The sequence below is a fragment of the Beta vulgaris genome, chromosome 6, assembly GCF_026745355.1.
Source record: "Beta vulgaris subsp. vulgaris cultivar EL10 chromosome 6, EL10.2, whole genome shotgun sequence".
Taxonomy (NCBI): domain Eukaryota; kingdom Viridiplantae; phylum Streptophyta; class Magnoliopsida; order Caryophyllales; family Amaranthaceae; genus Beta; species Beta vulgaris.
The window spans coordinates 46,487,858-46,559,946 of NC_079207.1; the positions used below are offsets into that span (position 1 = coordinate 46,487,858).

Genomic DNA, 72,089 nt, shown 5'->3' on the forward strand with positions numbered 1-72,089 from the left:
CAAGTGCTCATCATGCTCTACTTCATTCCTCGAATATATCAGTATATCATCAATGAAAACCACCACAAACTTATCTAAAAACTCATGGAATATCCTATTTATTAAGTCCATAAATATGGCAAGAGCTTAACCAAATGGCATTATAGTGAACTCATAGTGACCACAAAGCGTCAAAAATGCAATCTTAGGCACATCCTTATTAGCTACCCTCAACTTGTGGTATCCCGAATGCAAGTCAATCTTCGAGAACACACTCGCCCTATTTAAGTAATCGAATAGGTCATCTATCCTATGAGAAAGCATACTTGTTCTTGATGGTTACATTATTCAGTTCCCTATAGCCAATACACAACATCATACTCCCATCCTTTTTCTTCATAAACAATACAGGAGCTCCCCAAGGTGATGCACTAGGCCTAATATATCCCTTATCTAGCAACTCCTGCAATTGCATCTTCAATTCACTCATCTCAGGTTGTGCCATTCAAGCCCATTTAAACTCCTTTTTCAAATCCAAATAGTACTTCAAATATTTTTCAATGCATGCCTTAACAAAATATTTTAACTTCCTTAAATCCTAAAAATACTTCCTTTGACTTTCAATATAGTCAACCTTTTATATAAGTAAATTATTTTAAACTAAATTTATATATATATATATACTAAAATATTTATAAAATCAATAAATTTAGGGGGGTTACAGTCGGCATAACTCTTTTGCTTATCTTGAGCAGCTTGAATTCTAGCCTAAATCATCTTGACACTCTTAACAGTCTCCTCAACAAATTATGTTCCCAATACTGTATACTCACTAAAATCATTCTAGCAAATGGGACTTCTACACTTCCGTCCATACAGTGCCTCAAAAGGTGTCATCTTAATACTCGCATGGTAACTATTGTTTTATGAGAACTCGATCAAGTCTAATTGATCTCGCCAATTAACTACCTTGGAAATCAATAACATGCGCTGCAATATATTTTCCATAGTTTGGTTAGTCCTCTCAGTTTGACCATCAGTTGTAGGGTGAAAGGTTGTAATCATCTTTAATGTTGTCCCAAGATTCAATTGGACCTTTTCCAAAATTTCGAGAATTATCTTGAATCACGATCAGAGATAACATCTTTTGGAACCCCATGAAATCTCATTACATGCTTAATATATACGTCTTCGCAAGTCGGTCCACAGTAACCCAAATAGTATCATTGTCAATCCTCGTCTTAGGCAAAGCAGTCACAAAATCCATTGAAACGGAATCCCACTTCCATCCAAAAACCTCTAAGGATTGAACCTTCCTCATGGGTCTCTTATGATCTATCTTCACTTTCTGACATGTTAGGCACTTAGACACAAATTCGACTACCTCACGCTTCATGTTTAGCCGCCAATAGATCCCTTTAAGGTCTTTATACAACTTGTCACCCACAGGGTGTATAGAATACGGACTGTTATGCCCCTCATCTATAAGACGTCTCTTAAGATCATCACATTTTTGTGGTACACACCACCTTCCCTCAAACCTGAAACTTCCATCACTATGGATCTTAGAGTCGAATTCCTTACCTTGCTTCATCGATCTTCTCCTTAATCTTGTATAAGTGCTCATCTCCAACTTGACCCTCTTTGATCTCGTCGAAAACTGACAACCCCAATGATAAAGAGGTCAGTCTTGCCTCACTTTCCCCGTGCTTTAAATTTTCTAGGCTAAGCCTTGGCATATCTCGACACAACTCCTAAGTGACTACCAAGGCACTCATGCTATGGCTCGACTTCCTACTCAAGGCATCGGTAACTACATTGGCTTTCCCCTCATGATATTGGATGTCTAGGTCATAGTCCTTAATCAACTCCAACCACCTTCTTTGCCTCATACCGAGGTCTTTTTGGGTGAAAATGTACTTCAAACTCTTATGATAGGCAAATATCATACATGTTACCCCATAAAGGTAATGTCTCCATATTTTCAAGGCAAACACTATAGCAGCCAACTCTAGGTCGTGGGTAGGGTAATTAGCCTCATAAGGTCTCAATTAACGCGACACATACGCGATTACCTTCCCATTCTGATGTAACACACATCCCAAACAATTCTTTGAAGCATCACTATACACCTGAAACCCTTCATTTCCATCAAGCACGGTCAAAACAAGTGCAGAGGTTAAACGTTCCTTCGAAGTCTGAAAGGCTTCCTCACACTTCTCGCTACACTCAAACTTTGACTCTTTCTTCATCAAATTGGTCATTGGCCTCCCTATCTTCGAGAAATCTCTTATAAATTTCCTATAATAGCCAGCTAGACCTAGGAAACTTCTAATATCTGACATATTCTTTGGAGTTGGCCACTCACTCACAGCTTGAATCTTAGCAGGATCTACATAGACTCCTTACTTAGACACATAGTGACACAAAAATGCTACATTCTCCAAACGGAACTCAGACTTAGAGAACTTGACGTACAATTTATTCTTCCTAAGCGTCTCTAATATAATCCTCAAGTGGTCATCATGCTCTATGTCATTCCTCGAATATATCAGAATATCGTCACTGAATACCACCACGAACTTGTCTAAAAACTCATGAAAAATCCTATTCATCAAATTCATAAATATCGCAGCAGCATTAGTTAACCCAAACAACATTACAATGAACTCATGCATAATGGCCATAACGCGTCCTAAATGCAGTCTTAGGTGCATCCTTATCAGTAACCCTTAACTGGTGATACCCAGAACACAAATCAATCTTCGAGAACACACTCGCTCCATTTATCTGATCGAATAGGTCATCTATTCTAGGCAAAGGATACTTATTCTTGATGATTACATTGTTCAGTTCCCTAATCAATATATAACCTCATGCTACCATCCTTGTTCATCACAAACAATACATTAGCTCCATAAGGTGATGCACTAGGCCTAATATAACCCTTATCCAGTAACTCTTGCAGTTGCATCTTCAACTCACTCATCTCAGGTGGTGCCATTCTATAAGGTGCCTTAGATATAGGTGCAGTTCTAGGAACTAAGTTTATGGTTAACTCAACAACTCTAGCAAGCGGCATACCCGAAATCTCACTCAGAAATACATCCATAAACTCTTTCACAATTGGAACATCCTCAACCATCACCCCAACTTCTTTACTCACATCCTGCAAACTACAGAAAAATAGCTCACACCCCTTCTTCATCAATTTCCTCACTTGCATTGCAGAAATAACCCCAAAGTTCTTAGGCTTCGCAAAACGACTATATGAGGTCAACTTCCCAAAAGGGTTTCTCAAAACTACAATTTGCACTTCACAGTCTATCTTGGCCTTGTAGAAACCTAACCAGTTCATCCCAAAATAACATTGAGGTCTCCCAAATTGAACTCTATTAAATCAGAAGGAAATACACAGTCTCCTATCTTTAGAGGCAAATTTTTAAACAACTTGGTCACCTTATGATCTCTCGAGTAGGTATACTAATAGGCAAGTCTATTACTTCAAAATCTACTGACCCAAGACTCTTAAGGACAGACGACAACACGAAAGAATAAGTCGCCCCCGAATCAAACGATGTTTTAACAAGAAAAGAGTTAATAGAAAAAGTACTAGAAACTACGTCGGTAGATCTTTCAGCTTCGTTGCGACTCATCACGTGCAGTTTACCTGGAGAGTTTTTCTGGTTGTGGTTCTCACTATCAGGCTTATTGAAACTCCCTTGGTTGTTCTACGACCCTAAAGGATTAGAACCTTGGTTTCCCAAACTGGTTGAACCCCGATTTGACCTGGTCGCCACTCACATTGTCATTTTGTTCCTTCATCTAGTAGTAGTTACAGGTTAATAGGTCTCCCTTACAATCTCTACTAGGATGGTTATTACTGCACTTCTTACAGTGGTACACTCTCTCAGATTGACCTTTTAGTTGATGCCTTGATTGTTCCTCCCTTGGAAATTTCCATTCCCATTTTTGTTCCTCTTGAAGTTTCTTTGATTTCCCCTAGCATTGATCCTTCCTCTTCTCACCTACTACAGCATTCTTTTTGTCCCGCCTCGACTGAACTCCACAAATATGGGCAGCTCTTCCATACAAAATATCTACTGATGTAAAAATTTTCACCCCCTAACCCAGTTGTATCTCCTCAGTCAGACCTTGCTCAAACCTTTGAGCCTTTACTCCTCAGTAGCTACTACCTCAGGTGCATACCTCGACAATATTATGAACTTGCAATAGTACTCGGAGATGGTCATATTACCCATCCTAAGGTGATAAACTCTTGGGCCTTTTGTTTCGTCATAAATGCAAGGTAAAATTTTCCCCTTAAGGCAGTAACAAAAGAATCCCAAGTGAAACCTTCCACAGCACTCAGTCTAGCTCCATTTTCTCTCCACCACAAGTCAGCCTCATCCTTAAGTTACAACACAGCCTACCCTACTCTCATGCCCTCGAGACAGTTCACAACCCCAAAGATCTTCTCGAACTCTCTAATCCAGTTCTCTAAAAAGGTAGGGTCAGCTTACCCCTTATAGGATAGAGGCTTAACCTTAACTAATCTCTCAAATATGTCCTAGGAATCGGGACGCTCTGCTCTTTCCTGAGTAAGTTTTTCCGCCAAGAGGCGAATAGCAGCAGCTAAGTCGGTATTGCTGCTAACCATTCTACTACGCGACCTGAAATTAATGTAACTCTACTTTAAGTTTCAATATATAAGTTACATGCCATCTCTAAGAAGACAACATTTGATTTGATCACACAAGATCGCATCAACAAATAATTTCTCAGGCAATCACCAAATACACCACAAAATATTCCTAAGCAACCACATAATAATCCATGAGAAAATATTCACATCAAAAATACACATGGTGGAGAACAATCAAATAGGAATTCAATCACAACAATAAAAATAAAATTCTCAATCACGTGTCCAAAATAAATTCTTGCTCACTCAAATAAATAAATATTTAACTTTATTTCTCAAAAGGATGTTTATAACAATTGTCTTGACTATAATATTATAATTTTTCCTAAAACAAAACAGATGTACTATGAAATAAATTTAAACATTGTTGGCTAACTATCCAACATTATTCTTAAACGTAAATATATAAATAAGTGATCTAAGGTGAAACATTATCAGTCTTATTCTTAGGATCCTTGTACAGCTCTGGCGTAAAGATCTTATCTTCAAACTCATCTATGTCCACAGTGTTATAGTAGACATATCTTCTAAATCTCGTGGATCTTCGTTTAGGTTGAGGCTCATCATCCTCTTACTCCGAATCACTCTCGTGCCTGAAAACAGCATGGTAGATGTCACTTCTGGTCTGTCCTCTAGCACGGTCGAACTCATGAAGAACCTCATCATCGCTATCCATTCCTGCTCTTAACACATTACGCATAATGAACTCTAGGTAGGTGGAGCTATTATTATCAGACTCATAACCTCAATCGCTCTCATCATCACTCAGCACAATAAGGTTGTGATAACTTCCTATTCTAGTATTTTGTCAGTTAGACATGGCTAGGGATCTACAACAAATAAACATAATTCCATAAATATTTGGTACTCTCATTTAATATAATTCCCAAAAATAAACAATATGTAAGCACAACCAATATAAGCAGTTAGTAGAGAAGAAAAATATAATCATGCTGAACTAACTATTTAGTGCAGATATATAATATTTATATCCTATAATCCCTTCCTATATTACCCATCTCTCACAAAACAATAAAGTAAATAAAATAAACTAAAAGTATTAAAATAATGGATAATTAAATAATATTATATAATTTTCGAATAAATAAAAACAAGAGTTGAAAAAAATTCGGAAACAACTTTTCGAGGAAAAAAAATTCGGAACCAAATTTTCCAAATTTAAAAAAATTTTGAAATTTATATAATGTTCGGAAAAAATAAAAAAAATCGAATAATTATTTTTTTTGAATAAATAATGTGTTTCAAAAAAAACTAATTTAAATACAATGAATAAGTAGGAGCTCAATTATTCTAAGAAATTCATTTTAGATAACTAGCTAGTTAGGCATCCAAAATTTTGAAATAACCTAAAGCTCCCAGATACCACTTTGTAACACCCCGATAAGTCTCTCTTTTCCAAAATACCTTTTCAATATAAAACTTAGAGAATCATCAAAGCATTATCGCCCGTCTAATAACGTATCGGCTTATTCAAACTTTTGCAGCGGAAAACATAATAACTAACTTTACAATTGGAATTCAATTAATCACAAAGTCAACTTCAAAAGTCAACCAATAACGTCAAGGTTAACTGAAAACCAAACCAATGATAAAGTACATAACTAAAGTACGTTAAATAATTGATAAACTGCACAAGCTTTCTAATCCCGAACCCAATAATGCATCATCTTCAAACCTATAGATGACAATGCACTATTGATCTAGAAAGTTAAAGTGGATCATCACATAATCAATAAAGCATAGCCATGATCAACATATATACACAAACAAAAGCATGTAATCAGCAAAGATGAGTACTACATAATAAATAAATAAACAAAACCTAACACGATACTAACAAATAGTAAACACGGATAAATAATAACATAATGACTTCACTGAACTAAACTTTAATAACATTCTTATTACTTTAAATGGAACAGTCACTGGACCGAGTTGTCTAACTAAAACCAACCTTCCCTTTGGAAGACGAAATACGGGCGCAACTTCGTATTCCCATGAACCTACGATATCGATGAATCTTTTAAAATAAAATAGGAACGGTGATCAATCTGATCCCAGAAAAAGCCATGGCAAATTCACTCCATCAATACTATCCGTTTTAAAATTCCAGCAACATATAATCTATTAAAACTCCCTTTTAACATACTTAAACTTATAAGAATAATCAATTGCCTAGTTTATAACATACTACTATGGTTTTCCAATCTTTAACACCATAAAAATTCATGCTTTGATAATTAAAAATCCAATCTAAACATAATAAATTAAATCTAATTTTTTATTTCTCAATACATAAATTATATAATCTTAGATTCATAATCAAATCATCAAACTAAAAGCTTTTAAACATAATTAAACTAAAAACAAATCTTAAAAACAAAATCTTTTAATAAAACTCGAGGAGGAAGAAAGGTAATCAAACTAAAACAAAGGAAGGAAGAACAAAGCTGCCGGCGGTGGTGACGTGGCAGCAACTTGGTGCTGGCTCGGCAGTTTGAAGGTGGTTTGATAAGGAGGGGATGGGAGGTTACTTGGTGAAGAAGAAATCGTTTCTTGAAAGAGAAGAAAGAAAATCGTGAGAGAGAAAGCAAAGGAGAGGGGCGATGATTTTGTGTGGAGTGAGGAGAGAGAAAATTATGTGTGGGGAAAAATTATGGGTTTAATGAAATTTATATATGTGTTTCCTCGTGGGCTTAGGAAAAGGCAATTGGGCTTAAATAGAGTTCAATGTTGAGTAAAATTGATGTTTGGGTCTCCTAACACAAGTAGAAGTCTTTTTCCTAATCTAAATAGTTTTTGGGTTTCTTAAGACCATTTAGACTCATTTTTCAAATTCAAAAAGTAATTCAAATATTTTAAAAGTATGCCGAAACAAAATATTTTAACCTCTTTAAATCCTGAAAATAATTCCTTTGACTTTCAAATAGTCAACCTTTTAATGAAATACATTATTTTAATGCTAAATTATATTTAAATATATAAATACACATATACTAAAATATATTTATAAAATTCATAAATTTACGAGGGATTACAGTAATCCTCACATGTTCATGAGCTCAGAATCCCAAGTGATGTTAGATCGTTGGGATTGCTCATACAGCGAGACGCGACGCTCGCCGTTGGTTGTTCATTGTCTGAACCATGATCGTCAATCGTTTCTTCTACCACTTCCACTAGTCATCCGAGGTTTGCATACACCATCATCAGCACTGCCCAGCGACACGCTTTTTCTACTAGATTTTGTATCGTTTTTATTTCTTTCCGTATTAATTGGAATATACGAGCTCTTAAGGCTCGTTTAGGTTTATTTGTTTGTTTTAGTTTTGGTTGTATTATCATTAGGCTGTACTTCCTCTTTTAATTAATGTACGATTTCTCGATGTAAAAAAAAATCAAAAATAAGCATGTGGATCCACAATCAACAACGCAGTAAGTTATAATTTGAACTCAGCCTTTTCATTGTATGACAATCTAATTTATTCATCTAAGACCTGCTCTTCACTGATCATAATGCATGAGACAACATATGAGACCAAATTCTACAGAAATATAGTAGAAGATATAATTTAGTCACAAATACTAATAGGCAATTCACTAAACAATATTATAAAACAAAATCAATCAAAGTACTAATTAAGACTTATAGAAATTGTTCCCTGGATCCTCGAGAATTATACATTTATCACCTAAATTTTGTATAACGATATGTAGCAAGACGACCTTGAATCTAGAATATTGATTGAATGGAAATCAAACCTTTTTTGAACATGCTTGAAGCAATTGGAGTATTATATTGGAGTGATTTTGGTGATGTGAAAGCGTGCCAAAATCGAGTGAAAATGAGGCTATATATAAAAAAACTAAGATAAGGAAATCTCTTAAAGATAAAAAAAAAAAAATAGTGTACATTGCATGCACAACCGTTGCAGCCGAGCAAGGAGCCTGCGCTTCGCGCAAAAATACTTTCATTTCTCTATGTTGCTAACGGCCTCATGCACAAAACACATTAGGATGCGTGTCATGCATATACACATCTGACTGACTTTTGTTTATTATCCGAAAGTAAAATATTTTTTTGTCTATGATTACTTATTATAATTTGAATTCGGAAAGCTCTTGTCCAAAATATAAATTTGATTTTTCATAATATTTTAATTTAGAATTTTTATACTAAAACTACTATTAATTAATTAAAATTTTCAAAATTTGGCTTTAATAATAAAATAAATTATCATGAATAATTAAATGACCTCTTAATCATGGGCTTGGAATACATAAAAATACTTGTCTTTCTTAAAATAATTTTGGCCTTAGCTCTTATGCTTGCTTTTCATTTGGATTAGACCAATTAGGATGATGGTATGTTTCTTCATTGAGTATTAAATTGGAGAGACACAATATTTTTATGGAATATAAAACTGCATATCGAATAGTCTGACTCTGCTTCCAATATTGCTTGTATTATGTATATTTTTATATGATTGATTATTTTTATTGCTCTCATCACCCTTAATATATTTGTTAATCAAGGACCTAAATAATTGTTCTCATGCCTAATAGGCATTAATTTGGTTGTTTAATGAACTTATCACAAAAGTTAGTTCTTTACGTGTTAAATTAACCGACTAAGATTAAATTTAAAGGTGCACGGAATTATTTTTTGTTTGATTATTTTTTCGCATAAAATTAGACAATGAGGCGTATTTTTATTTATATTTTGGTAATATGAAGGGGACTCGCTTAAGGGGAGATATGGGGCAATTTCTCAAAGGAGTCACATGAGGTTTGATCCCTAGACCTAAGAGATAAGAGATGGGAAGCGATACCACTACTCCACCACCTCAACCTCATACAATGAGTCGTACTTACTAGAGGCCAATATGGGTGAATAAGATTCATGATCATATTCATACATTCATCCCCAAGCTCAATTTTGATTCGTTAACCAAATATGTAGTCATGATGGAGAAACTCACATTGGATAATGTCCCTTTTGATTGTCTCCTTTGATTTCCTAGTTATCCAATTAAATTTATAAATCTTACTTTAAAAGCTTCTTGGCGACTTCTTCTTCACTACATTTTCGAAATCAATAACCTTCAATGTAGCATTCAAGTTTGCGCTCATATCGCATAGGCCTATAAATCCACCTGCAATATCTGATACAGAAAAAATGCACAACAAATTTGGATATCGGATTTTTTAGAATTCGAATATCCGATCCAAAAACCCCCTTCATATCTTTTATTTTTATATTCTTTTTTCAATATGTAGCATATTTTTTAGGTGTGCTAATGCATAACATTTCGTCAATAAATTACTTAATTTCCTTAAAAGAATATTGATGAATGACTGGTGAGAAACATCCAGAAAAAGGAATCAAATTATTCATTTACTTTATTTCATGGGTGGAAAGAAATGTTTTATGGTTGTGTGGAGGATACACATATGTATACATTCCTTTATTTCTTAATATGCTTATATATATATTTATATTTGTTCCTTTGCATAATCAAACATAGACTTCGTAAATTTCATAAACTAAGAGTTGGTGCTAATTGCCAATTTCAAACTCGAAACCGCTAACATCCAAAGTCGTGAACGTAAGCCTCTTACATTTATTCTATTACTCAACTACTAGTTATTTATTTATTTATTTTTGCAAAGAAGGAAATAATAACATTTAAAATAATTTAACGAAAACGTTAACTTCCATCTACCTACTGCTCATTTTTCTGGTTTCCTGTATTTTACTCAACGACTTCTACTCTATTTAGTTTGTTGGTGTCTTTCAACTCTCTTTGTATGTCTTTCCTCTTTTATTTATATTTTTATTTTGGAAAAATCAGGTTTCACTTTTTCTCGAACTTTTTTTTTTATATTGATTGATTGATTGATATAAGAAATACCCATTAATTTCCTCTTGTTTTGGTCTTTCATGAATATTTGATGGGGTTTTGCAGCTGGAGTGGAGAAAAGGAAAATTATACCCATTTGTTGGGAATTTGAAAGGAAGATTAAGGTTAAAACAGATGCCAATCAATCTGATTGATGCTGATGGGTTGCCCAGAATTCTGTTGACTGAGCCCATGGGATCATCTGCTGAGGTTTGATCCATTTTTTGTTACTTCATAGGTTTTTTAATTTTTTATTTATTCATTTATTTTTGCTTTTTTGGGAAATGTTTTATAATTGGTTAGATTGGATGTACTACTCTTTGACATGCATATATCAAATTCCTATAAGTTATTTCCACTAAATAAAAAATTCCCATAAAGTATAAAAAAAGTTTTTTGAGTTCTGATTTTTGTGATTTGGAGAAATGGGTTGAAAAACTGCTTGATCATGGATGAACAAAGCGAATTGCGAGTTATATGAGTGATCAGAGAGCCAGTACATGGGACATTACTAATTTTAGCATAGTGACTTTTCTAATTTGGGTGAAGGATGTTTCCTAAAATTGGTGAAGAAGAAGGATTATAGGGTGGTTGTTTCTTAATATCTTGTGAAAGTTATCTATGTAATTTTCTGGTTTTGCTTTTAATATAGAAGGGGAAAATATTCTTTTTGAGGTGTAAATCATGCATAGTTATATATAAATGATTGTAAAAATGTGCACAGTTTAGTCAGTTCTAAATTTTGTTTCATTGAAATCTGATTTAATGCTCAGTCGTCGGTATATAGAAAGGAGGGTCCGAAATTCGCTTTGGATTTGTGATGGACTGCTTGGTAATCAAGCAATAGTTAAGTAGGAATTTAGGATTTTTATTCACAGCCAAGATTAAAACAGGGTATAGATGAATATGGGAAAAGCTTCTTTCCATGTTTAACAACAGTACCAAATTTTTTTGTGGTGATTGGCTCGGTCCTCGGATATAGAAGTAAGTGACTTTTTTTTTTAGGTGCTACTCTATGGGGGGCAAGTTGTTTCTTGGAAAAATGAACGAAGAGAAGAATTGCTTTTCATGAGCAGCAAGGTAATGGACTTTTTTTTTTTTTTTTTTTTGACAAATTCAATCCTTAATGTTTTCATTTAGATCTTGAAACATGGATATTATATTCCTTGAAACTGCAAATCATGTTCAGAAGGATACAATAATGATGGATTTGATGTTTATGTAGTTGTTACGTTGTTTTCTTTCAAAATTGTTAGTGTTAGGGTGACATGAGAGTTATTAGCCATGAACACTGATATAGAAAAAGTTACAGAATATATATTCTGTCCATATTTGAGAGAATAAAACTGAGTGGACAAATAACTGGATTGGAAGTATCCCCAGAAAAATATGCAAAGATGACCAAACATCTTTTTTCACTTTCGGTTCTCTTCAGATCAGTGAAATGAGGATGACCATAACTTTTATCTTTTTATCAAATGACCTATTTATTTACTTATTTATGCCGTGTTACTTGTTAACATTTGCTCTGCTACTGAATAATGGATACAGGATGTCATATCTCTGTCATCTTTTCCTTAAATGTGGCAAAAAACTCAAGGTCCCTGCGATAACCAAAATAGTTGTTTAATCAACTTGAAGTATGCTGATGCATTTGACATTGACTGATATGAAAAATACCTTACTGATGCTCTGTGTTAAGTTAGCTAAATGACATTCACATCGTCAGAAATATAACATAAATGACACATAAGTTGAAGAGATAATGCATGTAGCTCAAATCTAATTTGAAGAATTGGCAGGTGAGAAACTCTAGCATAAGTTCTTTAAAATCTCCGTCACCCTTTTTCTTAGAGCATCTTTAAAGTCCAAGCTTTTGGTATGTGGGATACGCTTATGCTTTTGTATTGGATTTTTGATAATTACTCATGTCCTTGTTTGGAATAGATGCCTATTACTTTCCCAAAGTTTGACTGCCCTATGGCATCGGCTCATAAGATTTTAAAGTGATGGATATCCAATTTTTTCCTGCAAGCCTGTCTAGAAATGGGCTAATATAACCAAAGCGAGCTGATAGTTATTTGTTTGAATCTTTTTTTGCTGACCACGCACAAGTAATGATGCTTGACAGGCCATATGGAAACCACCGAAAGCTGTCCGGGGAGGGATTCCTGTCTGCTTTCCTCAGGTTAGCCTATTGACAAGAAATCAAAATACAACTTTTATATTTTTGTAAATCCGCATTCTTATCCGCTATTTTCCTGTTGTAGTTTGGAAATTTTGGCTCACTTGAGAGACACGGATTGGCTAGGAACAGGATGTGGTCACTGGATGACTCTCCAGCACCTTTGTCTCCTGTAACTAATCAGTCGACTGTAGATCTGATATTGAAGTCCACAGAAGATGATCTAAAAACATGGTCACAGAGGTCTGCTTTTATCGTTGTCTTACAACTTCAAATATAAGGTAGCTTCGTCAGCCATGCGGATAATGTGTTCTAAAAATATATTGTATTCATGCAGCTTTGAGTTGAGGCTTCGAATTTCTCTCGGCCCCGGGAAGCTCACTTTGATTCCTCGTGTTAGAAATATCGATAACAAAAGCTTCTCTTTCATGTTTGCCCTACGGAATTACCTGTCCATATCAGATATCAGGTTTGGTACAGATATTTTTTTGTTGAAATCACGCTGTTTAGAATTGTAAACCCCATTTCTAGAACTTTTGCAATCCTGTGGTATATGAGAGAACTGATGCTTCTTGTTCACTTATGTCACCTTCAAAGCTGCATAAGTGGTCTTCTAGTATTACGAACAGAAATTTTGGAATTTTCTTTTCGAAGGGATGCATGATCCACTTTAATTTGCAGTGAAGTGCGCATTGAAGGTTTGGAGACACTAGATTACCTTGATAATCTGATGAACAGAGAGAGGTACACAGAGCAGGCAGATGCAATTACTTTCGATGGTGAGGTACTTTATTAAACTTTTATCTACCATTTTGACTGTGTTTGCACATTAGGCAAGTCAAAATATATTATTAAATAGCTAGTTTTCATTCCTTTCAATCCATAACGACTACTCTATTGTAGGTTGACCGTGTCTATCTGAGAACACCGTCGAAGATTGCTATTATAGATCATGAGAAGAAGCGCACTTTTGTGCTGCGTAAAGATGGCATGCCTGATGCAGGTATTTACATGTTTTATAATTCCATTTCTTTTGGACCTTCCTATATGTATCTTTAACTAGTTGGATTGCGACAAAAATAGATATCTGACCAGTTTATCATGGTAATTATTTTCATCAGAGATTATGCATTACCTGCTAACTGTTGGTTAACAAACCCCTACCTTAGGCTTGGCCAAGAAAATACTTGGTACTTCAACAAGACTAGAACTGAACATTAAAAGGTACTGGATGTGGTATTCTAGGATGACTACCAAATAAATTGCTCAACGCTTTAAAGGATTTGGGTTATCACTTATCATTTATCACATTAACATACTCCCTCCTTCCAGAGTTACTAGTCACTGATACAGTTCTAATACCTCTGTAACTTTTATGTTCTTGCCATTTGCTTTGGGGTGTTACCAATGAAGACAGTTAATGGTGGAAACATTAATATCATATAAGAAGTTTGTGTGGGGAAGAAGTTAATTTAGGAGAAATAAGAAATTAAATCCCAAAAACATTGGCAAGAAAAAAAAAACCAGAGTGCTATCTTTAGAATGAAGACACATTTCTTAAAAATGATAATGGTTTCTGATTATATTTATGCCCTCAAAATTCTTGTGAGGATAAATACTTGACATAAAACAACTTTTATAAAAGGATTTTGTGAGATCTTATAGTATCAATCATTAGGAAATTTAAGGACAATGTGGCAACTAACTATGAGCAGAGTACGTTAGAATTAGGTGAAAAAACAAAGAAATACATTGGGAATTCTATTGATTGTATGAATCTATCATGGTTATGCAAAAATGTCATATATATAGGGGTACAGCAAAATCGTCTTTTTCTTTTGCCTGACTTGCTTTAAGATGACAAAACGAAACCTATGATATCTGCATGCTATAAGCTTTAGGATGGTTTGTGTAATATCTTCATTGGACCTTTACAAAACTCCTTGATATGTGGTGAACAGCTGTTTGGAATCCTTGGGACAAGAAAGCCAAGGCTATTTCTGACTTAGGAGATGAGGACTACAAATCCATGCTCTGTGTGGATTCAACTGCGGTTGAATCACAGATCGTCTTGAAACCTTCAGAGGAATGGAAGGGCTATCAAGAACTTTCAACTGTATCTTCAAGTTATTGCAGTGGGCAGCTGGATCCTCGGAAAGTGCTTTATGGCTTTACCTGAGTGCATCCCAAAAAGTTAACTCTTGATAAGTTACAATTTCTGCTCCTTTTTTACATCCGCAGAGATTATTTTGTTATTATTCGTATTCTGGCAGCTCATACGGCGATCTTTTTCTGTGGACTATCTATTACAATGAAATCATAAAACGATAAACTATAAGCAGATTGATGCTGGTCTTGTAGGATCTATAATATATATGAGTGCTGGTCAGCAACCAGGAGTTCACGAAGAAAGAATTGAATCGTATGAAAGTGTATGCTTTAAAATTCAGGGGAGATTGATGACAGGAGGAAGCTATCTACAGATTTTTAGTATACATTGCATCATTTAAACTGTTACTTTGTATCTAAGATGTCATCAACATCAGCTCAAAGCTGGAAAGTTATCCGGCTGCTCCAAACTAGACAATTGTCTGTGCTATTTAACAATATTTTTCTTCTCACGAATCTGAAAAAGTATTGTTTGAGTAAAGTCCTGAGAATCAAGTTTTAGGCCGAATACATGGGGATCCCAAGAAGCTGAAACAATTTTACAAGAAGCCAAAATCTGTTTGGGTAAATGGGGGAGAAACACCACAAGCATTTGAAGACCAAATTTCGTCCCTTAAGCAACTGTCTTTTCATCTTTGGTCGATATGGTGTCGAGAGATTTATATCCTGAATAATTTTCCTTCAAAAACCTACTCCCTCCATTTTTTTCTTGTTACATTTTTTAAAGGAGAAATTCACAAAAATGGGCCTAATTATTACCCATTTTCTTTATAAATCCCAACTATAGATTATTTTCTACAGGTTTCAAGTTTACCACCTTGTGATTTTTATAAGTCCTGAATTACATATTAACGTTTTAAAAGGTAAGATTTTAAACGTTGGCCCATTTTATAGGTATTTGTCACTTGCTGAAAGTGTTCGAAGATGGTAAATATTTAAAAATCTTACATTCTAAACCGGTTGTAAGTAACTCAGAACCTATGAAAATCACAAGATAGTAAACTTGGGACCAGTAGAGAATAATTCATAGTTGGGACTTATCAAAGAAAATGGGTAATAGTTGGGCTCTCTTTTGTGAATTTTTCCTTTTTTAAATGGTTGTTTTTTTCATGGCCCACCAAAAATTACAATATTTCCCATCAATTTTTTTTTGACATCTTTCAACATGTAACTAGGAATCTCTAGAGAACCTCAACTTTTACATTAAACCCTTTCTATCGTAAGGTCTTGTTATTTGGACTGAATGGATGGAAATTCAGTTCAATTTAGCTAGTTTCCTCACCGTTTTTAGTACAATTTAGTTTATACAAATTAATTTCACTTTAGTTTCCAAAAAAATTCCGCTTCATGGCTCTAACAATAATAGTCCTCAGCAACACATACACACTTCCCTTCGTAAAAATAATTTCACATTCACTGACTCAACAACTAATACTCCATGTACGCTACATCAAGGAAGGAGGGGTTGAAGACTTCGTCAATCCAAAATGATTCTCTTGCTCATGCATTAAATTATGTTGTATCTCGAAACACAAATTAAATGAAACACATGAGTCTAAGTGTAGAAGACGAGGAAAGTTTGCGCATCCATCAGAGCAAACCATGCTTGGACAATATGTTGCTCATGTATTAGAATCTGAGAGGGTTAACAAGACCCTTATTCAACCCTAACTTATGGCTCTTTATTAATCATCTTAATTGCAACATGATGGTTTGTAGCTAAAACTCTTTTAGGTCGGTCCAACACCAAAAAAAACCTTATTTTAACCCTTTTTTTGAAACATGACATTTGTTGGATCCTATTGGCTTCATGAGCAACATTCATATGATGTTAATCATGAACGTCGACCATGTATACATAAATAAGATGTGGATCATGTATTGGAATGTGAGAGGGATAGAAGGACCTTCATGCAAACCTAACTTTTCACTCCTATTAACCATCACTATGTTGAAACCTAGTTTTAATGATGACAAAGGAACAAAGATGCAAACTAAGTACTGGACTAACAAGTTGTTTAAGTGAGTGAATTTCAAGGTATCATTGAAAGGAATAAAGAGAATACTAAATCGAGGAAGAAATCAAGGTTGGATTTTGAAGACTAAGTGAAGATGTTTCTCTATTTGGTACTGGAGCAGCATTGGAGCAAGAAGACTAAAGCGAGGCTTTTTAATTCTAGTTCCATTGTAAAGGAACGAGTAAAGATGGTAAGGAATATTGGCAGTTTTGTATGAGAATGATAGTTTGTTCCTTGGTAAGGAACAGACGAATTGGCACTAAACTTATAAGTTAAAGGAACTAGACTTAGGTTGAAGCATTACAACGGTACATTGATGGCAGTTGAGAAAATGATGCCTAGAATGTAGGTAATCATTTTATTTAAGGAAAAATCTGATTTTATCGAAAATCTTTTTAAGGAAAAGATTTTATTTTTTGAAAGATAATAAAAATACTTTTCGATTTTTACGGAAGTAATTTAAAGATAATATTTATATTAAAATGATTTAATTTCACATTTAATAATTAATTTGTTTTTAATTAAACCATATTTTCTAGTACTGCTTAAAGTGGTTGCTATAATTGAGGAGCAGTAACTAAAAACACTCCCACGTCTAAAAATGATCATAGGATTGTGGGATGTTTGAGGAACGCGTTCCTTGGGGTAGGGAACATCATTGGATAATGGTTTTTCACAAATACATGTTTTAATCCCACGTTCTAAATTACAAACACTATAAATATTAATGTCTGATTAAGGTCCAAAGTGTGTCTGACTAAGTGATTTAGTGAGTTTAACTAATTAAAGTGTCAGTACCTTCATTCTCTCATAATAGCCATTTGTTCTTGCTTTCTTACTCTAATTACACTAAGCTTATTATTCGTTCAATTGTATTTTGATTTTTGGGGGTAAGGGGACCTTGAGTGAAATTCTGTAAGAGAGAAGCTTTGAGTAAAGCAAGTGAGAGTGAGAAAATGTCGAGTGAAGTTCAGAGGAACTGCTGTTAAGGGAACAGTGGCTCAGGAACTTGAGTTTAGGAACTCAAGGTGTGGCTCGTGAGTAGAATTAGGTTGTAACAAAGTTGTTTGGCCTAATTAGTGAAAGAGTTGAGTTTAAAATCCCTAGTGGTCGAGGGCTTTTTTTCTTGTTGGGCCCAAGAAGTTTTTCCTCGTAAAAATCCCTTGTGTTCCTTTAGCTTGTTTATTTGTTTAAGTTTGAATTTCCGTAAAAAGTTACGTTTATTTCTACACATACAATTCACCCCCCCCCCTCTTCTAGTGTTCCTAGTGAAATAACAATTAGTATCAGAGCTAGAACTTACGAAAGATAGGAAACCCTATTGAGAAAAAGATCCAAGGAACAATGAATACCACCGAGAAACTTGAGGAAGGTTACTCCACGCAAAGGCCTCCCATGTTCAATGGGAAGTTCTACTCTACTGGAAGAACCGAATGGAGATATTCATCAAAGCTGAAAACTACCAGGTATGGAGAGTCATTGAAGTTGGTGATTTCGAGGTCACAACTACAAATGACAAAAATGAGGTAATTCTAAAACCCTTCTCGAATATGACAAAGCTGATTTTGAAAAAATGGAAGTAAATGCCATGGCTTTAAATGTTGCATTGTGGACTTGGACCCCATGAACATAATAGGATCATGGGATGCAAATCCGCAAAGCAAATATGGGATTTACTAGAAGTAACCACGAAGGAACTAATGAAGTCAAAAGATCTAAAATTGATTTACTATGAATCAATATGAACTGTTCTCCATGAAGACTAAGGAAAGCATTAAGAGATGTTTACTCGTTTTACTAACATTATTAATGAGTTAGCTTCTCTTGGAAAGTTTATTTCATCTAGAGGAACAGGTTCGAAAGGTTCTTAGGAGTCTTCCTAAGGACAGATGGATGGCTAAGGTCACTGCTTTACAAGAAACAAAAGACTTCACTAAGTTCAACTTAGAACAGCTGGCTGGGTCACTTATGACTCATAAGCTTCACCTTGACACTGAGTATGGTGAAAGCTCCAAATCAAAATCCATTGCTCTCAAAGCAGATGATGAAGATGACTCTGACTCAGAAGAAGAAGAAGAAGAAGAAGCAGCTCTCATGGTTCGAAAATTTCGAAAGATGTATAGGAACATGAAGAACGGGAACTTCAAAGGTAAAACTAAAAATTTTCTAACAAAGCTGCTTGTCGTAAATGTGGAGTACAGATCACTTCATCAAGGAATGTCCACTTTGGGAAAATGATAAAACCAAAGAAAGGAACGAGGAACGCTTTGCTGAAAGGAACAAAAATCCAAGGCACCCTTCTCTAAGGCAAACGTTCGCAAGGCAATGATAGCTGCTTGGGGAGATTCAGAGATGGGAGAGGAAGAAGAAACAACAAATCTTTGCCTCATTGCAAACATTGATGAAAAAGAAGATGAAGAAAATGTTGAGGTAAGCCAACATGGACTTGAGTCAGACTTAGATTGCAAAACTAGGCCTGAAATATATGATCTTCTTTATGATGCAATTCTTGAATGTAGAGATGAACGTGAAAAACGTGAACAAACTGAACAAGCTCTTAAAGTCTGCAAAGAACACATAGAATGGCTTAAGAAAATGAGAACAGATGTTGAAACTAGATTCTTTGATTTGTTTGACAAAAACTTAAAAATCAAAGAATATTATGAAAGTGTGAAAAATGAAAATTATCTAATAAATTTTGAAGGAACAGATCTCTAATCTTAAGAAGGAACCGGTTGTTGCAAGGAACAGAGGCAAAACGATGGTTGTTTCTAAGTGGATTGAGAGACCACAGACTAAAAGAAAAGAAGGTCTTTGTTTTGAAAACTACAAGAAAAGGAACAAGAACAAGAAATATGCTGACCTACCTAGTGATAAATTTTGTATGTACTGTGGAAAAGGTAGGTCACTACATTAATCAATGTCAACTAAAAACTGAAATGATTGGCAAAAATGTGAAGATAAGTAACAAGAAATGGTTTGTCAAATCAAGTCTTAGTCAAGAACAGGAACCCACGAAACAAGGGGTTCCTACAACTAACAATTTGTTGATTTTTGCAGGTTGGAGTGAGGGGGAACAACACATGGTATCTTGATTTTTTTTTTTGATCCATATGAGCCACGAAGGCGGTACAAAGAAAGGGGGGGGGATTCGAACCTGTGACCTATTGTTCACAGCACCTCAATCTTAACCACTAGGCCAAGACATCCTTGGTACGCATGGTATCTTGATAGTGGTTGTTCCAAGCATATGACAGGAGACAAAACTAAGTTTCTCTCACTCTCAACCTACAAAGGTGGAAGTGTGACATTTGGTGACAATAAGAAAGGTAACATAGTTGCCATGGGCAAGGTTGGTAATCACCATCACACTCCATTGAAAATGTATTTTTAGTTGAAGGTCTAAAACATAATCTATTGAGTATTTCCCAATTCTGTGATAAGGGAAATGTTGTCGAATTTAATAACGAAAAATGCTTGATCATTAAAATTAAAACTAAGAAAGTTATCTTGGAAGGAACAAGGAAAGGGAACACATATATTGTGGATCTTGATCTTGTTCCTAAACTCAATCTGACGTGTCTTAGTGTAATTGAAGATGATTCACTCCTTTGGCATAAGCGTCTAGGACATGCTAGCTTCTCATTACTTGACAACCTTAGATCAAAAGATCTCGTCTTGGGATTACCATCTATAAAATTTCATATTGATCAAGTTTGTGATGCATGTGCCCGAGGAAAGCATGTTAGATCCTCTTTCAAATCTAAAACTATAGTAAGCACCACTAAACCATTAGAATTAATTCATATGGACTTGTCTGTACCTATGAGAATTCAAAGTAGAAGTGGAAAGAGGTATGTATTAGTTATTGTGGATGATTACTCTAGGTATACATGGGTTATTTTCCTCTCTAGTAAAGATGAGACTTATGATGAGTTCCTTGTCTTTGCTAAAAGAGTTCAACATTTGAGTGGTCACAAAATAATGCATATTAGATCTGATCATGGTAAAGAATTCGAAAATTATAAATTTGATGACTTAAGCAGAGATCATGGCCTTGATCATAAATTTTCTGACCCTAGGACACCACAACAAAATGGGTTTGTGGAAAGGAAAAATAGAACTTTGGAGGAAATGTCTAGAACCATGCTAATTGCTAGTGAACTTCCAAGGAACTTTTGGGCTCAAGCTGTTAATACTGCTTGTCACATAATTAATCGTGCCATGATGAGACCTATCATTAACAAAACTCCTTATGAGCTTTACTTTGGAAAGAAACCCAATATCACTTATTTTAGAATATTTAGTTGCAAATGTTTTGTTCATAATAATGGGAAAGATAATCTTGGAAAATTTGATGCAAGGAGTGATGAAGCAATATTCTTAGGATACTCATCACATAGTAAAGCTTATAGAGTTTACAATAAAAGAACTATGTGTGTTGAAGAAAGTATTCACATAATCTTTGATGAATCTGACAAATACAATCCAAGCATATCAGGTCGATGACTATGAGATTGGGTTAGTACGACCAAATGAGAAGATTGCATATTCAAATGAAGAAGAAGAAATAAAAGAGGAAAGGAATGAAGAAAATGAAAACATTCATAACAATGATAATGTTCCTGTTCTTCAAGGTGAAGGAGCTGTTCCTATTCCTCAAGTTGAAGGAACTGAGTCTACCATTGCTAACAGAGGAACAACTAATCATAGCTCCTCATCTACTCAAGGAACTCACGAGGAATAACCTGTTCCTATCAGAAGTTTCAACCAAAACCTTGGAGACAACAAAAGTCACATCCAGTGGAATCTAATAAGTGACATATCCAAAGGTACGCAAACTAGATCTCAGTTAAGGAACTTTTGTGCATTTCATGCGTTCCTATCAATGATGGAACCAAGAAATCATGAAGAACGCTAACTGACTCTGATTGGATCACTGCATGCAAGCTGAATTAAATGAGTTCGAAAGAAACAAGGTATGGCATCTAGTTCCTTCTCTAAACAACAAAAAGTAATTGGCTTAAAATGGGTGTTTAGAAAAAAACTAGATGAATATGGAACCATTGTCAGGAACAAAGCTAGACTTGTAGTAAAAGGTTATAATCAACAAGAAGGAATAGATATGAAGAAACCTTTGCTCCTGTAGCTAGATTAGAAGCCATTAGAATTCTAATTGCATTTGCTGCTTATGGGATTTAAATTATATCAAATGGATGTTAAGTGTGCATTTCTAAATGGCTATCTAAATGAAGATGTATATGTTGAACAACCCCCTGGTTTGAAACATAATCTCCCAAACATGTCTACAAGCTTGAAAGCTCTTTAGGGTTAAAACCACGCTAGATCATGGTATGAGATAAAGTTCCTTTTAGAAAACAACTTTAAAAGAGGAAAGTGATAAAACCTTGTTCCTAAAATCGAAAGGAACTGACATTTTACTTGTTCAAATATATGTTGATGACATCATATTCGGAGCAACAAATGAAACATTATGCAAAGAATTCTCAAATCTCATGAGTAATGAATTTGAAATGAGTATGATGGGTGAGTTAAATTTCTTTCTTGGTTACAAATTAAGCAAACTGAAAAAGGAATAATATTTCACCAACAAAAATACATAAAGGAACTATTAAAGAAATATGGCCTCGAAACATCAAAGATAAATCACACTCCTATGGGAACTTCAACTAGATTAGATGAAGACTCCATAGGAACAAGTGTTGATCAAACAAAATATAGAGGAATGATTGGTTCACTTTTGTATCTAACTGCTAGTCGTCCAGACATAGCTTTCAGTGTTGGTTTGTGTGCTAGATTTCAAGCAATCCAAAGGATCTCATCTACACCGTGAAGAGAATACTTAGATATCTTAAAGTAACAGATGATCTTGGACTCTACTATCCAAGAAGTGACACATTTGAGTTAAAAGGATATGCTGGAGATCTTGTAAATAGGAAAAGAACCTCAGGTATGGATTCAATTCTTAGTCATAGTTTAGTTTCTTGGAGACCAAGAACAAAACACAGTTGCTTTATCCACTGCTGAAGCAGAATATGTAGCTGCTGCTGCATGTTGCTCTCAAATGCTTTGGAAAACAACAACTATGTGACTATGGAATAAACTTCAACTGTGTTCCTATTTATTGTGATAATACTAGTGTCATTAGTATTTCAAAGATCCAGTGCATCATTCAAGAGTTAAGCATATACATATCAGACACCACTTTCTAAAAGAAAATGTGGAAAAAAGGTTCGATTAAACTTGAGTTTTTGTCAAACTGAAAATCAGATTGTTGATATACTAACCAAGCCTCTACAAAGAGATAGATATGAAAAATTAAGGCTTGAGTTAGGTTAAAAAACTTAAGTAATTGTTCCTTTCCAATCCCTCATGTTTGAATTATTTGACTTACTCTATGTGATATTAAATGATTGTGATTGATTGCCTAAGACCATTGAAATTGAGATGTTAAAACATAAACATGAATTCAAAGGAATAAAACAACTCACAAATGTCACATAATACTCCCTTATTGTTCCTAAGTTAAAGAAACATGCATAATATAAAAGTTAATTAGCAATTGTTTCCTATAGCACAAGTTCCTTAGAGTTTATTTTCTTTCCAAAATTAAAAGTCCATAAAAATAGTAAAAGATCCAAAAAAACCCCAAAAATATAGGAATCAGATTTAATCAAATCATGATTCTCTTTTATCTATTTTTCTCTTCTTTTTTTTTTTGCGTGTAACTCCTCATCTACTATTACATGCATTTTCCTCTTTCTTTCATCCCAAAACTGTGTTCCTTAGTCGCTTCATCTCACCATTACTCATCTTCTTCACACCCTTCAACACCAAAAACCCAAATTCACTTCACAAAATGGCAAAAACACTCGCAATTCACCTTTTCCAAACACAAAATCTCTCAAACCTCAAAATGGAAAACCCTCTTCTCCATCAAAAACCCTAGAAATCGAACAAATTCAAGAAACCCATGTGAAGAAGAACAAAAATTGAATCACCAAGAAGAAGTGTGAGAAGAGAAAATTAATTGGGGAGGATGATGAAGAAGAGCCCCGGAACAAGCTAAGGGGGAAGAAGAAGTTACCCCTGCTCCTTCCAAAGGAACTATTGCTTCTTCCTCCAAGAAACGCGTAGAAAGAAGTGAATCAAGGTATGTTTTAGGTTTTTGTATAGATTTAGAGTGGGCAAAAGAGGTAAAATTCAATGAATTAACCAACATCCTAAAGGAACAGGGTATGGAATACCTGTTTGAAACCGCATTTAACAATGCCTTAGTTCCTTTAGCCATGGATGAATTTTGTGCAAATTTCAACAACACTGATGGAATTTGTACTACTGAAGTAAGGGGATAAAATTTTCTAAAGAAACCTTGGCAAAAATTTGGGAAGTTCCTTGCAAAGGAACTGATGTGTGTTTTAAAAGGAAAGGAACTGTCTCCTTTCCCAATTTTTCCCAAGACAAGATTGTTGAATCTTTTTAGGGAACTGCTGGCCAAAACAAAATCAACCATAACCTTCTCTATCATGTTCACAAAATTCTATTTAACCTGGTTTGGAGAGCACTCATTCCTCGAACTGAAAAGAGGAATGAAGTGGGTCTCTTGGATATGTGTTACATGTTCTGCCTTGACCACCACATCCAAATAAACTCTCCTTCTCTCTTTATCCAACATCTCACTCATTGTATTGAAAATAATTGTGTAGTTGGCTATAGAGTTAATTACTTCTCTACTTCATCACTTTAAAGTAAAAATAACTGGATGGCCTACATTGAAAAATAAAGCAAGGAAATATTCTCAATGAGAAAACATTATATGGTTTGGATCTCTCTGTGTAAGAGGGAGTGTTGACTCAAGGGAGAATTGCTCCCAGTTCCTCTAACAAGAGGAAACTGCCTAGGGCAATAGAAGAGGAACTGACTGAAGTCATTCTGGAGGAACAAGTTCCTGCCCCAACAGAACCTAAGGAACAGAAACCTAAGAGGCGCAAAACCATAGCCAAAAAGGCTACCCCACATGTTCATAAAAGAGTTCGGCAGAGCTCTAGATTGAAAATTGCTCAAACTGCCCCTGTTCCTTCCAACAAGGACTCTCCTTTAGTCCTATTTGATGCGGAGGAACAGGAACATTACTCTCCTAAGGCACAAACTCCTCCACCCTCACCAAAAATCTTTGTTCCCCACACTATCCTCTCTTCCATCTCTCCCTCATCCTTCTCTATTCCTTCTAGCTTTGAATAGTTGAAAGGTGAGATGACTGACCCCAATCCTTTCTCCACCACCTCTACTGATCTTTCACCACCACCACCTTTTCTTCCTCCCATTTATACCACCACTTCTCCATCTGTTTCTATTTCAGGAACAGCTGGTCCTTCACAAGAAACCACCCCAGTTCCTCCATCAAAACCACCTACTGTCTCTAGTTCTAAGGGAGAGGAACAAGTTCCTTCAGATGATTGTGGCTGGGTAAATTAAGTCTGTATTCCTGCACAACACATGATTAAGTTTTATAATTACCTCCACTGGACTTTAGATGCCAAAACTGATAAGATGCTGAGTTTAATGAAAGTTCTTAGTTATACGTTGATTGACCAACAAAAGAAGATGGAGACAATGGCCTAAACCATTGAGAGTTTGAAGCAGCAACTTGATGAGCACCATGGAGTGGTGATGAAGAAGTTGGAGGATGTGGTTGAAGAAGAAGTTGTTGAGGAACACCATTCCCCTTCCCTTCCTAGTGCTTAGTTCTTGTTTCTCTTCAAGGAACAAGACTACTTAGCTTTGTTTTTCTTTCTTTTCTTTCTCTGTTTTTTTTGTACTATAAGGAACAAGTGCAATACAAATCGATGCCATTCTCTATGTCGGGAACTACACCAAGCTCACTAATGAACTTTTTGATCCAAACAACTTCTTTTGCTGCATATGCTGCTATACAATATACTTAGCCTCTGTTGTAGAATATGCGATGGTACTCTGCTTATAGCTCTTCCAGCTCACATATCCTCCATTGAGACAAAATATGAAAGCAGATTGAGATCGGAAATCATCTTTGTAACTCTGGAAGCTTCCATTGGTGTATCCAGTAACAACCAACTCCTCATCTCCACCATAAACTAAAAAATTATCCGTAGTCCTTCCCAAGTACTTAAATCATATGCAATCCAGTGTGCATCTCCGAGATTTGACTCGTATTTGCTGCATATACTCAAATCATATGCAACATCCAGTTGAGTGCATATCATGGCATACATAATGGATCCTACTGCATAAGAATAAGGAACATTACTCATATGGTTGACCTCATTAGGACTCGAAGGATACTGAGTCTTTCCAAGTGCAATGTCATGTTGCATGGGAATGAAACCTCTTTTGGAGTTTTCTAGCTTGAACCTTGCAAGAACCTTATTAATATAAGTTTCCTAACTGAGCCTAATTATTCTTTTCGATCAATCACTATAGATCTTTAATCCTAATATGTACTCTACCTCTCCTAGGTATTTCATAGAGAAACACTTTTTAATCCATTCCTTGACTGACTTAAGCATGGTTTTATCATTTCCTATGAGAAGCATGTCATCCACATACAAGACCAAAAAATTAATACTACTCACACTTAACTTATTGTATACACAATATTCCTCTTCATTTATGAGAAAGCTAAATTTCTTGACTGCCTCGTCAAATCTGAGGTTCCAACTCCTTGATGCTTGCTCAAGTCCATAAATGGACTTCTTAAGCCTGCATACCCTCTATGGATTTTCTAGATCTTCAAAACCTTGAGGTTGGGTCATGTACACATCATCTTTCAAGAACCCATTCAAGAAAGCGGTGTTGACATCAATCTGCCATATTTCATAGTCATGAAAGGCAACAATCGATAGGATTATCCTAATGGACTTCGGCATGGCTACTGGTGAGGAAGTTTCATCATAGTCAATACCATGAATTTGCTTGAAACCTTTTGCCACCAACCTTGCTTTGAAAATACTAATGTTTCCATCCTTGTATGTTTTCAACTTGAAAATCCATTTGCATCCAATAGGTTTTACCCCATCAGGAAAATCAACCAAGTCCCATACCTGATTTTTAGACTTGGAATCCATTTCAAATTTCATGGCCTCATTTCGGAGTCTTGACTCTCTAAAGTATCTTTGTAGCTAGTAGGTTATTCTATTTAAAAAATGCTTAGATCAGAATTTTCAATCAAAAGAAATCAATATATCTGTTTGACGGAATAATGGTCCTATTAGACATACGTTCGAGAACAACAAAAGAAGTTTCCACCTCATTAAGTTGAGAGACTTTGCATGGAGTATCTCCAAGTGGAACGGTAGGAGGCACGTGAAATCGCCTCCTGAGCATTTTCATATCGGACCGTCTTTGATGAGGTGTTAACCTCATCCATCTATTGCTCATCTCGAATTTCTTCGAGATATACATTACTCCGACTTGTTTTTATGGAAATAAACTCCTTTTCCATAAACACACCATTACTAGCAACAAACACTTTGTTTTTGCTATGGTTGTAGAAATAGTATCCCTTAGTCTCTTTTGGGTAACCTACAAAGAGACATTTATCGAATTTGGGTAAAAGCTTATCGATCAGAAAGAGTAAACATTTTACATAGGCTTCACAACCCCATATCCTTAGAAAAGACAACTTTAGAACATGTCTAGTCCACATTTCATATGGTGTCTTTTCCACCGTTTTAGTGGTGCTTCATTAATTGTGAATGTCGTTGTTTGAAGCGCAAATCCCCATGATGAAATAGGAAGACAAGCAAGACTCATCATGCATCGAATCATATCTAGTAGAGCTCAATTCCTTCTTTCAGAAATGCCATTTAACTGTGGTGTTCTTGGTGGAGTTCATTATGAAAGTATTCCACAATCTTTTAAATCATCACAAAATTCTTGAGATAAATATTCACCACCACGATCGGATCATAATGCTTAATTTTCTTCCCAAGTTGGTTTTGTACTTCATTTTGGAACTCCTTGAATCTTTCAAAGGATTCCGACTTATGTCGTATGAGGTAAACATGTCCAAATCTGCTTACATCATCGATAAAAGTTATGAGGTAACCATACCCGCCCCTAGCCGACGCGCTCATAGGTCCACACACATCTGTATGAATGAGGGCTAAAAGTTCATTGACCCTTTCACTTAAACCTCTGAAAGGATACTTTGTAATTTTCCCAATCAAGCAAAACTCACAAGTATCAAATGATTTGAAATCAAATGATTTGAGAATTCCATCTCTATGAAGCTTCTCACTACGCTTTGAACTTATGTGGCCTAATCGGCAATGCCATAAGTATGTAGGATTTGAATAATTTGTTTTATGTTTTACTGTCTATATTATAGATGTGGGTTTCTAAGTCTAGCACATATAAACCATTTGATAACATGGCTGAGACATAGAATAAATCATTCAAATAAGCAGAACAATAATTGTTCTTAATTTGAAATGAAAAACCTTATGAATCCAAAATCGAAATCGAAACAATATTCTTAGTAATAGTTGGAACATAATAACAATTATGGAGTTCTAATACTAAACTAGAAGGTAAAAGTAAACTACAATCTCCTACAACCAAAGCAGCAACTCGAGAGACTGTAAAGTTCATAAGTAGTTTTGAGAAACCCTTTAGGGAAATTTACCTCCTATAGACATTTTGGGAAACCTAAGAACTATGGGGTTATCTTTGCGATGCAAGTGAGGAAGTTGATGAAGAAGGGGTTTGTGAATTATTTTTCTGTAGTGTGTAGGATGTGAGTAATGAAGTTGGGGTGAATATCGAGGATGTCCCAATTGTGAACGAGTTTATGGATGTATTTCCGAGCGAGATTTTGGGTATGCCACCTGCAAGAGCTGTTGAGTTCACCATAGACTTAGTTCTTGGAATTGCACATATATCTAAGGCACCCTATAAAATGACACCGCCTGAGATGAGTGAGCTGAAGATGCCATTGCAGTTTTGCTGGAGAAAGGGTATATTAGGCCTAATGCATCTCCTTGGGAAGCTCAAGTGTTGTTTATGAAGAAAAAGGATGGGAGTAAGAGGTTGTGTATTGACTATAGGGAACTGAACAATGTAATCATCAACAACAAGAAAAAGGATGGGAGGAAGGGCTGCGCCGGAAGGGCTGCGCTTTCTTCATTACGCAGCCCTTCTATATAGTAGGGTTGCGCTTTTAAATAAAACGCAGCCCTTCGTTAAAGTAGGGCTGCGTTTTAATAGAAAAACGCAGCCCTGTTTTGTGAAGGGCTGCGCTTTTTAAACAAGCGCAGCCCTACTACTATAGAAGGGTTGCGCTTTTTTAAAAAGCGCAACCCTACTATTACAGAAGGGCTGCGCTTTTTAAAAAAGCGCAGCCCTTCTATGGGCTTTTTTTTTTTAATGAATTACCAGCCCTCTCTCTCACACTTAGTATCTCTCACGCTTAGTCTCTTCTCTCTCTTCTTTCTCACGCCTCCCTCTTCTCTCTCTTCTCTCTCACGCCTCCCTCTTCTCTCTAGTCTCTCCCACTCTCCCAGACAAACAACTCAAAGCAGCGCAAAAATCTCGTCGGATCGGAATCCAAAGCAGCGCAAAAATCTCGTCGGATCGGAATCCAAAGCAGCGCAAAAATCTCGTCGGATCGGAATCCAAAGCGAAATCAACCCCCTGGTATGAAATTCCCTTTTAATTTTATGAAAACTTTTTTAGATCCAGAAATCGTATTTTTTTTATGAAAACTTTTAGATCTAATTCTTTTAATTTTGTTCGAAATACATCTTTGAAATCGTTTCGTTCGTCTTTGTCCGTTTTTGGAATTTTGATTTTGTTTTTTTATAAAAACTTTTAGATCTAATTCTTTTAAGTTCCTGATTATGCGATCTAGAAATCGTATTTATGTTTTTTTTGAAGAGAGATCTGCAATCAAGAAATTCAAAGAGAGATGCACAGAAGGCGACATAAAGTGCCGTGGAAGTTGTTGAAGATCCGGTGTTGTTGCTTGTTTCAGAGGCGGCTCAGCGCCGTCGAAGTTGTTGAAGTGCCGTGGAACTTGCAGATGTTTTATTTTTCATTTTCGTTCTTTTTTTTTTTCATTTTTGTTCTTCTAGTTTTAGTTTTTGTTCTTTTTTTTTTCATTTTCGTTCTTCTGTATTTTAGTTTTAGTTTTTGTTCCTTATTTTTCATTTTCGTTCTGCAATTATGTAATAACATTTTTTGATTTTCTGTTTTTGATTTTCTGATTTTCTCTCATGTATTTTGATTTTCTGCAATTATGTAATAGAATCCCAACAAATTCTATCGATAGCTTGCTTTTAGTTCTGCTGATATATTGCAACTTTCAAATGTCATTTTCTGTTTCTTATCGATATCATTTCTAATTAGAGACGAGACCATCTTGTTTTCTATAAAAAAGAATGCAAAAAAAAAAAAAAAAAAAAAAAAAAAAAAAAAAAATTTGGTAGGAAGGGCTGCGCTTTTTAGGTAAAAGCGCAGCCCTTCTAGCCATGAAGGGCTGCGCTTTTACCTAATAAGCGCAGCCCTTCATGGCTAGAAGGGCTGCGCTTTTACCTAAAAAGCGCAGCCCTTCACAGTGAAGGGCTGCGCTTTTATAGTGCAGCCCTACATGCCAATTTCAGCGCAGCCCTACTGCTTTTTTCCACTAGTGTTTGCCTATAATAGATGACCTATTCGATCAGTAAAATGGAGTGAGTGTGTTATCGAAGATTGATTTGTGTTCGGGGTATCACTAGTTGAGGGTAGCTGATAAGGATGTACCTAAGACTACCTTAAGGACGCGCTATGGTCACTATGAGTTCACTGTAATGCCACTTGGTTAACCAATGCTCCTGCCATATTTATGGACTTAATGAATAGGATTTTTCATGAGTTTCTAGATAAGTTCGTGGTGGTTTTCATTGATGATATAATGATATATTCGAGGAACGAGGTAGAGCATGATGAGCACTTAGAGCATTATCTTGGAGACGCTTAGGAAGAATCAATTATATGCTAAGTTCTCTAAGTGTGAGTTTAGTTTGGAGAAGATAGCGTTTTTGGGTCACTATGTGTCTAAGGAAGGAGTCTCTGTAGATCCTGCTAAGATTCAAGCCGTGAGTGAGTGGGAAACTCCCAAGAATGTGTCAGATATTAGAAGTTTCCTAGGTTTAGCAGGCTATTATAGCAGATTTGTGAGAGATTTCTCGAAGATAGCGAGACTCATGACCAATTTGATGAAGAAAGATTCAATATTTGAGTGGAGTCGAAAGTGTGAAGAAGCCTTTCAAATTTTGAAGGAACGTTTAACCTCCGCACCTTTTTTGACCCTGCCTGATGGGTATGAGGGATCTAAGGTGTATAATGATGCTTCAAAGAATGGTTTGGGATGTGTGCTACAATAGAATGGGAAGGTAATAACGTATATGTCGCATCAATTGAAACCTTATGAGGCTTATTACCCTACCCATGATCTAGAGTTAGCTTCCATAGTGTTTGCATTGAAGATTTGGAGACATTATCTCTATGGAGCGACTTGTAAGATATTCATAGACCATAAGAGCTTGAAGTACATTTTCACCCACAAAGACATGAATATGAGGCAAAGAAGATGGCTGGAGTTGATTAAGGATTATGACCTACACATCCAGTATCATGAGGGGAAAGCCAATGTGGTTGTTGATGCCTTCAGTAGAAAAACGAGTCATAGCTTGAGTGCCTTGATAGTCCTTGAGGAGTTGTGTCGAGATATGCAAAGGCTGAGCCTAGAAATAATAAATCCTGGGAAAAGTGAGGCAAGACTGAGCACCTAGGGAAGATCAAGGAGAAAATGAAGCAAGGTAAGGAAGCCGATTTTAAGATTCATGATGATGAGACTTTATTTTTAAGGTTTTATTGAAAGAAATTGATGCTTTGAGACAAATTTTTTTAGTTATTTATATATTGTTTTATCGAAAACAAAAAACGTATACACAAGGATCTGCAAATTTAGGATCAGTTACAGGAAAATGTTTGTATACCGTATTTTATTCTAATTTTTTTATTTAAATGTGTAATAAACCTAAGAAAACAGTTGTGTCAATAAATGGTTTCCAAAGGTAGGTAAGGAGATTGGTTTTAAATGTTAACAGGTCTCTTATCCTCTTTACATATGATATGTACGCTTACCTAAGAGACTGGTTTTACCTGTCAAATGGTCTCCTAAACAAACAAAGAAACCAGGCATTATAACCAGTCTCTTAACCTAGGACACTTGTGAGATGGCGATGTGTTATAGTACGGTTTCCTAGGCTATTTTCAACTGGTTTCCTAGGCCCTTTTTGTAGTAGTGGTGTTTCAGCAGAATGGAAAGGTAATTGTGTATGCGTCGCGTTAATTGAAACCTTATGAGGCTAATTACCCTACCCACAATCTAGAGTTAGCTGCCATAGTGTTTGTATTGGAGATTTGGAGACATTACCTCTATGGGGAAACTTGTAAGATATTTACCGGCCATAAGAGTTTGAAGTACATTTTCACCCAAAATGACCTTAATATGAGGCAGACAAGATGGTTAGAACTGATTAAAGACTAAGACCTAGATATCCAGTATCATGAGGGGAAAGCAAATGTAGTCGCCGATTCCTTGAGTAGAAAGTCGAGCCATAGTGTGAGTGCCTTGATAGTCCTTAAAGAGTTGTGTCGAGATACGCAAAGGCTGAGCCTAGAAATTTTAAATCTTGGGGAAAGTGAGGCAAGACTGAGTGCTTTATCTTTGGGGTTGTCAGTTTTCGACGAGATGAAAGAGGGTCAAGTTGGGGATGAGCACCTAGATAAGATTAAGGATAGAATGATGCAAGGTAAGGAAGTCGACTTTAAGATCCTTGATGATGGAAGTTTGAGGTTTAAGGGCAGGTGGTGTGTACCAAAAAAGTGTAATGACCTTAAGAGACGTCTTATGGATGAGGGGCATAACACTTCATGTAACACCCAGATAATTATTTCTTTTGAAAAATACCTTTTCAATATAAAACTTAGAGAATCATCAAAGCATTATCGAACGTGTGATAACGCATCGGCTTATTCAGAATTTTACAGCGGAAAACATATAACTAAACTTTGGAATTGAAATATAACAAATAATCAAAGTAATTTTAAAACCAAAAACACTATTAATGTTAACTTCAAACCAACTTAAATATAATGTTCCTACTAAAATGATAATTAAACCAATATGCTACACAAGCTCTCCATTTTCAAATCCCCATGATGCAACATCTGCACACCTGTAGATGTCAATGCAATAAGGAATTTTCTCACCAAGAATGGGTCATCACAAGATCAATAAGGCAAAGCCAGGATCAACAGACAAAGACAAAGCATGTAGTCAGCAAAGCTGAGTACTACATAATAATAAATAAACCTTCCTAACATGATACTAATAAATATTAAGTAGGGATAAATAATAACATAACAATTTGCAGATAACTTTTACTGAACTAAACTCTAACCATCTTTTTATTACTTTAATGGAATAGTTATTGGACTGAGTTGTCTTATCTAAAAACCAGCCTTCACCTAGGAAGACGAAATACGCGCTCGACTCCGTATTCCATAATGACCTGCGTTGTCGAGGAACCTTTGAATAAAAATAGGAAAGGTGATCAATCCAATTCCCAGAAAAAGCCATGGCTCGCTCACCTTGTACCCCAAATCCTGATTGTCCAACTTCAGACGTCCACCAGTCTAAAGTTTATTACTATCCAAGTTACACTTTACATGATTTACCAATTATTACTTGTTATGACACACAAGCAATACAAATGCATATAATCATCCATTCACAAATTTATTCCTTTTTATCTTAGGATTAAATAAGTGATCATACAACTTACAACCCAAGATTAATTCCTTCTTTATTTCAATCCTTCTTATTTGTTGAACCTAGCCAACAACCAACTTACCTTTCAAAGGCATACTTTATCAACTTACCAAATAAGGTCCACGGTTCTCATAAAGTAGTGAAAATAATAATATAAGGGAACACATGATTCAATCATGATGCAACTCAATAAATATATTAATTTTCCCATGTGAATTAATAAATAAAGTTCACAACCAACATGCTTGCATCAATATTCCATACAAACATGATTATATCTCATAATTAAATCTCATACTTAACATGCTCGCACATAGGCATAAAACATGTAAAACTCAATCATAATAGAAATCATATATGAACTCACCAAGTTCCTATACATGATACTACATAACTTTTTCTTCCTATATAAAATCATGATACTACATCAAACAACACATAGGTATTTACGTACCTTGTGTAGACAAATTGGTAGGCCACCTTTAACACTTTAAAAATCGCCTACGAGTAATCTTCGCCTAAAACAACCAATATAATTTAAAATCAATACTCCAAATAAATTCCAGCAACTTTAAAATACTTTAAATCCCCTTTAAAAATATTTAAAAGTTGTTTTTATCATTAAAACCTCAAGTACTCATATTTCCTAGCATAGTACTACTATACTAGTCATGAAAATCCATAAAACTCCACTAATAACAACCTTTCTAAAATTCCAGCAACTTAGAATTTATTAAAGATCCCTTTCAACATACTTAAACATGCTTAAATTCATAAGTTAAATAAATTTCATAGTTCATAACATGCTACTATGATTTTTCAATATTTAACACCCTAAAAACCCATGCTTTGATAATTAAAAATCCAACCTAAATATAATAATTAAATCTGAATTTTTATTCTTTCAATACATATTTTATATAATCATAGATTCATCATAAAACAGTAAATTAAAGCCTCTAAGCATTAGTACTAAAAAAAACATAAAAACATAATCTTAAACAAAACTTGAGGAGGAAGAAACAAATCAAACAACCACAAGAAAGAGAACAAAGAAGGAAGACGCCCGCAGCACTCTGGCAGCGGCGGCAGCAGCAGCAGCAAATCGGTGGTGGTGGTGATTGCGGAGTTGTGGTGTTTCTTGGTGAAGAATAAAGTGTTTCTTGAAAAAGAAGAAAGGAAGAAGAAGGTAGAAAAATAACATGGAAGAGGGGCCAGGGGGAATACCGCCGGTTATATGTGTGTGTGAGGAGAGAGAAAGTTTTGTGTGGGTAAAATATTTGGTTTCAAGGTATTTATATGTATTTTTTCCTTTTGGGCTTAGGAAAAGGCAATTAGATTTAAAGTAGGATTGAATGATGAATAGGATTGATGATTTAAAACTCCTAACATCATTAGAAGTCATTTTCCTGGTTCTTAGTATTTGGGTTCCTCAAGGCCATTTAAACTTCTTTTTTTCAAATCCAATTAATATTTCAAATATTTTTCAAAGCACGCCTTAACAAAAATATTTTAACTTCCTTAAATCGTTAATAATTCCTTTGACTTTCAAGATAGTCAACCTTTTTAAATAAATAAATTATTTAAAACTAAATTATATTCAAATATATATATATATATATATATATATATATACACTAAAATATTTTAAAAATCCATAGCTAAGGACATTTTAGTTTTGTAAAAAAGTTGTTTCTTTTTTTTCCTCCTAAATGCTCTCTAGGTGCATGATAAGGTGAAGTGCTATTGTGAGCCAAGTAGTGGATGGGACGGAAAAAGAAGAGCTCCGGTGCCGGAGAAGAGGCACAGGGGTCTGGTAACTCTATCAAGGCTAGTAGTAGTAACCAAAAGCAAGTTGTGGGTGATGATTTTGTGGAAAGCAATTAAACAGAAACTATGGTGTTGAGACCTGCGAGGGTAGAAGTTCTGGATCCAGTGACTACAACGCCGGTGAATGGAGGCGATCTTGGGGAAACGAGTCACAACTTTTGGAGGAGTATGACACAAAGTAAGATATAGAAGAAAGGTATGGATTTAAATTTTGTTGCTCTTAGTGTTGTTAATGGCGAAAATGTCTCAAAGTTGGATAAAAGTAATGTTGAGAGATCGATTGAAAATTGGAAAAACGGACTAATAGTATACGTTATTGGACACAAGTCTAGTTTAATGGCAATTTCAAACTACTGTAAGTCACAATGGGTTCCTGCGATTGAACCTAAAATCTATAAACATTATGTGCGTTACTTCATGGTGAAAATGGAGACAGTTGAGGATATGGATGCAGTTTTATACTCTGAACCTTATCTGTTTTTTGGGAAAGTCATGATAGTAAAGCAATGGACTCCGAGTTTTAGTTTGAATCAAGAAATTCTGAAAGTGATTCCAATATGGATAAAGTTGCATAATCTTCCATTGAACTGTTGGAGCCCAGATTCACTGAGCAGGATAGGTAGTACCCTTAGGGTGCCTATATATGCTGATGAATGCACCACTAAGCAGCTTAGGATTTCTTTTGCAAGAATCCTGGTGGAAATGGATGTAACTAGGAAGATTCAGGAGGAAATTAGTGTGGAGGAAGGTGTTTAAATAGAAGGTTGTGTATGATTGGTTGCCTCCTTTTTGTGCTAAATGCCAAAAAATAGGGCATGTGTGTGAAGATAAAAAGAGACAATAAAAAGGGAAAGTAACTCAAATGTGGGTGCTTGTTATCCATAATAATCTATTGCCTTCATCTAACTCAGTCTTAGAGGTTGATGTTGGGGATGATAGGATTACAAGGGATGTGGATGCAGTTCCTACTAATCCTACTAATCCTTCTAATGTAACCCTTTTGGTTATGCCAATATCTTCTACTCAGAGAAGGAGTTAGATGAGGAAGGAGCCTGGAAATTAGTCACTAGGAAAACAATGGATAAAAGTAAGCAAGCAACTTATCAATCAGCAAGAACATTAGTGCAATATGAGTTATAGTCTGAAGTTGGAAGTTCAGCTGCTGGTGCTGGGGGTGCTAAGCGATGTAACCCTTATTTATCATAATGATTTGCATCTCACGAAATGTTAGGGGAATGAATGACCCCTTTAAAATAAAAGAAATTAAAAACTTTCTTATTAAGCACAAAGTAGCAGTGTGTGTTTTACTGGAGACTAGACTGAGGGTTCATAATGTTGATAAAGTGCAAAAGAAAATTATTAAGGATTGGATGTGGGTTTGTAACTACTCTCATTCTCCAAGGGGTAGAATTTGGATTGGATGGAGAAATGCCTGGGTGAAAGTTCATCTAGAACACACTCAGAAGCAGTATATGGTCTCCATACCATTTTAGACAGGAAAAGTCTATGGAGTGGCTTATTAGGGCATGTTCAGAGTCAAGAACTTATGATTATAATTGGAGATTATAATGTCATATTTAGTTCTAATGATAGAGCTAATTGGACCCTGGTAACAGATGCTGAAACTGTTGATTTTGAAGACTTCTTACTTCAATCAAGCTTGATAGAGGTTAAGAGTATAGGGCTCTTCTATTCCCAGTCTAATAGTAGTGTGGGGAGTGAGAGGGTGGTTAGAAAAATTGACAAGACCTTTGTGAACCATGCCTGGTTAACAATGTATGCAGGGGTTGTTATGCAATACCTAGCACTTGGGATCTCTGATCATTCCCCTCTCAAGTCTGCTTTGCAGGCTGATAGTCAGCAAGGTGGCAGACCATTCAAATTCATGAATATTATGATTGATCGTGTTGATTTCCTTGACACTGTGGATAAATCCTGGAGCTCAGTTAACAAAATATATAAACCACAATCAGTCTGGTTGAAATTAAAGGCTGCTAAGAAAGACTTGAAGATGATGCACACTCATAAGTTTGGAAAAGCGCATGACAAGGTGGAGTATTTGAGACAAAAGCTTTCTAATTTACAAAGTCAATCTGATTTTAACAGTAATAGGGAAGCTCAGAGTAATGCAAAGGTTTTAAGTGATGAATTGAGACATTGGTCACACGTTGAAGACAATATTCTCCAGCAAAAGATCAGGATTAACTGGTTGAAATAGGGGGATGCAAACTCGAAATTTTTCTTCACAATTATCAAAGCTAGGCATGCTCAAAACAGCATTGACATGCTTACTGATGATAATGGAAGGTTGATCACAGGAGCGCAAGAGATCAAAGAGGAAATTCTTGCGTTTTACAAGAAGTTATTGGGCTCAAAGGCTCCTTCATTATCAGGGATCGATTTGAATGTGGTTAGAGCAGGTAAAAGTATTTCAATGCAGGCTAGAGAATCTCTAGTAAGGGATGTCACTCATGATGAAATTGAGAAGGCTTTGGCTGGAATTGGGAATGACAAGGTCCTGGATTGGATGGGTTTAACTTATTTTTTAAGAAAAGCTGGATTGCCATAAGGAATGATGTTTATACAGGCATCAAAAGAGTATATTTCACTTACTCTAGGATGCATACACCTCGAAACTGCACTGTCATTACCCTCATTCCTAAGATCCAAAATGCAATGAAGGTTAAAGAATTCAGACCCATTGCTTGTTGTATAGTGTTATACAAAATTATCTCTAAAATTTTGACTAATAAGATGCAAGGGGTTATTGGTGAGGCTGTAAATAAAGCTCAATTAGGTTTTATTCCAGGGAGACACATAGGAGATCATATACTTCTAGCCATTGAACTCATCATAGGATTCTTTAGGGCACACATGTCTCTTAGATGTATCATGAAGGTGGACATAAGGAAGGCTTATGACTCTGTGGAGTGGTCCATCTTAGAAGCTTTATTGCATGAATTTGAGTTCCCTAGAATATTTATGGGCTGGATTATGGAGTGTGTAACAACAATGTCATATGCAGTCCTTGTGAATGGTATCCCATCCCATCCTTTTAGAGCAAAAAAAGGGATAAGACAGGGAGATCCCCTCTCTCCTTTTCAGTTTGCTCTAAGTATGGAATACCTAAGTAGATGTTTGAATGAATTGAAGGACATACCAGAATCAATTTCCATCCTAAATGTGAGAGTGTTGACCCTTGAGTTTTGAAGATGACCTAACCACAAAAGACATAGTATATTTTATTTTATGTTGTTGCAAGGTAATTCATGCTCGAGCTAAGAGAATACTTGATTGAAGATTAAAGCAGAGAATTAATCAAGATTCAAGTAAAGATGTTCGAGAAATGAAGAATCGAGCATGGAATGAAGATTAGAATGCATTAGGGTATTTATTAATTTTCTTGTTAAGGTTGAGTAATAGCTTTATTAAGTTCGTGGTGAATTCTCAAAGGAACTTGGTTCTGTTCCCATGAAAGGAACAGACCTGGCACTATAGGAACAAGGCTTAGGAACAAGACTTAATAATTAGGGAACAAGACTTTAAAACTAATTTAGGAACTTCTAAGTGACTAATATTGTGCGCCTAATGTAATTGTGTGCCCAATTAGTTGTTAGAGTTTTTAGGGATAATTTGACTAAGATCCATAATTTTAGAAAGTTAGTTTAAGTTTGTTAGGAAAAGATTTTAAATAGATTTTCTGATTTTAAAATAACTGATTTTCAAATCTTATCTTTTTTTTTTAAAATATATATTTTATCTTTTACATTTTATTTAAAAGATTTAATTTTCGAAAAAATATTATTTCCGGTTTTTAAAATGTTTCGGATTTTTCGAAATACAAAACTGTTTTCCGGTTTTTATAAAAGATTTTGAAAAAGATATTTTTCCTAAAAACTAGCTAAAGGATTTTTATTTATTTATTTCCTAAATTCTAGCTTACACGCCTAAATGATTTACTGCTTCATGTTTATGGAGTTAGTGGATTTAGTGGCCTAAGTTAATTATCCTCCAAGTATTTAATTAAATTAAATAAGATTAATTATTCTCCAAGTTTGCAAAACCACGTACTTTGTTACTGCTTCTATGAAGTGAAGTAGTGGATTAGTGGATGATGTACATGACTTGGAATAAATATTTTAATTTAATTAATTAATTAGAAATCATGGAGAACATGTGATAATGGTCTAAGTTAGTGGAAATCATGTCTTGTCTTAATGGTCTATAAATAGGCGCCTAATTCACTTGAGAAAATTGTGTTTGACTTAGTTAATTTGTCTTAAGTTATCTAAAGTGTTAGTGCCTTTCCTTAAGAGAATTCATACTTACATTAATCGAGTTTTCATTACTCTTCCATTGTTTCACAAAGTGTATTTTTGAGAAAAAGGGTTTGAGTGAACTCTTGTAAGTGTGAGAAAGCTTTGAGTGAAGCAAGAGAAAGAGAAAGAGAAAGAGAAAGGAACTTCGAGTGAAGTTTGAGAGAAAACGTCAGTTGTTGGGAACTGTCGTTGGGAACTTGAGTTGAGTGACTTAAGTTGAGAATCGAGAGAAAAGTAATAGGTTGTAATCAGAGTTGTTTTGGCCTATTATAGTGGAAAGTTGTTTAAAATCCCTTGTGGTCGAGGTTGTTTCTTCCTACTAGGCCTAGGAAGTTTTTCCTCGTAAAATCTCTCGTGTTCCCATTGTTTGTTCCCAAGTTTACTTTTAATTCCGCAAAAAGTAGTGCTTATTCTCTCACTATAATTCACCCCCCCCCTCTTATAGTGCTCATATTATACAACAGAGAGGTTGAATATAACTCACCTGATCTTTTTAGATGATTTATTGTTATTCAGTAGAGCTGATGTTAGTTCAATTTCTAATATGGTTAATGCTTTTCAAAAATTCTCTGAAGCTTATGGGTTGGCTGCTAGTATGGAAAAGAGCAACATTTATTTTTGTGGTATTTCTGATGAGACAGATAGAGAATTGGTTGATATAGTGCATATGCAAATTGGTGACCTTCCTTTTAGGTATCTTGGGGTACTTCTTACCTCAAAGAAGTTTTCTTATGCTCAAAACAAACCTTTAGTTGAAAAGATCACCAATAGAGCTCAGACCTGGATGGCTCACTTGCTTTCTTATGCTGGAAGACTTCAACTGATCAAAAGTATACTCAGTAGTATACAACACTACTGGGCTCACATTTTTCCACTCTCAAAGAAAATTATTCAAGCTGTGGAGAGGGTGTGCAAGAGGTTTTTATGGACTGGAAGTACTGAGGAGTCTAGGAAATCTCCTGTTGCTTGGACAATTCTTCAGTTGCCAAAGAGTGGTGGAGGGTGTAATTTTATCAATATGCTTTATTGGAATAAAGCAGCAATGCTCAAGCTCTTGTGGGCGATTGAGTTTAAAAGAGACAAGCTTTGAGTCAAATGGATTCACTCATATTACATCAAAAGACAAGGAGTGCTTACTGTCAATCTGAGTAACCAAACATCATGGATACTTAGAAAGATAATAAGTACTAGGGAAGTTTTGAGTGACATTGGAGGCTTGAATTCAGTGAGTAATGATAACAAGTTTTACATGAAAAAGCTTATAGACTCTTGACAGGGGATGTGGAAAATGTGAGGTGGAAGCGCCTGATTTGCAATAATTATGCAACCCCAAAGAGACAATTTATTCTATGGCTAGTTCTACATAACATACTTCCTAATGTGGATAGGATTAGTAGATGAGGTATTACTTGTGATGCTAGAAGCAGTTTGTGTGGAAATGATGAGTTTATTCAACATCTATTCTTCTCATGTGAGTATGTAGCTGACATATGGAGAAGAATTTATAGGCTGATGAATTTTGAAAATTCAGGATGTAACTATCAGGAGGTTATTTCTACTGCGTGCACTCAGCCCAGGAAAAAGGCAGGGAAATTGTTTGTTATGTTATTTACTAAATGCATCTATGCAATATGGATACAGAGGAATAGCAAAGTGTTTAGAGTAAGCTGTAAAGATACTAATGTAGTAATTAGAGAAATTTTCTTTAAAGTTGCTACTAGGTGTTCTGATGCTGGTCTTCCTCATGTGATCTGTTTATGATGCACATGTTTTTTGGTATATATATATTTCATTTGCCAAAAAAAAAAAATCCATTAATTTACGGGGGATTACACTCCATATTTTGTGCACCCTGGGGGTGACAAGTTGTACAAAGACCTTAAGGGAATCTATTGGTGGCCAAACATGAAGCTTGAGGTAGCCGAATATGTGTCTAAGTGCCTAACCTGATAGAAAGTGAAGATAGATCATAAGAGACTAAATGTGGATGGTTTAATCCTTAGAGGTAATTATATAACATTAGTTACCATGCGAGCATTAAGATGACTCATTTTAAGGCATTGTATGGAAGGAAATATAGAAGTCCCATTTGTTGGAATGATTATAGTGAATATAGTATTGGGGATAGAGTTTATTGAGGAGACCGTCCAAAATGTCAAAATGATTCAGGCTAGAATTTAAGCTGCTCAAGATAGGCAATAGAGTTATGACGATTTAAAATGACGATTTAAAAAGATCACCAATAGAGCTCAAGGCCTCTAACTCTTGTGGTTCGCTGAGCTGATGGAGATGAAGAGGTATGAAAGATCTCTGAATGTGATTAGCACATAGTGTTTGTTATTAGTTTTTATCTTCCTTCATCTGTAACAAGGCCAGTAACAAGGCCTGTAGCTCCTTTCTTATTGAATTATTAGTTTTTATCTTTTATTTGTTCTTTACATGTTAGATTTGTAGGTTTTAGTCTTGTCGATTCAATTTTCTTCAGTCATGGAACTTTGGGTATATGCTCATTGGTTCATATGCGTTCTTTGTACTGACCGGCACAATCGGCTTTTATGCGTGCTTCTGGTTTGTCAGAAAGATCTACTCATCTGTGAAGATTGACTAATCATTGCAACAAGGCGAGTTTTTTCGGGTTCTAGTGAGTGAATTCTCAGTGGTATTCACCTCCAAACTGCAGAAGAACGAGTTAGGGAGATTTTTTAATGTAGATGTGTATGTTCTTCAAGGTCAGCTGAACTGTGGAGCTTCAGCCATGCAGAAAAAGATATCATTTTGCAGGTGCTAGTGTAGGTCATGCTGTGTACTAATGTGCTTTCAGAATATCACTTCTCATAGTATTGTGACTGGATCACACTTTTAATACACCATACTGCAATGTTTTCCTTAATTTCAGCTCACACCACTTTTATTTGATACTTATATTAGTTACTAGCATGTCGCTGATTTGTGGCTGATATGCTTGTGATAGTTATTTGTGGTCATGAACATATTTTAGCCTGTTGGACGGCCTTATGTTACACCAAGACCACGTGTAGTGTTATTTGTCCTCGGTTTTTGTTCTTTCCTTAATTAGTAACCTATTTCTGCACCTTGTTATGTAAGATTAGGAAACTCTGAATTCTACGTAGCTTAAACACATTGTTGACATGGTATTTAGTATTTGAACTGAGCAAGAGCATCTAACTCTGTATCTTTCTTGTAGTACTAGGCACAGAAAAGGCAAACATGGTAAGAAAATAAAGGGACACAACTCTGCTGCTTGTTTCAGGGAATTTCTTGAAATATACATATGTCATGAGAATGACTTCAATGTCAAAACTCTGGTTTCAGACCTGAAATTGGGAGAAGGCACTGGAGCTATTTGAGCAAATCAAAGCTATGAAATTAAATCCAACAGTTTCAACTGTGAATCCATTAATCACTGCCCTCTGTAAGTTACTCTACTTAATTTGTCTACACAAAGACTTCTTTTTCTATTGCAAACGTATGTGAAATGGTGATCTATATCAGATCTTTTATTTAGTTAATCCATGCTTATGCTACGATTCAGGTAAGCTTTGATCTTCACTTGGGTCCTTCCAGGTAAACCACTACCACTAGTGGGTTAGTCCCCCCCCCCCCCCAATAACAGTGCTCTCCGGAAAATAATTCTTGGGCATATTTGGGCATATCCAGAAACTAAATTGATCCATATAAATGGCACTGCAGGTGATGCTGGCCAAATCCAGAAGGATTTATCGTTCTCCTCTTCATTTATGTCAGGTTTCTTCTCTGTGTCCTGTATAAACTCCATTATTCTAGAATTAACTCACTTAGTTTGCTTCTAAATCTCCCTCTTAGTCGGGGAATGATCTGGGTGTTTTCTTTACTCAATTTTGTGTCGAGGGTATGAGTAAGCTATGGGATAAGAGTTAGCATAATTGGAGGCTTCTGGGGATATATTGCGCTATCTGCTTTCTACTTAGTCGTTATTTTTTGAGGCCTAGATGGGTAGATAAATTATTTTGTTGTAGCATATTTTGCAGCTTGTATGTTTATCTTTTTAATGTTTTATACTTTGCAGACTTTGGCAGAGTTACAACTGAATTTTCACAAAATAAGCTTGATGAGCTCAGAGACTTGTGGATCAAATATGTGGATGAATATAAACAAGTGGATGAAGAAGAATCGAAAGATAATGACTATTTTAATTAGGATATGTGTATTTATTTTTGAGCGGGATTAGGGAGATGTTTCTATTTTTGTGCACATGAATGGAAGAAACAGACCTAGGTGCTCTATTATTTTTTTATAACTTAGTTGAATTTTTGGGATCTTCTAACATTATATTGATATGCATTTGATTTTGGAGTGAATGATATTGAATGAATGAAAAAGTATTCCAAATTTAAAGTCATATTATTATCCTAATACAAGTGCCTAGATGTTCTATACTATGTAAATTACTTGTAGATTATGAAAGACACGGAACAGGTGAAACGGATTGGAGAAGCGTATCATAATATTGAAATATTGCTTTTTTTATTTTTTTTTAAAAAAAAAGGTTAAAGAGACCACCTTTTCTTTTCAGGTGGTGTTTTCAAGAATGATTAAAAAGACCACCTACATATTAAAAATGATTTCTTTGTAAGATAAAAAAGACCACCTATCTCTAAAATGTGGTACCTTATCCTTCTTTTTTTTCCCATTTTAAATTCATAAATAACCACTTATTTTAAGGAAGTGGTCTCTTCTATCAAATTAAGAAACCACCTACAATAAGTGGTTATTTATCCTGAGAGACCTATGAGTTGAAGACCACCTCTCATGTGGTCTCTAAATGATATTTTAGGAGGTCTCTTTAGGCTTTTTTGTAGTAGTGCGTCACATATGAGGAAAGACCTGCTAAATTCTTGACAGGAAGGTGCGTAGTACACACAATAAAGACGTCTATATCGTGAAAGTACTTTGGTCTAACCACGAGTCTAAAGAGGCAATGTGGGTAGTCGAAGATGAAATGAAGACGAAATATCCAGACTTGTTCCTTGATGTGAGTTACGAGGGCGTAACTCGTTTTCTTTAAGGGGGATGTGAGTTACCTATTTTTATGAGACTTTTATGCATTTTTATGCTTATTTTGGCGATTTGCACATATTGGTGCAAAATAAATAGATTTTCCGCATAGAAAAGTGTGTTCAAGAAGTAACACAAGTATTTCTCAAATGAAAATTTAGATCAAAATTTTTCGATATATGAATTTTGTGTCAAGTTTCGGGACATAACATCTTTTAAGAGGGATAGACTGTAATCCCCCGTAAATTTATGAATTTTATAAATATGTTTTAGTGTATATATATTTATATTTAAATATAATTAAGTTTAAAATAATTTTTTATTGATTTAAAAGATTGACTATTTTGAAAGTCCAAGGAATTATCTTAAAGACATAAGGAACTTAAAATATTTTGTTAAGGCATGCTTTGAAAAATATTTCAAATATTAGTTGGATTTGGAAAAGGATTTTAAATAGACTTGAGGAACTCCAATACTAATTAGATAGGAAAATGAACTTCTACTAATATTAGGAGTTTATTCATCAATCTTATTCATTGTTTTATCCTACTTAGGATCCAATTGCCTTTTTCTAAGCCCAAAAAAAAAGCTTGTCTATAAATATCATTAAGCCCAAATATTTTACCCACAAAAATATTCTCTCTCCTCCTCCCATATCTCACCTTTTTTCTTGTGTTGGTTTGATTTCTTTTCTTCTTCCTCAAGTTTTGATTGAAGATTATGTTTTTATGTTTTGTTTTAGTACTAATTATTATTGGAAACTTTAATTTACTGTTTTAATGATGAATCTATGATTATATAAATTATGTAGTGAAAGAATAAAAATTCAGATTTGATTATTATGTTTAAATTGGATTTTTAATTATCAAAGCATGAATTTTTACGGTGTTAAACATTGGAAAATCAAATTGATTTCACTTATGAATTTAAGCATTTTTGAGTATGTTAAAAGGGAGTTTTAATAATTTACAAGTTTATGGAATTTTAGAAAGGTTATTATTAATGAAAATTTATGGGTTTTCATGACTGGTATAGTAGTACTATTCTAGGGAATATGAGTAATTGAGGTTCTAACGAGAAAAACAACTTTTAAATATTTTTAGAGGTAATTTAAAGTATTTTAAAGTTGCTAGAATTTATTTGGAGTATTGATTATAAATTCTATTGGTAGTATTAGGCGGAGATTACTCTATAGGCGATTTCTAAAGAATTAAAAGTGGCCTATCAATTTGTCTACACAAGGTGCGTACATACCTATTATGTGTTTTTTTTTTGTAAGAAGAAGTGGTCCGGACCCCGTTCGGGTGTTAATGGGACAGGCACACTTGAGAGTAAGGGGGAAGGATAAGGGGAATCCCTACCCTCAAAGTGCCTCTAGTGGGGATTGAACCCCCAACTTTAAGGGTAGAAGGGTGCTCTCCTCACCACTAGACCAAGTATTAATTGGTCGTACATACCTATGTGTTGTTTAACGTAATATCATGATTTTAGGAAGGAAAAGTTATGTTGTATCATGTATAGGAACTTTGTGAATTTATATATGATTTCTATTATGATTGAGTTTTACATGTTTCATGGTTGTATGGAATATTGATGCAAGCATGTTGGTTGGGAACTTTATTTATTAATTCAAATGGGGGAATTAATATATTTATCAATTGGATCATGAATGAATCATGTGTTCTCTTATATTATTAATTTTACTACTCTATGAGGATTGTGGGCCTTATCTGTTAAGTTGATAATTTATGACTTTGAAAGGTAAGTTGGTTGTTGGCTAGGTTTAACAAATAAGAAGAATTGGATTAAATAAGTAATTAATCTTGGGTTGTAAGTTGTATGATCACTTATTTAATCCTAAGATAAAAAGGAATAAAGTTGTGAATGTTTGATTATATATTACCTGTATTGCTTGTGTGTCATAACAAGTAATAATTGGTAAATCATGTAAAATGAAACTTGGATAGTAATAAACTTTAAACTGGTGCACGTCTGAAGTTGGACAATCGGGAGTTGGGGTTGATGGTGGTCGTGCCATGGCTTGTTCTGGGAATTGGATTAATCATTGTTCCTATTTTTATTAAAAGGTTTCTCAATATCGTAGGTCATTATTGAATCTGGAGTTGCGCTCGTATTTCGTCTTCCAATGGAAAGGCTGGTTTTAGATGAGACAACTCGATCCAATAACTATTCCATTAAAATAATAAAAAGATTGTTAAAGTTTAGTTTAGTAAAAGTGTAACACCCCCAAATTTCTCTCTTTCTAAAATATATATTTAATATAAAACTCCTTGAGAAACTTGAGAGTATTATCGCCATGTGATAACGTTAAAGGCTTTAATACTAACTACTAACTGAACTTGAAACTAATGCAGCAAATAACTTAAATAATTTCTCTTTATTAATATAAACTTTATTGTACAATTATACAACAATGGATTAAAGAAACTAAAATAAAAACTCTTGACTAATTATGATTCTTCACTAGCTCCCCCATCTGAAGTATGCATCAAATCAACCTGTAAAATATGCTCGCCAAAATAGGGTCATCACATTCACAGGGACAAAACCATAAAACAAAACAAATAAAAGCGTGTGTCAGTAAAAGTATTGAGTACATGTATATGCGGAATATTAAACACTTTATTTAGTTTGACATTTGAAATATTTAATTTCGAAAAACCTTTCTGGATACTTGATAATACTTGTATAATGTAAAGTATATAACCTTGATAAAAAAGAAAATATTTTTTCTTGCCTAGGTACCTTTCCTAAAGTGTGCACACACCCCCAAGTTTAGTATTCCTTACCGAGTCTATTACGAGGGGTTACTACCTTGTTCACACGATTTATCCAAAAAGTACATGGGTAAATAATATAATGGCTACCGTTCTTGCTAATAAATAACAAGTCGTTGCCTGGGTAAATAATATTTATAGCTATTGTTCTTGCTAATAAGTAACAAGTCGTTGGCTCATTATAATTGCGATCATAAAAGATCATGTTTGTGTTACAAATCATTCGGAAATAATCCTCCCTTAAAAAGAATAGTTCTACTTATAAATTTAGCAGTATAAAGACATAAATAAAATAACTTGCTTAAGAGGTAACTTTTGAAAAATAATAATAATTCAAAACAACTCCTTTTAAAATATTTAAACATGAATCTAAAGATTAAACTCCTTTTAAAATATTTAAATATAAATTCAAACATCAAACTTTATAATTATATTAAACGAAAGACATCATTCAAATTTCATAAATAAAATTTAGAAACATTCAAACATGTTCATATAAAACAAATACAGTTCATAATAAAACTCATAAAAACATGTATTTCAATCCAAAATATTTTCATAAAACTTGATACTAAGCTTGCAAAACAATTATTAAAGATCTATACATACACACACCTTGAAAATTAATAACTACTAAGGAATAAGAGAAATGGAAGGCTAAGAAAGAGAGAGAGTTTAAACTTGAGAAAAGAGATGTATTTCTCAAATTTGGTATGAAGAATATAATGAATGGAGAGTTGGAGACTCTATTATACTAGTCTGATAGGTAGAATCGGAATAGGACTAAAAAACTAAAAGATAAATTTAGGAAAAAAGATAAACTAATCTAGCTAAGATCTAACTAATATTTATGATTATCCAACTAAGATTAGGAAACGATATAACTTATCCCATAATACATAACGATAGAAGGTAAAATAATTAAAGAGATAAGTTAAAAGGAAAAGGTTACAAAGTTTAAAAAACATCTAACTCACCCGCGTGAGTTTGCCATCGAATTTTTTTTTCTTTTTCCTTTTTTTTATATATTTTATGATTTTCTATTAAGAAATATCTTCAACTTCTAAACTAACTACTTGGATTATAATTTGTAAACTTAGGCCCAATATATAATTTGAGCTAGAAATTTATTGAAAACCCCATAATATATCATAAAAGCCTATTTAAAACCTTTATTTGTTACTTTGCATAATCTAATTAAGCATAAACAACTACCATAATCTCAAATCCGAAAAAAATGCATAATCATGAAAAGAGTTAATTAAAATCTATTCAAAATGCCAAACAGTGAAGCCAATTAAGGAATTAGATTTTTGAACTTCAAAGTACCAAAAAAAAAATAAAAAAAAAAATCGGATCTATGAAGAGGAAGGAAGGAAAAACAATGAGCATGATTATAATCTAAAAACAATTTTTAACAATTTCCCATCAATTAATATCACCATATTAATTATGCAAATTAATCCATAAATAAATCCCTCCATTGATTGAATAAAAATAATCAAAAGAGCACATGAACACGTGATCATAAAATATTATGCAAGAGGCAAAACTAATACCACTTTAAGAATATAGATGAACATATAGCCGAATTTCAGGAAACAAATTTCCTAACATCTACCACAAGATCGCATGCATAACATAAATATGGATCATATTATAAGGAAAAGAATGTACAACTTTTATAGCATGTTTTCCACCGGATTGCAAGTGCTAGAGATCAAAGAACAGCAATTGATGTCCTTCTATTTAGTCCACGAGCACCAATTGAATTCCCACATTTGCTAGAACAGAAGAGGATGAACAAATTTCACTCTCTTGCTTTTTAGGAAGTGTGGCCGAATTTTCCAAAGGCAAATAATATGGTTTTCTCTCTCTTTTTCAGTTTGAAACTTACTAACAAAAAGAACGCTCTATTTCACTCTCATATTCTAACCTTTTATAACAATAGAAGAATAGGTTTAGAGAGAGACCTAACCTAACCCTAATTTCTCCTATTAGCCAATTTCCTTAATTCAATTAGTATTACAATGTGTGACCTCATAGGATTAGGTTTTAACTTAGTTGTACGTTCAACCAATATTATCCCACTAACCAACATTTATTCTCTAGCAAGTAAATGTGATTACTAAACTAACGTAATTTATTATATCTATAATAATTCATTTTATATTTAGTGATTGCTGAGAATGTTTAGGACATATTCCTTCATGAAGCTCATCCACTAAGTTCTCGAATGATAGTTTGATCCTTATGCATTAAAGGGGATCCATTCCACTTGTGAGAATAAAACAAGGAAATTATTGATCCTATAGTACCATACTTAAGTGCCATTAGTGCTTTAGCTTACTTAGCTTTAGTTTTCTCTACTAGGTTTTCGTTCTCGAATGATAGTTTGATCCTTATGCATTAAAGGGGATCCATTCCACTTGTGAGAATAAAACAAGGAAATTATTGATCCTATAGTACCATACTTAAGTGCCATTAGTGCTTTAGCTTACTTAGTTTTAGTTTTCTCTACTAGGTTTTCCTAGCAAGGTTTTAAAAAGACAATTAGATCTAATTTTCATATATTATTCTAAGGTGAGTGTTCAGAATAGTATATAGATCAGTTAATAATCAACCATACTACTTGGTTGTATACTTGTATTGTGAATAGTGTTTTATGGATATTTTTGAGTTTCATGTGCAATTGTTTTGGTATATACATATCTCCTCCGTCTCTTAATAGAGTTCATATTTTTCCATTTATGTTTGTTTTAAATAGGTTTCTCATTTTTTTCGGTATAGGTTCATCAATTAAAATACTCCCTTCGTCACATAATACAGTGCTCGCATTCATTTTCAGGTGTTCCAAAATATTGTGCCTATTTTATCTTTTTATCAATTCATTTGGACTAAATTATCCTTCATTTCTACATAAAACTTTCCAAAAAAAACCCTCCATTTCTTTCGAAATATGTGCCCCTATTTATTATTTTACACCATTCCAAGTAACATTTATTACTTTTTTATTTTATTTTATTTTAAAGAAAAAGAAAAAGAACTAGTTTCAAGATTAAAGTACCAAATAAAGCACTTCCTTAAATATGTTTTTGGGAAATCCTAGTTCTCCTTTCCATTTTTCTTAATTCCCGTAAAAAATCCACTAGTGGAAAAAACCTTATATATCACTAGTAATATATATGATTTTTGTACAACCGCATCCGAAAATCAACATTAAAAATGGGCAAGAAAGTTGGGTGTACAATCTGATGTGGTTCTCATGTGGACCGCATCAAATTAAATAAATCGATGCGATTTTTTTAAAATCTGATGCAGTTCAGTGGACCGCATCAGATTGTTTTTATTTTTGCGCTTAGCCCAGCACATTGAATTATGGCCCAGCACAAAATGGCCGAGCCTCCTAATACTAAATCCCCTCCTCACTCCTAACCCTAACACTCTCCTCTCCTCCAGACCCACTCTCTTTCCTCCCTCATAACTATCAAACCCTAATCTCCCTCCTCTCCCCTCTCTCTCTCTCCTCGCTACTCCTCCCTTACACCACGCCGTCATCAAATATCCCTCCTCTCCCCTCTCTCTCCTCTCTACTTCTCCCTCACACCACGCCGTCATCGGTATCACACAACACCTTACCCCTCTCTCTCCTCTCTACTTCTCCCTCACACCACGCCGTCATCGGTATCACACAACACCTTACCCCTCTCTCTCCTCTCTACTTCTCCCTCACACCACGCCGTCATCGGTATCACACAACACCTTACCCCTCTCTCTCCTCTCTACTCCTTCACGAAACGAAGAAACGAAGATGAATGAAGAAAAATCAGAAAATGAAGAACGAAGATGAAGAAACGAAGAGCAAAAATGGGAAATAAAGAAATGAAGAACGAAATGATGAGCGTAACAAATAAATGAATTGACGAAGAATCGAAGCGAAATTGGTTCGTTTGAGTTTTGATGGTTTCTAGTTTTTGGATCTGCTTGTAGCAGTTTTTTTTCTCGTTTTTTCGTTTTTTTACCAGATTTTTTCGTTTTTTTACCAGATTTCTTCTTTTTTACCAAAGTTTTTCGTTGTTTTTTACCAGATTTCTTTGGGTTTTCATTTTTTTTTTACCAGATTTTTTCGTTTTATTTGGTATTTCGTTTTTGGATCTGATTTTGGATGTAGGTTTTTATTTGGGTTTTTTGGGCTGCCGTTTTTGTTTCGATGTTTTGGTTTCAGGCCCTTAATTGTTTTTGTTTTTTTTGGATCTGATTTAGTTTTTTCAAGTTCTTAATTTTTTTCGTTTTTTTAAATCTGATTTAGTTTTTTTAGGTCTTAATTTTTCTCTTTTTCGTTTTCAGGCTCTTAATTTTCGCTTTATTTTTGTTTTCTGTAGTTGTTGGTTTTGGATGGTATGGTTGTTAATTTTCTGTACACATATTCAGATGGCATGTCTGTTATGATCTGTACACATATTTTCTGTAATATTATATATATTAATTTCGTGTACACATATTTTCTGTATTTATGTTGAAATGTTGTTTCTATGTCAATTCTTTATTTCTGTTGTTTCTATGTATAATTTTCTGTATTCATTTTATTCCTCTGTTTTTTTAAAAAAATTATCGTACACATATTGTTGTAATTATGTGGTATAAGTTGAGTTGTTTGTGTAATTATCGTACTATATTGTTGTAGATTGAATATAATTGGATTGTCAAATCTGATTTTCTTTTTTTCTTTTTTTTTTGAATTTTTAAATGTTCAATTTGGCTGGATTTGGGCCTCTAGCCGCTAACAAAGTACACAAAAAATTACTTTATACAAAACACAATATTGTGCTTTGTATATAGTGCTCTTTTTTTTACCCTCACAATTACGTATCTGATGCGGTCAATGTACAGAACGCATCAGTTTCTGGACTTACTTATGCGGTTCTTATGAAAATTGCACCGGTTAACATAAGTAACTGATGCAGTTTTTCTTAAGAACCGCATTAGTAAATCATTTACTAATCCGGTTTTGGACCAGATCAGTAAATAATTTGGATTTGATGCGAGCCCATTTGATGCGGACCAAAATCGCATTAGTAAGCTCGACTTTGACCGCATCAGATGGGGTTTTTTCCACTAGTGATGAGAAGTGAACATTATACTATGGGACGGATGGAGTATTAATTATTTAGCTTTTATTTTTATTATATTTCCCATTTCTCCATAAACAAAATGACTTTATAAAGTGGCCCACATTTTCTCATTCAAGAGTAGTGTACTAATTTTAATTTTTAATTCTGAAATAATGCACCTAAGATCCCACTTATAAGTTCTCCTTAATACTTGTGCCAAAACGAAAAGAGAGCTCTATTTAGAGATTATAACAAAAACAATATTACTTGTCTACTATTTTCTATACTCTTCTCAATTTCACCGTTAACATTTTTCAATAAATTCATAGCATTTATCATATACTTCCTCCTTTTCGTTTTACTTGCAACATAGTTTATTGGCATGCAAATTAAGGAAGAGATTAGAGAAGGTAAACAAACAAATTTATCAAGATAATTCAAACAATGTTAAAAATGATGAGTTATTATACTTTTCTAATCTTTTCCTTAAACTACGTGCCAAGGAGTCATGCTGAAAATAAAAAGAAATGGAGGAAGTATTCAGTGCAAACTTGGTTCTATCGAAAAGAAAAAAAAAGAAAAAAAGACTTTTGGTTACCTTAGAATTTCGCATCCACTCTTGTAATTTTCATCCATGGCCATATATCCATTCGAGATCACTGTTAGTTTCCAATTTTGGTTTAATAGATGAACTCATATGATATAAAAAAAAGTAGGGATATTCCATTTGGTACCATTGAATTTTTGGCTTTTCCATTTGTACCACTGTTATTTTAAAATTCCACATGATACCACTCTAATTTTATATTAATCTTTATCATACCATTTTTTTAAGTAAAATGTTAGTTAATGGTTGAATAAGAATACGGTTTTATTTGGGTTTGCATGTTTCTATTTGCAGTTGCAAAAATTTAATAAATTAAGATTTTAGGGTGTTGTTTTAACCCATAAAGCTCTATTTTTTAGTCAATATTTTCATAAAAATGATCATAATATTTTATGTTTTTATTGTCAAATATGACCTCAACTTTGACCTTAACGACTAAAACGATTACTAAAACCTTAACGCGAATTAAAACATGTAAATCGAAGTAAAACTCTAGCATATTCTAACTTAAATTAACACTTTACTTAGTTGAATGCTACAATAGAGAATAAAATCAAATTATAGTGGTACCATATAAAATATCTGAAAAATAGTGGTACCAAATGGAAAAGCCAAAAGTACAATGGTACCAAATGGAATATCCCTAAAAAGTATAATAAACTTAAAATTAGTCATATTTATACTAAATATGTTAATTTTTAAAACTAATAAAAACGATAATGAACATACCCTAAATATGTCAAACATGTTTCCTCTACATCTGTTATCAATATTACCCTACTAATTCTGGAGAGTAGAGTTCCTACATATTGGCAGTTGACATAATAGCTACTGTCAGTGGCGGAGCCAGGATTCTCAAAGTGGGGGGACAAAATTCAACCGTCAAACATTCGAAAAAAATATATAAAAAAAACAGTACAATAATCTATGAGCGGGTGAAGAAGTTTCTTGGAATTTCATTCTTTTAAAGAGAAATTGTCGAAGATCGGGTTGTTTTCCCTTAGCCTTGGACTTGTTAGAATTAGATGAATGTGAATCACTTGACATTTCCTATTAAATTGATAAACCTTAATCAATTACATATCAAAGCATTCCTCTTCAAACCAAAACTATTTAATATTTCAATTATAAATCAACTCATATTTATAATTTCCTAATTAGAAATTTCAAATTACAAACTAACAATTTCCTAAATCATGAGTTCATGACCAATGCCAATTTCCAAATCAACAACAATTCAACAAATCAATCAACAACCATAAATCCACAATCACAAATTAACATTTCACAAATATCATAATTCAGTAATTCACAACCAAATAATGTAAATTGTAAATATAAAATATTACCTTAAAAAAAACTTAAACTAAATCTTAGGGTTAGTTAAGAAAACTTACAAACTGCCTGAAAAATGTAATGGGCGTCTCGGGAGTCGGGCGGCCGGCGAGTCGGCGACCGCGGATGAACGCGTGGGAGGTGGGGGTGGCGGTGCGCCGGCTTCGCTTCAGAGTTCAGCCGTCGGCCCGTCGCAACTCTTCGCAGCTTCGCTTCAGAGTTCGAGTGTTCGGTCCTCAAATCCTCACCGGTCGTCGTCGTCGGCTTGAATCTCCGATCGACCATCACCGTCGACGTCTTTAGAGTTTAGGGTTTCTACTTTCTCTCTTACTCAGTCTCTCTCTTCCTCAGTTTCTCTCTCCTCTTCAGCGTCTCTTGGTTTTTTTTCAAAATGCGCGTCTCTGATTACTGAGCGTGTTTTTTTTTTCGATTTTTTTCTTTTTTTTTCTTTTTTTTTTTAAGAAATTATTTTTTTTAAAGTGGGGGGACATCTGTCCCCATGTCCCCCCAGCTGGCTCCGCCACAAGCTACTGTTGAGTGTTGACCATTCCACTACCATTTACCTTTATGGAGAAGCAAAGGCTTATCATATGATAATCCGCCCATCTCCTTTCCAACCAAAAAATAAGGGTCTGTTCTTCCCAGCTTATTTTCAGTTTAGTTTAGTTCAGTTCTTTTACTCTCACATATCACTATTCATTTCAGTTCAATAAAGTTCAGTTCAATTCAGTTCAGCTATTTTATGTCGAAAAGAACAATGCCCTAAAAGTATATGAAATAAGTTTCACGGGCCATATAAGATTTTTACTACAAACTAAGACAAGTGCACTTTAAATTCAAAACAAATCTTCCAATCCGGCCGAATATAAACTGTGTAATGCTGACGAAGCAACGGTAAGGGTGAACAAGAAAACTATATTTGGGACCTGAAAGTGATTCATCTTTCAATCCACCGAATCATCCAGGTCCATCCCTACTTTTAGGGCTATATTAGAAGTCACCAATAAACCAAACGCGTGGGTTTAAGAATTATTGTGTACACCTCAACTACAAAAAGATAGTCATTGACACACGACACAACTAACTGTAAGTAGATATTTTGAGAACCTAGGCCGACCTCCTGAAGATGCTATAAGCCACAGCAACAGTAGCCACAGACCCAACAACAGCAGCTGCCATTAGAAGATCACTTTGCTCCCATTTCCCTGCCCAATCTGGCAAGCACACCATCCCTTTCTTGCAAGGCCCCTCCGTAGTTTTCTTTAGATTTACTTCTTCAACTTCACCATTCGCGACAGTCTCATCCCTGCAACATGAAACTGCATTTGGACCCTGACAACAGCCTGTGGTGCTTTCCTTAACCTCATTTCCAGTCTCCTCAGACTTCTCTAGTGTTTTCTCTTGAATGTTTTCAGTTAGGGGTTTGCTCACTTCTTTCTCAGGAGCCTCAACTTTCAAGCCCATTTGACCCCTGAAAGTGATAATTACATGTCAAAGATAGATAAAGTAAACACACCTCACAATGAAATACTCCCTACTCTTGATAACACAAAGCACCCATCTTTTTCATTCATTAGATTTATAACATTACGATCAAATTACAAACACTTTCCCATTTTTTATACCTTATCTTATCAATATCAACAATCAATGTTTGATCTCAAAAGGCATATACCATGTCTTATATCATGAAGTTAGAATAAAATTCAGCAGCAGCAAGCCGGCATGAAAGAAGCACCCTACCAGACAAAGTATCTTTCATAACAGATAAAACTTAAAATACCTCCATAGCTTTTCTATGATTTCTCCCTTGCCAATATGCACATCAAGCAAGTCCTGCACATCAGATGGAGTGACATAACCATACCTGCAAGCCAAGAATAAGCAACTAATAAGACCCAGACACCATATCACCTTAAGCGAATGAGAAAGTAAAAGAAAATAAAGAAGTGATACTAGTATCTTACCAATCCCCAGTAACCTTTCCCTCAGCATTTGTCCCAAAGATGATCAAATTTCCAGCATACTTGTGACCCCCAACATGAGAACACGCACTCACAAAAACTTGATCATTCAAACCCCTCGATCCAATCTCGTCCTTAAACTTTTCAATGAGGACAGGACCACAGACACCACACCTTTTATCTCTGTTAGCATGGGCACAAACAAAAACGTATGCACCAACCAAGGTCTCAGGCACTTGAGAAGCCCATGTCCTACCATTCACAAGAACATCATCCACAAATGCATCCACGTCTGCCTCCTTCAAACCCCTACAATCAGCAAAAGTTGCAATTGATAAAGTTAAAGAGGCAATAATGAAGAAAATCGTTTAAGGAAATTAAACAATAAACATATGATGAAAATCGCATGGTTAACTGTGCACTGCAAATTGATGATAATCATTGCTTTTTATCATGAAATACATGCTCCTACAGAAAAACCCAGCATGTAAATTAAAGCTCATAAATGACGTAACCATCATTAAAAAGTTAGATAAGTTTAATCATTGTAGACAATGTTATCAGGATCAGGATTCTACTTTGAATCACAGGGGTAGGTGGGATCGAATCGGTGGGTTGTAAGATCCTAGAAATAATTATGGTAGAATATGGTGAGAACCTCATGTTAAAATTTACGCACATTAATAATGACTTATTTTATTGACAAATGGTAATAGTTTTTCAATACTATAAGATTAAAATAACATGCCACCAAAATCTAATAGAAGATATATAATATGTGAAATTATGTTGTGACTATTTTACGATAGGATTGGATCATAGAGTCGTATGATCGTGGAATAATATTAAGATTCTACCATGTGATTTTTTGTGGTTGGGTAGGATAAAAAGATCCTACAAAATTAAGATCCTACTTGGGATCGGGATCGGTTAAGTCCTTCCGGATCGTAGAATCGTAAGATTCGGACTGGGATTTTAACAACAATGATTGTAGATTTTCTTTACCTGTATTTGGCCATCTCTGGGAAGATGTACACATCACCGTCTGAGCATTCAGTTCCATTGCATCCCCCACATATGGTTAGACGAGTCTGCACAGTTAGAATAACATGACAAGCATGGTCAGGGGATAATTCCAAAGGTGGGATTTAGGGCAATAATTTTGTGATCCCTTGATAGGTGATTGCTTACTTTCTAATAGTACAGACCCCAAATAAAGTATTCGAAACTCCAGCTAGTACGGAAAACCGAAGATATAAAGTGAGATCATTAACTGGTTATGATTAATGTATCCATGCTCGAGAGCTATCTCATCTTATTTACACCCGTAAGAGGAACTCACTGATCAATTTTGTTGCAAATTTGCCGAACAGCCTAGAAAATTCAATTGACATCACCTTACATAAATTCTTCCATCCAAATTTAGATATATTTCATCAAAATCGCAATACAAACTATCAGAAGACAGGATGTATCTACAAGTTCTCGCTTAATAATGTGAAATCGAAATTCCTAGATTATATTGTCACAACCGTGGAAAACATGAAGAAAGACCAAAACGAACAATAGGTATTGGTGTATGAAGCACTACAATCCAATGTATATTTTTCTTTTGAAAATGGTGATAAAATGGTGATACTACAAGCACCTGCTAGTTCATCTCCGAGTTAAACAGTACACAATAATCTCAACTCTTCAACCGTATTCAACAATTATGATTGCATATTTAGATGGTTCCGATTGTAATAATGTAAATTGATCACGAATGTACATTAAACTTTTTACAACTATATAATAGTAGCATTTTAATTACGAGAACCTTATTTGACTTCCGAAATTTGTTCATCCCAAGTATGAACTCAACAAATTCTTGATACTTCGCATGACCATAACAACTAACAAGTCCACTAGAACATCATACAGATACAAAACTCGTATAAATGGGCAGCACATCAACGGATAAGTCAAACCACAAAAATTTGTTCAATTGCATTTATATTCCGTTTATCCGCCGGTTCACCTCCAAGATAAACAGAACAAAACATTCCTCCAATCTTCAATTCTATATCCGACAACTACAACTGCATATTTAGATTGTTATGGAAGTAAATCGAATCATATCAAGATTGTATTTACGACAGTATAGTAGTAGCATTTCAATTACGAAAACACCATTAGATAAAAAAAATTTTGTTCCTCACGAACACAAACAAGAACAAAATTGATAACAAGTCAAAATCACAAACACAAACAAAACATTATAGAGATCGAATAAATGGACAACACATCACCTGATCAAAAAAATCCAAATAAATCGAAAACCATCATCAAACGACGCGCAGCATAAACAGTAACAACAACACGAAATACGCAAGTAAGTAAGTAGTAAGTATTACTAACCTTAAGAGGAATATCATCCTTACGAGCTTTGAGAGCAGAGGCGAGAAGCTTAGGAAGTGGATCGGCATCAGAGTTTTCAACAGAAGAAGGCCAAGATTCAGGGTTTTTGTAGCAAAGGAAAACATGGCGATCGTAAGAGTCAACGGTATTAGCGAGGGAGAGGGAGAACATTTCCGGACGATCGAATCCATAGTTGACCGAGTCTTCTGCAGCCATTGAAGAAGGTCGAGATGAGGTTGAGAAGAAGAGTAGTTTTGCGAGGGAGGAGGAGAGAGAAAATGAAGTTGGGAGGGAGAAAGAGAGGAGGAGGTGATGTTGTCTTTGGTGCTGCTGTTGCTTATGCAAATGGATTGTGGTTGTTGAAAATATCTCAAGTGGACGCCTTCCACATCCAAACGCCAAACGCATTTTTGCCTTCTTTCTTCTATTTTTGTTTATTTTATTTTGTGGGATTAAATGAGGTCTGTCCGACTTCTATTTTATTTACTTGTTCAATTTATTGATGTGTGAGAGAGGTGCAAATGTAAGTAGATTGATTGCATATCTTGTAATACAAGTATGGTGATTTATATATTAAGGTTATGTACAAAGTTATAGTGTACGTTCAATTGCATAGTAAAGATTGATTATTCACTTATCTATATTATGTTCTTAACACTTCCCCTTGAATAATCATTCATAGACATTACAACTAACTGAGTCATTAAAAACCGTGTCAGGTGATAAGTTTGTTAGGGGTTTGAAGATTTGATCTCATTCTATTACTGTAAGCAAGGAAAAGCTTTTATACAACCTAATATGATAAGGCTTTAGGCCCAAACTATACAACAAAAATATATAGCAAATATACAAGGTCCAATGCCCTCCCCCCCCCCCCCCTCAATGTGGAGCATGCGTATTACAAATGCCCAACTTGCCAAGTAAGTAGTAAAACTGACTTTTATCAAGAGCCTAGGTAAAAATGTCCGCGAGCTGTTCCGTGATCGATACTTGACTAGGAGAAATAAGTCCATCCTGAATGACGTCACGAACATAGTAACAATCGACTTCAATATGCTTGGTGCATTCATGAAACACCGGATTTTGAGCAATATGTAACGCAGACTTACTGTCACAATATAAGCGCATAGCGCGAGGATGATGAACACCAAGACTCGCAAGAAGCGCTTTGAACCACTTAAGCTTAGGTAATATCAGCTAAGGAACGATACTCAGCTTCGGCAGAGCAGCGGGAAATAGTATGTTGTTTCTTACTTTTCCACGAAACAGGTGAAGCACTAAGAAAGACGAGCCAACTAGTGAGAGAGCGTCGGGTGAGAGGACAAGTAGCCCAATTCGAGTCACCACCAACCAGACAAAGATAGGTCACACGCGAAATTAAGTAAAATACCTTGTCCTGGATAACCTTTTAAGTAACGTACAACACGAAGAGTCGTCTCCCGATGTTTGTGTCGAGGTTGTTGCATAAATTGAGCCAAAATATGCACAACATATGCTGAATCCGGGCGAGTGAAGGACAAGTAGATGAGACGTCCAACAAGTCGCCTATAGGACTCCAAATCCGAGAGTAAAGGGCCAGAGGCAAGAGTTAGAGTATGATTTTGTACAATAGGAAAGGCCGCAGGTTTAGCCCCTAGGAGTCCAGCCTCAGAGATGATATCCAACGCATATTTGCGTTGACACAGAAATAAACTGTCAGAGTTGCGGGCCACCTCAATCCCAGAAAATACTTCAGAGGGCCTAAATCTTTCATATGAAAACATGTGCCCAAATAGGACTTGAAAGAGGCAACATCGGAAGATTCATTACCGGATATAATGAGATTATTAACATAGATAAGAATAGAGATCTGAATGGTGTCCCGAGACAAAGTGAATAGAGAGTAATCCGAGTAGGATTGAGTGAAGCCATAGGGAGAGCAAAGAAGCAGCTAACCTAGCAAACTAGCAGCGAGGAGCTTGGCGAAGCCCATAGAGAGATTTTCTTAGACGACACACCATGCCCGACGTAGAAGGAGTAAAGCCAGGAGGTGGTTTCAAGTACACTTCTTCGTTGAGATCGCTGTGAAGAAAGGCATTATGCACATCCATCTGATGAAGCTCCCAATTCTTAGCAACGTCAATATCAAGAAAGGCCCGAACAGTGACCATTTTGGCTACCAGAGCAAATGTCTTTATATAGTCAATGCCTTCAACTTGGTGATTCCCAAAGATGACCAAACGAGCCTTGAGACGTTCAATAGTCCCATCTGAGTAATGCTTGATCTTGTAGACCCACTTACAACCAAGAGCCTTTTTAGTCAGAGGTAATGCGGTCATAGACCAGGTGTCATTTTTCTCCGAAGCGGCGATTTCATATTGCATTGCAGCACGCCAACCAGCATCTTTCATAACTTCATGGAAAGAGCGAGGTTCACAACTAGCAAGAACAATTGCAAGAAAAATGTGGTGGGGAGCAGAAAATTTATCATTATTCACAAAGTGTGCTAAAGGATAGAGGATACATGGGGAAGATGAAGGAGTAAGCAAAACACGAGGATAGACATAAAGCTTGAACCGAGTTGGTCACAAAATCCCTAAGGCGAACCGATGGTTGCCTAGTGCGCAAACCACGCCCATGGTCCTTGGGTAGAGGAGTCGAGGCAGCAATATCATCGAGACGGCTTGACGAAGGAGGAGGGCTGGCCAAGGACCCAGCAGGCGACGAAGAAGGAAAGTTGGCTGAGAGCCCAGCAGGTGACGGGGGAGGAGACACCTCCGGACCAACAATAGTGTCCCCGTTAATAACAGAGTCAAAGTCATCCAAAAACCCAACATCAACCGACACAGGGGCAACATCATGCGAAGGAGTGATAGAATCTGAATCTAAAGCAAAGGGAAACTCATTTTCATTAAACTGGACATCCCGCGAAACAAAAAAAATCCCTTGTAGCAAGATCATGCAACCGCCACCCTTTATGGCCATTAGAATAACCAACAAAACTATACTGCCGACTCCGTGGAGCAAACTTATTACCTTTGGCACGTTGATCATAAGCAAAACACAAACATCCGAAAACTCTCATAACATCAAAATCAGGAACTTTGCCACACAACACTTTATAGGGAGTTTTGTCGGCTAACACACTAGAATGAGTGCCATGAATGAGATAGACAGCTGTAAGAACACATTTACCCCAGAAAGAAATAGGAAGGTTTGCTTGAAACATTAAAGCACGAGCAACATTAAGAATGTGACGATGTTTACGCTCAACCTTACCGTTTTGTTGAGGGTACCAGTACAAGACGTTTGAAACAAAATGCCACTTTGATCAAAATAATCTAACCTACAACGGAATTCAGTGCCATTGTCACAGCGCATAATCTGAATAGTAGTCTCAAATTGACGTTTAACCATACAAAAGAAAGAAGAAAAATCTATTTTATCCTCTGTTTTAGCACATAATAAATACACCCAAACAGAACGAGAATAATCATCCCCCAAAGTCAAAAAAATATATAGCATCACAAGAAGAAGTCGTCCTATAGGGACCCCAAAGATCACAATGGATTAATGTAAAGATATGTTCGGGTTGACTGTCACTAATAGGAAAACAATCACGTGTTTGCTTACCTTGAGGACAAAATACACAAGCTTTATTGAACTTTTCTTAAAACTACTCGCACAAATAGCAAGAACTAACTTGACCACTCTGTCGGAAGGGTGCCCCAAACGATGATGCCACAACTTAAACTCAGAGAGAATAGGACCAGACACAACATGAACAATAGGGATTTTGCAGAAGAAGTAGAGTCCATCACGACGTTCACCGGCTCCAATGAGGTTCCCCGAGCGTAGGGTCCTGTATAACACACAAGGAATCAGTAAATCGAACAATACAAGAAGACGCATCAATCAGCTGAGAAACTAAAATGAGGTTACAGGTAAGAGAGGGGACATATAACACATGATCAAGGGTAATAGCAGGAGAAAGGGTCACATGACCCTTCATAGTAGCAACAACATATTGACCATCAGGCAACCCAACATGACTATGCATAATGCGGTGAACATCAGTTAAACAAGCCTGTTACCAGTGACATGGTGCGAAGCACCGGTATCAAGAATCAAGGATAAAGAAATAGAATCACCTGTCATACGATCATATTTAATAAAACCTGAAATTGAGATGGACTCAATTGATTCCTGAAGGGGAGAGGAAATGCTAGCATCACTGGAGACACTCCCCGACACGGCAGTCACGCCATGAGCACGAGCTGGACCACTGAGAGGGGCTGGAGTAGCATCAGGCGTGACAACAAAGGCGACAGAAGGTGGGGCAGTGGTGGAAGACCCCCCTGGCCAAATTCTTTGACCCACCAAAGACACTAGCCATGAAGTTTAAAGCACGAAGCTTTATCATGCCCCCGCCGCTTGCAAGAAGAATAGACCAGCTTGGTTTTATCGGGAAGAGAAGAAGGACGATCGACTTGCAAGGCGAAGGCATGAGTCTCGGCCGAGACGACCTTGCTTCGAGCAAGATCTCTCGAGCATTCCTCTTGAACGAGGGCTTGTTAGGCTCATTCAACAGCGGTAGGAGGAGATTGAGAGAGCAAGTTCGAGCGGACGGTGTCATACCGTTCATCATCAAGACCAATAAACAGTTAGTGGAGTTTTTCTTCCTCCCGATCGGGCGCAACTTTTGCAGCAGTATCACAAGAACACTTGCCACAAGTACAAGCATGCATAGGTTTCAAACGAGAGAGCTCATCATACAAGGACATTAAGCGGTTACAATAGTCATCAATAGTCATGGTAGATGACTGTTTACAGTCGATAATGGAGGTACGTAGTTGCTGCAAGCGAGGACTATTGGCCACGCAAAACCGACATTCGAGATAGGAATATAAAGAACGAGCGTCATCATGAAAAGGAATAGACATGGCAACCTTGGAATTCATACTACGCAATATCCAAGATACAATAATAGAGTTGACGGTCTCCCAATCTAATAATTTCATCTGGTTAGTTGGCTTGGAAATCGTGTCGTCCAAGAATACGAATTTCCAGTGAGCCTTTAGGTAAAGTGTAATAGTCCAAGCCCAGGCGACGTAGTTGTCGCCGGTGAGAAGAACATGGGTACTCAGATTACCTGGTCGATCTCCCGAGCCAAGGTAGAAGGGGGGAGGTAGGCTCGAGTTTGTCACCGTCCGTAATGGCGAGAAGTAGATCCACGCGGGTGGTGCTCCCGTACAGCAGCGGCAACAGAGGAAAAAAATAGGGTTAGTGAGGCTCCGATACCATGATAAGTTTGTTAGGGGTTTAGAGATTTGACCTCATTCTATTACTATAAGCAAGGAAAAGCTTTTATACAACCTAATATGATAACGCTTTAGGCCCAAACTATACAACAGAAATATATAGCAAAGATACAATGTCCAATATTAGGAAAAACCCAATGGAATAAAAACCTGAATGGAGGAAAAAAGAGTGTAGTGTGTATAATACTCCCCCTAAAGTTAACACATGTCACGAAGGTGACACATTCCAATTTTGTACACTAATTCTTGATCTCTGTGCTGGGAGTGATTTGGTTTATAGATCTGTAAGATTTTGAGATGATTGAATTTATTGAACATCAATGTTTCATCCTTATGGAGGTCATGGGTACAGATTTGTTTTGGTGATACATGTTTGGTCTTGTCTCCTTTAGTTACTTGTGTGATGCACGCACTATTGTATTCAAATATAATGATTGGATTATCTGCAATTGTTTGCATCGCACATTCTTCTTGAATGTGAATAATCATTGACCTGAGCCACACGAAGTCTCATCCTGCTTCATAAAGAGCTATCAGTTCTGAATTATTCGACGATGTAGTTGTCAAGGTTTGTTTTGTTGGTTTCCATAAGTGAACAGGTTACTAATCTGAGATTTCGTCTTTTTATGGATTTGATAAGTACCCAACATCTATAAGCAAGTGATGCATTTGGCTTTGATTGATAACACAACCCAAGATCGCCTGTTTTCCGAAGATAATGAGAATATGTGTTTAACACCATTCCAATGCCTCTTTGTTGGTGAGTTACTGTATATGGCTAACAAGTTTACTGGAAAAGTAATGTCCGGTCGTGTGTTATTAACTAAGTAATCTAAAGCACCAATCGACATAAGTATGGTACTTCCGGATCAATGATTTCCTCATTCTCTTCTTGAAGTCGGAAAGGGTCATCTTTAATGTTTAGAGACGAACTATCATTGGAGAACTTAGTGGGTGGGCTTTAAATGTAAAAACGATTAAGGATTCATTCTATATAGTTTGACTGATGAACAAAAATTCCATCCTTCAAATGCTCAATTTGCAGCCCAATACAAAATTTTGTCTTCCCTTTATCTTTCATCTCAAATTCTTTCATTAAGTACTAGTCAGTTATTTCAAGTTCTTTAGGGGTTCCAATGATGTTCAAGTCATCGGCATAAACTGCGATTATAGCAAAACCTGATTGAGATTGTTTGATGAATACACAAGGCCTGATTGGGGTTTTTTTAATCCTTCCTTTAGAAGATATTTACTAAGACGCTTATAACACATTCTGCCAGATTGTTTTAACCCATATAGACTATAGTGATCTTTTAAATTTCATGGGGAATATTTCTCTTGGTATATGATTTTCTAGTAATTTTAACGCATCCGGAACCTTCATATAAATATATGCATCCAACGATCCATATAAGTATGGCGTCATGACATCCATTGGTCGCATTTGCGGTTTGTTTGAGGCTATGAGACTCACTAGAAATCTCAGAGTTGTCGCATCAACTATTGGAGAATATGTCCCATCATAATCAATTCCTAGCATTTGAGAAAATCGTTGGGTAACTAATCTTGCCTTGTACTTGACAATCTCATTTTTCTCATTTCTTTTTCTTACAAATACTCATTTATATCTGGTTAACCTCACACCTTTAGGAGTGCGGGTTATTTGTCCGAATACATCACGTTTTTCAAGTGATTTTAATCCTGCTTGAATTGCTTCTTTCCATTTTGGCCAATCTGGTATACATCGACATCCGTTAACTGTCTTTGGTTCCATATCATTTTCATCATATATTACATCAACCGCTATGGAGTAAGTAAAAATGTCATTCATAATAACATTTCTTCGATTCCACTATTTCTTTGTGGAAATGTAATTAATGGATGTGTCGTTGTTGTCTATGATTTCACGTTCTTCATATTTTGAGGCATCTTTATCTTTATTTTCAGCTTGGATTTTATTATTTTCAGTTGGAAGAGTCATATTTATTACATCTACTACTTCGATCTCGTTTTTTCGTTGTTCTTGGCTTTGAATCTTCGGAGCCAGGCGGTCTTCCTCGCTTACGTGCCATCGGTTCATTATCCAATGCCTTATTCACAGTTGGAATTTCAATACATGCATGGGCATTTTTAGCTGGTACGTGTGATCTTGTCATCTTTTTAATATCCGTAAATGCATCCTGGAATCGGTTTGCAACACTTTGTAAATGGGTGATTTTCTTCACTTTTTGTTCACAAGAAATTAGTTCGTGGATCTAAAACTGATAATTGTGTTGCTTTCCATGTGATCTCAATTTGTTTATTTTGTGGGTCCATCTTTTCTCCCCTTAAGGGTGGGAATATTGCCTCATTAAATGGTAATAAGCAAATCTAGTTGTAAATAGATCACCTGTTATTAGTTCAAGATACTCCATAACCGATGGTGATTCAAAACCGACATATATTCCTAGCCTTCTTTGTGGACCCATTTTTTGTGCATTGAGGTGGACTAATGGGGACATATACAACGCTTCCAAAGATTTTCAAGTGTGAGACATTTGGTTCTTGTCCAGAGACTAACTAACTGTAATGGGAAGAATTTATGATAGGCAGTGGGTCTCAACCAAATTAGTGATGTTGCATGTAATATAGCATGACCCCAAATAGATGAAAGCAACTTTGACTTCATTAATAATGATCTTGCAATTAATGGCAACCTCTTAATTAACGCTTCATCTAGACCGTTTTATGTGTGAACATGTAGAATAGGGTGTTCTACCGTTATTCAAATTAACATGTAATAATCATTAAACGTTTGTAATGTAAATTTCCTTGCATTATCAAGCCTCAATTTCTTTATTGTGTAATATAGGAATTGAGTTCTGAGCAAGAAGTTTTGCAAAAGCAACATTTCTACTTGACAAGAGACTCACATGTGACCCTCGTGTTGAGGCATCAATTAATACCATGAAGTATTGTCCACATGGAGGGTTAATTGGCCCACAAATATCGCTTTATATTCTCTCCAAAAATGTTGGAGATTCTGTTCCAATTTTATTTATAGAAGGCCTTGTTATCAATTTGCCAAGAGAAGATGCAACACATGATAATTCATCTGATGTAGGAACTCTTAAATCTTTTATTCAATGTCCAACTGAATTCTCAATTATTTTCTGCATCATTCCTGTGCAAGGATCACCTAAGCGGTCACGCCATAAAGTAATCAATGTTTTGTTATCTATTTTTCGCTTAGTGATCATATTTATTTCAATTGGACGTGTATCAATAAGGTATAATCCTGATAAATATGCTGGCAATTTTTCACATATAAATTTTTTGCCACATTTATTTTCTGTGATACACAGATAGTGCTTCTGGCTATCCATCATTTTTTCTAGATGATAACCGTTTTTACGCACATCTCGAAAACTGATGAGATTTTTTCGAGATTTACTTGAGTATAGTGCATCATTGATGGTTAACTTTCTCCCATTTGGGAGCATTATACAAGCCTTTCCAAAGCCTTCTATTAATTTTGATTTTTTAGATATAGTGTTAACATCGGCTTGGAACATTGCCAATTCTGACAAATACATTTCTTTTTAAATATGGTATGTGTTGTTCCACTATCCAAAAAGGATTGATATTCATTTCCAACTCGATCCATATAGTTAGTTAAAGAGAAAACAAATAATTATTTTATTGATAGTAATGAAGTACATGACTGAAATAAAAGTATAAGTGAACAAGAAAAAAGACTTAGTGATACACATGCATTAGCTAAACATTGTTGTTTTCTCCTAGCATAAAATCTTTTCCCGAGTCGGCTTCATCCATGAAAAAGTCAAATATGTCAAGGTTAGGCGTGGAGGCATTTGCCTCATTGACAAAATTTGCTTCCGCATCCTTTCCTTTTCTTTTGGTAGCTTTGTAGAGTTCTACTAAATGTTTGGTTGTGCGGCAAGTGCGACCCCAATGCCCAATCATACCACAACTATAACATTTATCTTTTCCTTTTGGGGTTTACTTGTAATTTCTTTGTTGTTGTCCCCTCCCAAAAATTTTGAAATTATTATTTCTCGGGAAAAATTGGCCTCTACCACGATAATTACGACGCCCTCTCCCACAACCGTTGCAATTACCACATCTAACCCTATGTACAACATTTGATTCTGGTGGATCAAAGCTTTCTATTGCATTTATTTCATGTGAGGTTGAAGACCCTGTAGGTTTAATATTATGATTTTTGAATAAAGGATCATTATTTTGTTCAGCCGCAAGCAGCACTAAGATTAGCTCAAAGCATTTTTGGAAACCTCTTAACCTATATTGTTTCACCAATATTATATTTGTAGCATGGAAATTAAAGTGGAGAGCATTTTATCTATCATCTCCTCTTCAGTTATTGGAGGATCACAATATTTCAACAATGATACAATTCTAAACAATGTAGAATTGTAATCACTAACTGTTTTAAAAATCATAAAACCTTAGATTATTGGTCCTGTTAAAATGTGTCTTTGGAAGGAGCACACTTTTGTGATGCCGATATCTTCATTTATGCTATCTCATAGTTATTTGGGATCCTCCAAAAGAAGATATTCAGTTTTCAAACTCTCATGTAAGTGATACCTGAGAAGGACTAAGGCTTTTGCCTTTTCTTATTCAGTTGCTATTTTAATCAATGTGGTTAATATAGTTATTGTATCCTTTTGTTGGGCCGTGGCATTTTTAATTGTATGTTCTAGTCCCTGGGCCTTTAAATTCATTGGGCGTGCACCTTCAATTCTAAAAGTTTACGTCTAGCTAGATCTAGTATGTCAAATTGTCTTTTCATTAGATATCCCATCTTTTACTACATACATGTAAATATTTGAAATTAGTAAATGATAATAAATCATGTATATAATCTCCCCCTAATTTTTATCATCATAAATATTATACAAAGAAATATTACAAACGCATTAATTCATATAAGAAGTTTAGTATACAACAACTACTAATCCTATTTTTTTCTAAATAAAATAAATCAAAAATAATTGATAACAAGAAATATAACTACGTCATACATACTAAAACAAAAAAAAAATCTAGTAAAATGCACAACTATTTTTTTTTTTTTGTGCATCTGGGACTATTTCGCCAGGGGGATTTGTGTTTGGATTTTATTTTTGTGTAAAAAATAAAAATAATTATCCCTATTAATAAGGCTTAGAGCCATAATGAGGGATAAATAAAATTGTATCATCATAAAATCTTCTTACTAGGACCAAGCTGAGTGATGAATGGTGGAACGTATTTTGGTTTCTCAGCTGGAACATATGGCTGGCTCGTAATATGTGGGTTTTTGATAGAAGGCGAATTGAAATGATGGAGGTGGTGAATAAAGCTGTCAGAGGAGCTGTAGAGTTTGAGAAAGCGAATGACCTTGAGCGTGGGAGGCTACGGGAGTTAACCTCCCCTGATAAATGGAGCCCCCCTTCGACTGGTATGTTCAAATTGAATTCAGATGCTGCAATTTTTAAAAATCAGCAGGTGGGGCTGGGAGGCATTGTGCGCGACTGTGAAGGTGATGTGTTGTTGGCTACGTGCCTAAGAATTGAAGGGTCGAAGGACGCGGAGGTGGCTGAAGCTCTTAGCACTCGCCATTGCTTGCAGGTTGCAGTTGATGCGGGCCTGAGGAACTTGATAGTGGAAGTTGATTGTTTGAAACTGTTCAACCATCTCTCAAATAGGAAGTTTGATCCTTCGAGCTTTGGTATTATAGTTCAGGATATTTTATGTATTGCTTCTCACTGCTCTTCTATCTCTTTCTCACATGTTAGGAGGAAAGGAAATTGTGTTGCACACAATCTAGCTCAATTAAGTAGTTCCATGGATGGACTTAGAGTGTGGATTGAGGAAGTACCAACTGAGGTACTGAGTTCTGTAATGGCTGACATTCAGGTGATCTAATACAAGTGCAACTTTCCTGTCAAAAAAAAATAAATAAAATCTTCTTCAAAAGAAGAAGATGAAGGTTGGTTGTTGTTGTTGGGATTCATGGTGTGGCCGGGAAAAAACGGGGGTCGAAAGGTGGAAGAAGAAAAGTAGGAGATAGATAGATTTTGGATAAAAATTGAAGATAAGATAAGGTGTGAGTGGTGATAAGAGAAGGTTAATCCGGTATTTATAGAGGTAATTACCAAATTGTATTATACATATGTAAATGTATACATGTGGGTAATAGACAAATAATTATTTAATAGTATTTCAGAAACTAGGGCACGTGACCAAGAGTAACTATTACTAAATTATAACAATATTAACAGAAACATGAAGAAACTACTAAACTTATTTGATAAGACGAAGCAATACCTAAAAGAACTTGAGACAACAATATAAATATCTCATAACATGCACTAGCGGAAAAAAGCTCATCTGATGCTGTCAAAACCGAGCTTAATGACGCGGTTTTGGTCCGCATTAGATGGGCCGCAACAACTAACAAAAAAAACTGATGCGGCTAAAAATTGCATAGGTATAGTAAGAAACTGATGCAGTTTTCAAAAATGACCGCATCAGATGTTGTGTGTTTTAAATAAAAAAAGTTACAGCAACTAACGAAATCAACGAACTGCAAAATTAACGAAATCAACGCAGCAACGAAACAAAAGAAATCAACAAAATCAATGCAGCAACGAAACAAACGAAATCCAACAAACGAAATCCATAACTCCAACAAATGAAACCAATGAAATCCAAAATTACAAAAGACTAAATTAAAATAAACGAAATTAAAACATATGAGTTGCAAAATACGAAATAAAAAGACAGGAAAAATTACATCCAAAAAACATATAATAAAAACAAACAAAACCCTAATCACAAAAAAACTGAATAACTTCGTCTTTCTTCGCTTAAATCGAGCAAAATCTTCTTCGTGTCTTTAACTCGAGCAATTTAAGTCTTCGAGCAAACTCTTCTTCGCGCCTTTTCGCTTTGCCTAGATTCATCTGTAGCTGGATTCATTTCATATTGATCAATAGAGCAATTGTTGATGATGAACGGTGGTCGATGTTTCGAACTAAGTAAAGGTAAGGGGTGGGGGCGGATAAGAGAGGGAAGTGGAGAAGGTTTAGGGTTTCAGTGAGGAGAGGTAAGGGGAGGGGGCGGATGAGAGAGGGAAGAGGAGGGGGGTTTAGGGTTTCAGTGAGGAGAAGGGGCAGAGAAAAGAGGGAAGAGGATGAGGTTTAGGGTTTTAGTGAGGAGAGGGGTTTGAGAGTTGAGGGAAGAGGAGAGATATGGTCTAGGGTTTGAGAGTTGAGGGAAGAGGAGAGATGTGAGTGGGGTGGGGTTATAAGAGGGAGTGGGATGGGTTTCGTTTTTGTTTTTTAGAAAAATAAGAAAATTTGATGCGGTCCACCAAACCGCATCAAAATTTTAAAAAACTGCATCAGTTTTCTTAATCTGATGCGGTCCACAAGAGGACGACATCAGATTGTCCTTCTAGCTTTCCCTTCCATTTTTAATGTTGATTTTTGGGATGCGGT

The 72,089-nt window shown here is 35.4% G+C and overlaps 5 protein-coding genes and 1 long non-coding RNA gene across 8 annotated transcripts; 5 read left to right on the plus strand and 1 right to left on the minus strand.

Moving 5' to 3' along the window:
- The first annotated feature begins 10,155 nt into the window (after nt 1-10,155).
- LOC104896765 (putative glucose-6-phosphate 1-epimerase) lies at nt 10,156-15,414 on the plus strand. 3 transcript variants are annotated; one of them, XM_010683551.3, is made up of 9 exons: nt 10,156-10,314; nt 10,675-10,818; nt 11,614-11,688; nt 12,740-12,796; nt 12,879-13,036; nt 13,131-13,262; nt 13,475-13,577; nt 13,697-13,796; nt 14,755-15,414. In XM_010683551.3, the coding sequence occupies exons 2-9, from the start codon at nt 10,744-10,746 to the stop codon at nt 14,970-14,972; spliced, it is 918 nt and encodes a 305-aa protein (XP_010681853.1). In that variant the 5' UTR covers nt 10,156-10,314; nt 10,675-10,743; the 3' UTR covers nt 14,973-15,414. The 3 variants fall into 3 exon arrangements, with proteins under 3 accessions (XP_010681853.1, XP_010681855.1, XP_010681854.1); XM_010683553.4 differs by lacking the exon at nt 10,156-10,314 and adding an exon at nt 10,365-10,514; XM_010683552.4 differs by lacking the exon at nt 10,156-10,314 and adding an exon at nt 10,438-10,560.
- A 21,695-nt stretch (nt 15,415-37,109) lies between these two features.
- Nucleotides 37,110-38,258, plus strand: LOC125498623 (uncharacterized). Its single transcript, XM_048646864.1, has 2 exons — nt 37,110-37,823; nt 37,908-38,258. The coding sequence occupies exons 1-2, from the start codon at nt 37,110-37,112 to the stop codon at nt 38,256-38,258; spliced, it is 1,065 nt and encodes a 354-aa protein (XP_048502821.1).
- Nucleotides 38,259-38,443: 185 nt separating this feature from the next.
- LOC104896775 (uncharacterized) lies at nt 38,444-41,098 on the plus strand. Its single transcript, XM_048646863.1, has 2 exons — nt 38,444-38,726; nt 40,584-41,098. Exons 1-2 carry the CDS (start codon nt 38,444-38,446, stop codon nt 41,096-41,098), a joined length of 798 nt encoding a protein of 265 aa, XP_048502820.1.
- Nucleotides 41,099-43,626: 2,528 nt separating this feature from the next.
- On the plus strand, nt 43,627-44,407 carry LOC104906843 (uncharacterized). Its single transcript, XR_007275702.2, has 2 exons — nt 43,627-43,773; nt 44,075-44,407. It is a non-coding gene; the product is annotated as an uncharacterized LOC104906843 (long non-coding RNA).
- An 11,322-nt stretch (nt 44,408-55,729) lies between these two features.
- Nucleotides 55,730-59,726, minus strand: LOC104896763 (altered inheritance of mitochondria protein 32). Its single transcript, XM_010683550.4, has 5 exons — nt 59,279-59,726; nt 57,884-57,969; nt 56,882-57,187; nt 56,698-56,781; nt 55,730-56,385 (listed from the first exon to the last, which is right to left on the minus strand). The coding sequence occupies exons 1-5, from the start codon at nt 59,684-59,686 to the stop codon at nt 56,022-56,024; spliced, it is 1,248 nt and encodes a 415-aa protein (XP_010681852.2). The 5' UTR covers nt 59,687-59,726; the 3' UTR covers nt 55,730-56,021.
- Nucleotides 59,727-69,894: 10,168 nt separating this feature from the next.
- On the plus strand, nt 69,895-70,512 carry LOC125498622 (uncharacterized). Its single transcript, XM_048646862.1, has one exon. The coding sequence runs from the start codon at nt 69,895-69,897 to the stop codon at nt 70,510-70,512; it is 618 nt and encodes a 205-aa protein (XP_048502819.1).
- The last annotated feature ends 1,577 nt before the right edge of the window (nt 70,513-72,089 follow it).

Bases quoted from the DNA above. Each gene is read 5' to 3' on its own strand.
- LOC104896765 (XM_010683551.3), top strand. From the start codon at position 10,744: ATGCCAATCAATCTGATTGATGCTGATGGGTTGCCCAGAATTCTGTTG. The intron at 13,263-13,474 runs GTTTGGTACAGA...TTTAATTTGCAG, and splicing joins CTGTCCATATCAGATATCAG to TGAAGTGCGCATTGAAGGTT. The intron at 13,797-14,754 runs GTATTTACATGT...TGTGGTGAACAG, and splicing joins AGATGGCATGCCTGATGCAG to CTGTTTGGAATCCTTGGGAC.
- LOC125498623 (XM_048646864.1), top strand. From the start codon at position 37,110: ATGGAGAAATGCCTGGGTGAAAGTTCATCTAGAACACACTCAGAAGCA. The intron at 37,824-37,907 runs GTTTTAAGTGAT...TGGTTGAAATAG, and splicing joins AAGCTCAGAGTAATGCAAAG to GGGGATGCAAACTCGAAATT.
- LOC104896775 (XM_048646863.1), top strand. From the start codon at position 38,444: ATGCAAGGGGTTATTGGTGAGGCTGTAAATAAAGCTCAATTAGGTTTT. The intron at 38,727-40,583 runs GTATCCCATCCC...AATTCTCTGAAG, and splicing joins ATATGCAGTCCTTGTGAATG to CTTATGGGTTGGCTGCTAGT.
- LOC104896763 (XM_010683550.4), bottom strand. From the start codon at position 59,686: ATGCGTTTGGCGTTTGGATGTGGAAGGCGTCCACTTGAGATATTTTCA. The intron at 57,970-59,278 runs GTTAGTAATACT...CTAACTGTGCAG, and splicing joins AGGATGATATTCCTCTTAAG to ACTCGTCTAACCATATGTGG. The intron at 56,386-56,697 runs GTATTTTAAGTT...TATCACTTTCAG, and splicing joins ATCATAGAAAAGCTATGGAG to GGGTCAAATGGGCTTGAAAG.
- LOC125498622 (XM_048646862.1), top strand. From the start codon at position 69,895: ATGTGGGTTTTTGATAGAAGGCGAATTGAAATGATGGAGGTGGTGAAT.